Source organism: Rhipicephalus microplus, chromosome 5 (genome assembly GCF_043290135.1).
Source record: "Rhipicephalus microplus isolate Deutch F79 chromosome 5, USDA_Rmic, whole genome shotgun sequence".
Taxonomy (NCBI): domain Eukaryota; kingdom Metazoa; phylum Arthropoda; class Arachnida; order Ixodida; family Ixodidae; genus Rhipicephalus; species Rhipicephalus microplus.
Genome location: NC_134704.1, coordinates 51,504,870 through 51,576,958, shown reverse-complemented (window position 1 = coordinate 51,576,958; position 72,089 = coordinate 51,504,870). Strand labels below are relative to the sequence as shown.

Below are 72,089 nucleotides of genomic sequence, written 5' to 3'. Positions count from 1 at the left end.
GTGAAATTGCCTTTCAAGTGCAGAGGCGTGGGCAGATATTTTTTTTAGGGGGGGGGGGGACCTTTTTATTTCGTGGCGGGCTAAAGGGCAATGCTTTCAAATGGTCATTTTTCGCTCTGTTTGCTAAGGCAAAAAAGAAATTAAGGGTTAGGGGGTGGCACGGCCTTGGTGTGCCACCCCCTGGCTGCGCCACTGTTCTCATGGCTGCATTTTATTCGGATTTGTCAGCATACGACATGCATAACTGAAATTGGGGCAGCTGCGCGACTTTACTTTTTTCCTTTTCTAGGCTTTGCATTCTTCAAAAAAATCTAAGAACGAGGCAAAGTCGTTAGAAGACTTCTTATTTGAACCGCTCCCGCAGGACGCTGCTCACAAACTCGAAGTAAGTAAATGACAGGTTTTCTACATAGTTGCTTTTGTCTGAGAATGTTTTCTTCACTGTGGTATACTAAAAAAACGCAAGGTGTTTCTTTAGTATACTGACTGTTGTGGGCGATTTCTCGTGACAACCCCATCATGTCACTGCAAATCTGGCTGCTAAATGTAATGTTGGTTCTGATGTAGCATGTGTTTGAGTCAGAATTTCGCCAATACAGCACGAATTGTGGACCCTAGAAATAAGTTTATATGCGCATCGGCTAGACCTAAAAGTTTATGTTTCCATTGGAAAGCACTGTTGCTCTTCCTCTGCATAAAACATGCCTGCTTCTGCCACTTCTCCTTTTTTTCCAGTTGTACATAGCCTTCTCCCCCTCTTTCCTGGGGTACAGAAGTGATTACTATGGCATCCTACACAATGAGAAGGGTGATTGGAGCACATATCCAACTTCAAATGTCATTCCTACCCAACGCAGAACAAGCTTGCCGTAGTATCCAGTGTTCCTGACAAATATATATACATTAAAAGCTTATTAATTCGAACGTTCACTTGAGTCGAGCTGATGACCTTGTCCTGGCACAGCCCTGTGCATTTTTATGGGAGAAAACTCGCGACAGTTCAGATGCGTCGGTGTCCACAACAGTTAATACCAACTGAGAGCCCCCCGGCTTTCATCTTACTTCCCAAAAGGTGGCTCGAAGTGATTGCAGTGGGTTGAAAAACCAAAACAAATTTACTGGGATTCAAAACTACAGAACAGCAGCATTTCTCCACAGATGAAAATTCGGACGCTGCACTGAAGCTCTTAAGCAAGTTTCAAAAGACGGTCACACAGAAACGATATATATATGCAGGCAAATTACCGATTACTTTTTATTTTGATTGTATTAACTGTTAAATGTTAATGAATATGCTTTGGAGCATAAATAGCATCTTGTAATTCGACATTAAAGCTCAAGGCTTACATGAATGCATGTTGCTGTTTGTTTCTGATGTGCTGATCGATTAATTCCGTTAGCTGTTAAAGGGACACTAAAGGCAACTATTAAATCGATGTTGATTGTTAAAATAGCTGTCCAGAAACCTCGTAGTGTTACTTTTGTGCCAAGGAAGGGCCCATTTTGAAAATAAAATCACATTTTAGAGATCTGCATCGTTTTAGTGCACTTTGAATTACCCTCCTCAAGAAGCGGATCGACCGGACCAATTCACGTCACTGTTGCCGTGCACAACGTTGCCGTGCACAACGTTGCCCGGCTATACTGCGCTAATAGCAGCAGACCAAAAGCAGCGGGAGCCACAGCAGCAACAACGGTCATTGACCAATTTCCCCCATTGGCTTCGAGATTGCAGACAGTTTTTGCTTCAACTGCTCCCTGCTAGATGGCACCACCTGTTCCGTGTAACCACGCGAAAATTGAATTTTTGAACCATTCGCGCCATTCCTCATAGTAACGCTCGGCGGTTTTTTTTCTTTGAACCAAACAGAAACGAATAAGCAGCATTTTATTGCGTCTCTCTATGTACGGAAGGTTCTTTATTTATTCCAGTTAGATCGACTACTATTGATTATTTGTAGGCCGTCCGTCTGATGTCGTCGGGATCATCTTGAAAATGTCCTACTGCAGCGCTTGTGTTCTTGTGCATTTACCTTAATTTCTCGATAAGTATGGCACTGTTTTTGATAATGTTGTCGTTTCAGATGTTGTCATACATTGAAGTTTCACTCTGATGTAAATTGTTATTTGACTTTAGTGTCCCTTTAAAGTTCCATGAACTCATTATCCGAACTTGCCCGCCACAAATGTGCACTAGCACCTCATTCGTGATGAGTCCAGAAATGGCTTTCTAGGTAATGCCCAGGCATCATTCTAGCATTGGAAGAGGGTTTCAGCATGGCTTTTATGCTCGCTTTTATTTAAAGTATACGGCACCACATTCCAAGGTCTCGTCCTTGAGATGGTTGCCATAATGTTGCTACGAACTTTTGAGTTGCAAGGCTAATGTGTAATCAACTGAGTGGGAACATCTCATTGCATGCTTGAAGGTGAGTGGGCACATTGCAGCAGCACGGACCGTGACTGGTATGTTCAAGGACAAGTGTCGTGGGGAAGACGAGTGCCGTGGGTCACAGTGGCACAGTGATGTAATCAGCAATGTATTGGCTTCATATATGTTGCAATACACATTGTTACCAGTCAATGCACACACAGCAGGAACATTTTTCTCTTCTCACCCCTTGTAGTTAATGAAACTGAGCTATTGAGATAATGTTTCTCAGATGTACTTTTGTAAACTTATGCTAGGCCCACCATGGTCAATATATCTAACTTATTAATGTAGTATCTGCCTGCTTCTTCCTCATTTCAATGCCTAAGCACACTGAGGAACTGATTGGATCAATTTATCTGAACCCAAGGACAAAGCAAAATTTCGTTAATTGGTAAAATTTTGTGAGATTTGTGACTGAAAAGAACATGTAACATTCATGCAGAGCTTGAATGCAGGGATATTATTCAAACATTTTTGGCAGTGCATCTAGCCAATCATAATATTTATATGCAATGCACCCCTTCTGAAGTTCATCGGGAAAAAGTGCATTTACTTTTAGAGCATCGTGCATTTTGCCAAGTTTCTAGTTAAAGCGCGGTGGAATCATGCATGATCAGCGTACACATTTTGCTCTCATCAGTTTGTTTATGTAAATTTGTCGCAGCACCTTCAGGAGCATGTTAACGTCACTGTTGTGTTAAGTATTTGCAGAGGCATGCAGTGTTCATCCCCGCCTGTCTGTGCACGTAGATTCGCCTGGTGCGGAATAGCCCCAGTTGTCCCGAGTTCGCAAACTCCTTTGATTCCGCCTTAGCCGTCTACTTCCAATACCAGGAGAAAATTCACAAGGACCCTCCCGAAAAGCTAACAGAACGGCGCTTTCGTCGCTTCCTAGTCAATAGCCCAATCCAGGTAGTGGCCAATTTCTTATTCGTTTAATTAGCGATCAATATTCTCAACATGGAAGTGAGAGAGAGAGAGAGCACTGTTGGTATGGTTCGCTGGTGCAGACTTGCGACGCATGTTACCACTCGGCTGCATTTTGTGCCACCTTATACTAATTTATCGATTTCCTGTTGCCTTGTGACCTTGCGCTTGTAGTTTTTTGCAATAAATTTGCACATTGTTACTCCAAAGCAGTGTTTCTGTGTTGTCATTGCTTTTTGTCCTGGTGTCTCGGACGTTCCCACAAATTGGTGCCTATCGCAGTTGATGCTAAGCAGCTGTAAAAATATGTTATTCGCAAGCGGAGCGGGCCTGCGAATCATCAGTCTAAAAATTACACTTTTGTCATGCACACGAAACGTGGTGGAAAATTAAGGATGACAGGAAATTATTTGATAGTATCGCCCGTAATGTATGACCTATGCCTTGGAAAGATTCATTCATGCATTCCAATGAGAGTCCCCTGTAGCTGCCACTACCTCTTATTGGCAAAAAAAAATGTGTGAATGGCTTAAAAAAACGAGGATTTGGCGGAATCTGAGGGTGTTTGCATGGTCAGTTATAGAATAGCAAAATGTGCTAAACAGTGCTGTTCTGTGTACAGGGTGCCTGTGTTGATGGTTGAATTAATAGACATAACGCACTGCTGTAACTAGGATAATTGCAAGGCAAAAACGTGTCAACCCCTGCATACTGCGCCTCACTTTTTGTTGTTGTTTTCGTTGTCGACACATTTTCCTTGTGCATGACAGCATTATGTTGGGAATCTGCGAGAGGATAATGGCGGCCAGCATCTAGCACAGATGCAGCACTGGTATCATTGTGTACTTGGTTTCGCCATCCAGTATTTAGGCACTCATGTGGAGACTGCATGTGCGTGTGCATTTCTCTAATCATTGCAGTACTGCAGATATAGGAATAAACTTGAGGTACTCTATACCTAAACTTGTGGGAGAACGTGCGTTTATGCTCGCTTTTCAACGAGCCCTGTGTCATTGTACGAAAAGGTGCGGACGATTCCGTCGAGCCGAGGTTTGCCAGAGTTTGAGGGGACCTTTGAGACGTCGTGGAAGCTTTACGAGCGGTACCAGATGCGAGTGCACAAGGAGCCAGCCAGCCAGTGTGACAGGGGGTCTTATTGCCAGTTCCTGGTGAACTCGCCATTACAGGTAAAATACTGAAGGAACTCTAAACCTCCATACAACACTGCTCTCTCTCTCACTGGTTAAGTGAAGTGTGGCACATGTCTGTTTGAGGAGCATGAAGTGGCATAAATCTGACAGAGTATTGATGTTGAAGGGACCCTCCAACACTTTTTTAAATAACCATCAAATGGCTTCATTAAGGGTGTTTACCGCCTAATGAAAATACCGCCCGCAAAATTTTTTAGAATGTGTCAAGTAGAACCGTAGTCAGAGGTTTAATGCATGCTGGATTCTAATCAGGTAGGTATGGAGAAAGAAGCTATGCGTGTGTGTGTGTGTCATAATCTTGAGCACTAAAATTTTTTTTAATTTATACGCACGGCTTCGGCTACAATAACTGTACAACTTAGAATGCTCAAATCAGCCGATGGCTGAAAATTTTGAGTGTATGGCACAGCAATGTGGATATACAGCATCATTTGTGGAAAAAAAGAAAGAACAATTTCTAGCTGACTTTGAGAATCAATTGTAGATTACAGGCTGCGTACTGTGGTATAATGTTTTGCTCTCATGTTCTCAGTAGCCTCGATTACCAATTGGCAGCGTTTTCTGACCATGCTGAGAAAGCGTTGCAGGGCCCCTTCAAAAATTGAGAGGTGCACTTATGTGTTTATGTGCAACAGTAGCTACAGTCTAATAAACTTTCAAAGAATGATGCTTACAGTGATCTTCTCTCTCTGCTGCATATTACATAGTGTTAAAATGGCATTTGAGATCTTCAGAGAAACTCTTATAATGACTTGGACACTTAAATACGGTTTTTGTGTTGCCAGTTATCGTTATGTTGCTATAAATGAGCTGCTCTTTCCATAGACTTGTATTAAAAAATTAGTATAGAGATAATCAAGGTGTCTTCAAGCTTGTGAAGATAGATTTCTAAACTGATGTGCTCCCTGCTACTTGCCACACTCACAGTGTTAAACAACGCCTGAGGTGTATAGTTGTTGTGGCCGACTTCATATATAAGGAGTTCTTGTGCTACAGTCGCCATTTTGTTGGTATAAAGGGCACATGTAAAGGGAGCCTGCCCCAGATTTACGAGTAATCATATATCGACATCGCTATTGGATCTTATTGGCCCGTAAAACTCCAGATGCAACACCTTATTATATTCGTAAAAAATAAACGAAGTTACATGTGGCTTTATCGCAGGCTTAGAGCGCTCTTATTTTGTTTCGTCCCATGAAGTGTGCTAGAAGCTGCAGGAAGAGGGGCAGATAAAAGAGGGGGCAAGGAGATAACTATATAGTAAAAGCATGCATCATGGCCTTGAGCATTTTCTCTTTTTCTTTTAACGTGTCGGGTTTCATGTACTGCATATTGGGCAAGTTGATGCATCATAATCTCATTTTGGTGTTGCGCAGCTCTATCTGAGCCTAAAGAAATGGTGTAAAGCAAAGAAAGAAATGGCAGGCTACAGAATGAGCACTGAACTTCCAACTTGTTTTTAATCCATAACTGTACCTCATTATATAGCTCAATTACAGCACATGTTATGTTACACAGGGGACAAGGAAACCCAGTAAAGTAAGGTTCAGCACATGCGACCAAAAAAGAAAAACGCAGCTAAAGCCAATATGAAATCTTGCAATTTACAAGCATCAGTCAGCACTTCACTGAACACGTGTTGTCTGCCCTAAAATATAGAGTGCTTTTCAAGATAAAGATACAGATGGTGTACACGCACAGAGCTTAACATATTTCACAATAGAATTCGCTTCAATAATCGTATGTGTCAGCTGATTACCCTGCGGCTCTAATTGACAACGGTCAAACACTGGGGCGCATCCACACATTTACAATGCAGCCAGAAATCTGCCTGAAAGAAACCGAAACATTGTTTCTTACATTGCAACAACGCTTGTGCAGACGTTCATTGACACGCCTATCAGTCTGTCCTGTGCAGACCGCGCCGCACAACAAAGGGACCCTATATACGACAGTGTGGGAACTTTCAACGTACCAGATCACATGACTCTTCCTGTGTACAGCTTGCATATCTTTTTCAAGATTAGTAAGCTTGCACAGCCGACTTAATTTTTCTGGAGCAGAAAACACTACATAGATAATTACTCTCTGTGCAGTCTTCTTCAGATGCTGCGAAATTTCAAGAAGGTATAATGCTCGTTTTTCTAGCATTTGGCACTCCATTGTTCTGCTGCCATCCCCACATATGCAAAGTATTGAACATGCATTTAGCCACAGACACTTGCAGTAACACCGGATAGCTCACTAGGAATAATTGTGTACTTTGTCCTGCAAAACTAGCAGGCATAGCATGATGGTGTGACCTCATTAGGGCATTCCAAAAGCACAGAGTGGCAATCCCTTATTTTATAAGCTTGGAATGCTCTGAATTGTACTGCAGAAAAGGCTTTTCCGACTGTAGTGCATAGCAGCAGAGAGTATGTCCTACCGAACAAGACAGACGAACATTGGCAAACTGGATAGAACCACCTTGTGGTACTTCATAGGTGACATTAACAGGAATCAAGCACTCCTTAATGGTTGGCATGATTGCTGCAATGTGGTGTTCCATGTTGATTAGATTACACTAAATAAATAACAAGAAATCATCAGTATAACAAAATATGTGTCAAGTTGTGCATGAGTACACCATCTGTGGCTTTATCTAGAAGAGATCTCAATTTTTTTTAGGCTGCCAGTCTGTGTTCAGGGAAATACTGATGCTTGTAAATTGTAAGAATATAATTAATTTTAACTGCTTTTGTTTGGTCACGTGTGCTGTGCCACATGTTTAATTTTTTTTTTGGTCATGTGTACAATGTCATGTGTGCTGTAAGCGAGCTGTATAATGTGTTATGGAATAAAGACAAGTTTGAAGTTTAGAGCCCATCCTGTTGCCTGTCCTTTCCTTTTTTGCTATTGTCTGTTTCCTTCAGGCACAAACAGAGCTGCTATGAAGCTAAACGAAGTTTTGTTGGGTGCCACTTCTGCTTTAAATGAGCACGGTGCCAGAACGTGGTGTGCACAGTACCTACACGACCACAGAGTTTCATAATAGTACACTAAAGAGAAATCTGGCACTGGTCTCTATGGAAGCTGCAGTGCAGGAAACTTCAGCTGGCATGAGGGTAATGAGTCGTACATGGATTTGCAAGCTTTGTTCTTTCGGCTTCGTGCTGTTCCATGTGGCCTGCAGCTACTTCGTCGTAATACGAAGTCCAGCAAAAGTTCCGTATCCCCGCCTCATCACCTTGACCCCTTTAGACTTATACACTGAAATCAGTTGATGAGGTTCGCAACGAGTCATTCTTGTCGCATCTTTTATCCTAAACAAAAGGCAAAATGCAGCAGTAAACAAAGCCACCAGAGCACTTGAAGTCGCAAGCCATAATTCTCTTTAATAAATTTTGTAGGAAATTCTATGTATGTATACACGTAGTGTACTACCGTGATGCTAAATAGTCGGCGCAGTTGCATCATTAATTTCCAGTTTTGTTGATAGGACTGGCGAGTGATTTGAAGTCCACTTGTTTTGTCCCCTGATGCAGTATGATCCAAAAGGCCCTTACAGCTTGGGCTCATTCCACCAGCAGTACTGGCTAGACGGAAGCCTGATTGCAGTTGGCGTCATCGACGTATTGCCGACGTGCCTCTCTTCAGTGTATCTGTATTACGACCCGGACTACAGCTTTCTGTCCCTAGGCACGTATGCATCACTCAGGTAAGTTTGTCATCTTCCTATCGCATTCCTGTGTTGTAAGCATGCATTTTTTAGACGGCATAGTGGAACTGCAAGGTAGTCGGGAATCTTCTCCAACTTTTTCCCCTAACAGTTTTGCTTCGAACGATTAAAAATATATTCTGAAAATATCTAAAAAATATTCAACTTGATTCACACTCGCACTTCAATATTACAATTCCCTTTGCATCCAAGATATTGCAATTTACACAGCTCTACAGCACATCTCTTACGTCTTTCATGCGCCATTTATGACAATGAAAAAGGAACAAATGCTGAAGTAGTACGAAATGTCACGCAGTTAGTTTGTTAGTACTATTGTCATCGCTGTTACTTTGTATCTTACTTGCTTCTGAAATTAATGGTTCAGTTTGCACTGATAAGGCACTTTTTCTCTCATATTGTATAGAGAGATAGCTTATGCAAGACAGCTGCACAAAATGTGCCCCAGCATCAGGGACTACTGCATGGGCTTCTACATCCACACCTGTCCCAAGATGAAATACAAGGTATGCCCTAAACAGAGGCCAGCTTGTCGATGTCTCGAAGGGATGTCATTTGTCAACCAATCAAAGCCACATTTAAAGGAGCAAGGATGGGCTACGTGGAATCATAGTGTATAATGGATTGCCTTCGTCTTTTTCATTGTAAAAAAAAAAAGAGGCACCTCAGTGTGTAATGGAGAGCATATTTGTTCTGCACGTTCACACAGTTCACTATTGCGACATCTGTGCTTGTTATAGACAGAGGTGTACCAGCGAAGCATCATTTGGGGAAAATGGTTCATCAGAATCTCAAAAGGCTGACTCGAGCAAACCTGCCAATATAAAATATTGTAAAACAAACAGCTCAGCCTACAAGGAATTTCTGATAGTGCATCTGCATGAGTCGAAAACTACTATCTACTGTGAGAAAAGAAGAAAATGTTTGTAGAGCACTGCTTTTCTTGTTTTATTTTCAAATATTGAATCATATGTTCATAACTAATTCTTGTCAACATAAGTAATCCTCCTTATTCTCAGGACATAGAAGGCTGAAGAAGAAAGATAAGAGAGTTCAAGCACCCTCGCTTTACCAGAGTTTGATCTGATGCGGCGAAGTCAAAGCTAGTTAATCAAGAACAGTTTGCCAAGGAACAGCTGTTGTTGTTGTTCTTTGTCTAGAGTGCACTATTTATAACAAAGCCGGAATTTGTGTAGGTGAACATAGACACAAAACACTAGGCAGACAAGGACAGGTGCTTCTAACAGCTCGAAGACTAGTATTCAAATAGCTATATGTAGTTATGACACCTCAAGGAAATCACCCAGTCTAACAAAACTACAAACTCCTTAGAGAGCAAGTGAGCAGAAGGCAATCATGAAATAACTTTTAAGAAATCTAGTCGCATTGTATGTAACACACGTCAATGATTGTTTTAATTTAAATGTGCCAAAACTCTAGTTCTGACGTGTTCTTTCCTTTAGATAAAAGTGCATTTCGTTTGCCCTGACACGTTGCTTTCTTTTTTTCTTTTCAGGGTAGCTTCTCTCCATCTAGATTGCTATGCCCAGAGACCTACACATGGCATCCCATAGAGAAGTGCAAGCCCCTTCTGGATGTCAACAAGTACTGTCGCTTTGAAGAGGACCAAACCAAAGGTGCTTGTCATCACTGCTTGCGAAATTGTTTTCGAAAGTCTAATCACTCATTACTACTGCATTCATAGTGGGGACTGAACTGTACATTTTTTTCGTCCAGCATCTGGATCTTACCACAAAGAAAGTAAACAGAACGGCTTCAATGTACCTTGGGTCCACCACCGCTCCAAAAAATGGCTGCTGTTGGCAATAGAATTTTTGTTGTCCGACAAGCTTGTATTCTTTCACCAGTATAAGAGCGCAAATGCAGTTTATGCTTGTATACAAATTTCTTCCCACTGCCGGCTCATACTTTTCATGCTAATATCACGAGCTGCATACTGCTGTTTACTACCAAGTGAATGCTTCACCCAAAAAGCTTGATTATATGTAATGCTTTTTTTTTAAGGTCAAGTTAGCTGGACTTCTCAGTCCTTGAAGCACGACACCGCTTTGTTGTCCATCTCGTTAGCCTGGTCAAGTAAATGCTAACATGTCACTCTGACTTGTCATCTCAAACTGTTTAGAACTGCCAAAGATTTTGTATGCCCTGGAAGTGCAATCTCGGGCAGTTCAGGATTTATTAAAGAGCCTCAGTATCTTCTCCAATGCGTTGAAGTGTATACAGGTGGTACATGCAGCATGGCTTCAGAGACTAGCGTGCACTCAAGCTTCTCCATGCCTGCCAGTGCAGTACGGAAAACAAAGACAAGTCGCATCCCGTAATTCCGAGAGAAGGGCTAGGATCAGCAGTCCCAGAGGCTGTACCGTACGTTCTCAATCTCCATTTTCTTCAGTGTGTCGGTGCATACTACAGGTTGTGGCCAGTGGTCCAAGAAGGGAGCAGAAGATGCTAATAATAAGTAGTGTGGCAGTTAATGTGACAGTTATAGGCGGCTGATTTTACATAGATCTATCACTCGGCTAATTCACTAATTTAGTTTTTTGGCATGCAGGTGATGAAAATGCCGTACAAGACCTGAATGAGGTGATGATCCTCTACAACAGGACAGTCATCACGTACAAGAAGTACTGTCGGCTCAAAGGAAACTCTGACAAAGCCGAGGTCAGAGAGTATGCAAACCTCGTTGGCAAGAAGTGCATCAAGCGGCTCTTCCTCTACCGCAAGTCGTGACTGGCAGTGATTAAGCCACCGTCGTGCTTTTACCTGTTGTGATAACTATAACTTGGACTGTTTCTTCAACTTGAGTGAATAAATCGAAATTAGGAATATGATGGCTACTTTCTCTGTATTTCCTTATATACATCCGTACGGTGACTTGGTGACATCGTGCCTTTTACACCACCAAATAAATCTTCATTTGAAGTATCGGGGACGTGCTAACACTAGAAAGTTTCGAATATTGATACAAATGAAGTCCTATCTGATTAGGTATCCAGGTCAAATCTCTTCCGAAAGGTTTGCTCAATTTATGGCGTGCCTGTGCAACAATAGCTGTTACTAGTTTGCACTGACAATCAATAAATAAGTGTGTCATTGTGGATCTGTCTTTCTTATTAAAGACAATGATAATGGTAGTTTTACTTTGCGCTATTCAAACAGAATGACGGTTCGACAGTTACAATCATTGAATGCCTGAAATGAAATAGAAAAGTTCATGAATTATGTTCCAAATTTTGTACATCCACACACCTCCTCACACGTGGATTCCGTACATTCACTTAAATGCAAGTCAAAACAGTTTTAGGGGCGAAGCACCTCAGGGTCGAGCCTTGTCCCTTTGATATCCATTGTCATAGCTTGCACGCGCTGGGCGTGCTGGCCGCGAGCGGGCCGATCCTAGGTAGAAGATAGAAGATGAGAAGGATGATCACGGCTGCACTCGTGGCACGCTGTTCTTTTGCTGCGGCGGCCCAAGAGCTATAAAACGAGCTCGCTTCCGGCTATCTCTCTCATGGTCATGGAGTGCACTTCGTTATGAAAGAAAGAAGAAAAAAGAGACAGACAGACAGAAAGAATGTACGGGGGTTAATGATCTACAGAAGCCTCGCCCACTCGCCATCATTCACTTCGTGGATATGGTGTGATTTTTTATATATATCCAGGAACAGCCAGAACAGACACTGAAAATTTTAACGTGAAAGAGTTAAGAAAAATACTGACATTGGTAGCATTGACCTGATGAATGCAAAGAATAAATGTCGGGGTCCCAGCGGGCATTCAACCCAAAAGTTCTGCGTGGCAATGAATAAATAGAACGCAGAGCCACGCCAAATCTGTGAACTGCTTTTCAAGAAGACCTTAATGTTCGTAGAACGTCAATTGTGGTTGCAGTGCTGGCTATCTAGTTTTATAAACATTGGATATATATTCCTACAATACTGCCGTCACATCGAGTTAACGTCATTTTAAGTTTCATCCAATGAAGTTGGTCTATGTAGCACTGTGGATAATGATAGTGACTACCCATAGTGCACTAGTGATAGTGCACTATCCAGTGATAGCACCATCCAGTGCTACCATACCTGCAAGCACAAGTGCTGCATATAAGCTTGCCACTTCTGGTGTTTGCAATACCCATGTTGCAACTGCAAAAAAAAAAAAAACGCTATAAAAAATTACGGCATATATCCACGAAGTGAATGATGAGTGCACGAAGCAGTGGGATCGTTCAGTGTTACTGTATATCACCCGTTAGACTAACCAGTCACGCATGCAAATGAGTGTCTAGCGGTGTACAGTTATATACAGTGTTAATTGGTCATAACTGGTATGTTTTATTGAGTTGTGGCATCAGGCTGAAGTTGGCAAAGACGAAGTCTGGGCACGTTCTCCTAGTGGTTGTTTCCAGTCATATGAAATGCGTAGTAGACCATCTGGAGATCGACATCATATACTGAACACGCCACTCGTTTGTGATCATAATCTTTGTGGTCGTCATCAACGTCGTCATCACAGCCGGTGCACGCCAACAAATAAGCCTTGCCTGAAGGAGCTTCACCCCTACAACACAAGACTGCTCAACATATATCTATGCGTACAACATTTGTACACATCTTCAGCATCATTTCGTCAGATCCTGTAGAGTGCACACACTTTTGCATTAGCCACAAAAAGATTTAATTGGCCTGTGTGCAGCAAACGTGCTGTTGCTGGCATAGGGCCTAGTTCTACAATATGGCGTTTTATGTCAACCCAATGCATATGCCCAATTGCACTACACTAGACCATGGTCATCATCAAATCACTTGTGAGGACTAACGGTAGACACTGGTCAGCAGGAACCCGCACGTCACTACTCTCTATACTAATGGTGGCCAATGACTATTAGACGTGCATTAGAAAGTGCATCAGACTGTCTAATGATTCCGATGTATAAAATATCGTTGAAAAAAACGTACTGTGGCCCCACGACAATAATATGAGAAATGTGTGCCATTTGAGTTGCTAAACACCCGTACAGTCGGTGAACATGCAGTCTGCATGCGCCAGAACAGAAAAAAAGTTGGACTTCAAAGACTTTATTAAGAACATGGCAGACTTCTGAGCACGGAGGTAGCTTCAAAGGCTTTTTGTGAGGCTGCTGTCACAACAGTGGCCAAAGCTGTTCTCTACTTCACCAGCTGGACTGTCTCAGCCGCAGTAGGCAGGTTTTGCGTATACATAGTCGACGTGTATTCATCGCAGAACCTTTTTCACGAAGTCTTGGCAAGAGTTTTCATACACATCATATGCCCCGAGGCACTCTCTACGTAAACGTCATATTTCGTAACTGCTCATAGTCCTAATTGAATTTAAAATCAAGAATAGACATTTGTAATTAAAATAGATTTAATAGTTGTGAAATATAAATAATTCAAGCCTTAATGATATGTGACATTACAAAACATGATGGCCTATATCTTTTAAAGGGATACTGCAAAGTGACATCTATACTGTGTCGCAGCCGTTCCATGTAGTATGGTGCCAGCTAACCACAGAAAGCATTTGTCGGTAAGTGCGTCAAAGCATGGCACAGAGCTGTCACTGACATCAGTTTCAACCTGGTCTGCTTGCTGTAGCCATAAGCTTGATTTAAAGGAAAGCAGTGTCAGGGCCGCTTTGCTTCGGCTGTGCTCTTTCCGTAAAGTTCTCTACTGCAATGCACACTATCTCCCTTCAGTACCGTGCCATGGCGAAGTAATAAAATATGTACTATGTGGCAAATATATTGCTTTTACAGCATTCAGATTGACAACTTGCATAGCTGTAAATGAAATGCTTTAATGCATTTTTTTAGGTGACAACTATTCTACATGTATAGTCAATCCAAGCCCTGCGCACGTAGTCAATTTCAGTGCTTACTAAAGTTGCGCTCCCAGGTCCAGGCAAGAGGCCTCACGGAGTTTTTACTTTTTGGCCTGCCCGCAAAAATGCTGAACCATCTTATACCCATAGTGTTTTTCGATAACCTTAATACACGGAGAAACACTCGTTACGCTCGTGAAGTTGTGGACCGTCTCGTGAAGCTGAACACTCGTGAAGCTGTGGACCGTCTGTTCCCCAGTTTTCTGAATAGCCGTCTTTGACGTTTCTCAAGCAGTGTGGATGTTTCATTGGTCTTTTTTTTGTAATTCGACGACTCCATGCTACGCTAAACAACAAAAAGAGAACAAAGAGGCACGTGGCGCTGACATAAAAAAATTGCTCCCACCTCCTCGAAGGGAATCGTGAGGAAATGTGAATGCATTTCTTGCACCGAGAGTTCACGGCGTAGTAATTTTACTGTTGTAAATTAATGACGAGACGAGGATTTGTACCATAGCCATTTATTTACGCATTCATCAGCCTTCAAACGGTAGAGAGCGAGGCGCGCGCTTCACTCCGCGAGCGGACGGGAGACGATAGTTATAGCGCGAGAACAAAACGACGACACAGAGACAAGAAGGACACGAAAGACACGAGCGCTCGTGTCTTTCGTGTCCTTCTTGGCTCTGTGTCGTCGTTTTGTTCTCGCGCTACAACTATCGTCATGCCATAACAACTAGCCCAAGCTGCGGACGGGAGAGTCAACGCCGACTAAATTTCAAGGCCGAAAGGCTGCCGCAGTGACGTCAGAGGGTGGGGGCCCAGTTACGTCGCCAAAGCGGCGGAAAGCCTGTGTTTCGTTCACGTTTTAGGAGAACCAACGCTCCCGCTCTCACAGCCGCTGCTGCTTGATTGGGCCGAATAAATGATGTGAAAAAAAAAGTCTTACTGAGCATGCTCAGTTGGGCAACTGGGTCCCCAACCTCTGACGTCACTGCGGCAGCCTTTCGGCCTTGAAATTTAGTCGGCGTTGGGAGAGTGCTGCATAGGGAGGAGAGTGAACGAACGGCGAGAGAAGGAGCGGCGAAGCACTGCACCGAAGGAGGTTAAAGTAATGGAGGAGGCTGCCCTGAGCTGAAGCCGCGCGCCGCCGTCTTGCCACGGGCAGAAACAACACCACCACCTAGTTCTAGGTGGTGTTGGCAGAAAGCGCGCCTTCCGCAACTCAAGCGGCTGCGGCCGCACAGATGTTCCAGATGTTCGCCGGTGTTGTAGCGTCCGGACCTTGTAATGGATACATCGTGCCTTCCTTGAGGCTACATAGGTCAAGCAAAAAAGGTGTTCTTGGACAATGTTTCAGTTGTCAGTATCATATTTCGAGCTTGATGAAAACTTATAATGCCGGAACACATGCATGTTGATAGCTCTCAACTCGTCTTCACGTATTTCATGCTCATTCTTTTTCTCCTAACCGCTTTCTTAAGGAACCAAATGTTCGAAGCACTTCGGGTGGTGCTGTTGAACGCTTGTGCCATTAGATGTTGGAATGAATGGTAGTGAAAATACAGCGATCACATATGTTAGAGCCACTTGTCGAATCGTTACAACCAGACTGGACTGTGGCCTGCAAGTTGTCCGGCTGGGCTAGATGCGTTTCGAAAAAACCTGCAATATCCATATACGCATCCTTGTGCTTGTTGACACCGCTAGAGTGGTAAGCGAGTGGGAAAATAACACCGTTAACTATTTGTTCAAATTAAATATGCATCTCAGACATCTTGGTTTTCATTTCTGCAGGAGCATAGCCAGAATAGCTCACAGTGCACGACACGGACGAAATGAGTGCGCTGTGAGCTATTATGGATCTTCACCAACTAGCCCGGTCATAAACCTTGCGCAGCCGAAATTTTTTCGATGGGGGGAGGGGATATCGTTGTCCCCTTCAAATGACCATTTTCCGCTCTATATGCCATGATAAAAAAATTGGGGAGGGTACGGAGGCGGGGGGTGGGGGCTTGGGCCTGGTGTGTCAATCCATGGCCAAGCCCCTGCTTCTTAGTTGTGTTAATTAGAAGCGTAACTCGCTACCACGAGGATAATTAACATTGTATGGGCAACACACAGGGACTTGTCTTTTTTTTCACATTCGTGCCTTTTGTTTTGCTATTTAACGTGAAGCGAGCAAGATAGGCCTCACACTTGATGAGGCCAGTCTTGGCCTCATCAAGATGAGGTGTTGACAAAAAATTACGCCATGAAGTTGCCCGACTTCACGAAGAGAGGCGAGTTCCATCGCATGCTGTCGAAGCACTGCACAGGCAATTATGAAATAGTCCCATGCTTAAGTCATTCGTGCAAATAGGTAGAATAACACTGCACAGGCAATTATGAATTAGCCCCGTGCTTAAGTCATTCGTGAAAAATAGGAGGGTAACAAATCGGAGTACTACGTACTCTACAATGGGAGAGCGAAACGCCGTCCCGTGGACCTCCACAGGTATTCTGTGGGGAGGGGGGTTAAAAAAAGGGGGTAACGATTTAGAGCACAGGGTACTCTACTATGGGAGAGCTTAAAGCCGTCCCGTGGGCCTCAGTGAAGCTGTGCCTGCAGTAACCAGATTGTCTGGGAGAAAAGCACTCTGAGAGACACAAAACGACACAAGCCATGCTTCGTGCTCTCCATGGTGACCCTACCATAACGCTCAGTCTTTGCACAAATATTTCCTCAACGATTCAAGATATTGTAAGCAATGCAATTGCACTGCAAAAAACGCTGTTTAAAACATCCATTCTTTAATTGAGTTTTTTCTATGGACGTCTTAATTAGCGAGAGAAAAATAATGTAAGTTTAGTGGCGGTTAAGTTTGAGCAAACGCCAGAGCTGGCATGTCGGCGCCACCTTCTGGCGAACGAAAGTTGGTTTTTTTTCTTCATTTTTGGTATGCTGTTTCGTTAGTTTTGTCTTCTCTCTGTTTTATGACTTTCTCTGTGAGCCCCTCTCTTCCTCCTCGTAACGCTCTTGCGAGGGGGCGGGAGGCGCCAGCTACAGCCGGCGTTCGATGAGTTTGGTACAGTTGCTCTGCTCTTGCACTTGTCCCTCCGCTTCGAGAGTGTAAGCGGGGGCGTATGAACTGTGTAATGTTTGTGGTGCAACGAAGTACAAAGAAAGCGACCATAACTGAAGGATACTCGTGCCGTTATATGTATTCAACTTGAAGGTGTGAGAGTTGCATTTCTTACACGGCATCTCTTGCAAAAAAAAAAAAGGTCCGTGTTTCCCAAGGGGAGCCAAAAACATCTCCAGAAAAAAATTCTACCGTAGAGAAATTTTAGTGAACCAAAAGAACGAGGCTTTATCCTCAAGCTACAATAAAATGAATCAAGAATTAAAAGCTCATTTCTGAGAGGGGGGGGGGGGTACTGCAGCCTTCCCTCATACATTTTTTTGATGAGCATATCATTTTGTACATGTCAAGGTGGGGACACCCACTTTTATGTCCCACGCAAAGAAAGTCGTCGAAATCTACTTATGCATAAGATTCCATCACATGAAGAATTGTGTAAACAAGAAAATGAATGCCGACAAAATGAGCTCGGCTCTCACGGGCATGTTTGATTATAAAAACCATCGTTACATACCCTTCGTCAGTGTGCATATGCTTGCAAGGAAAACGCTCAAAGAAACAGAATAAGGTCAACTGTATTCTTGCTTGCCATTTGACTTCGTATTCTCGACAATTTGCAACTTAATGGCCTCCATAAGCGTTAAAAACCACGGCGGAAAAAAGCGGAGGGCGCGCTTTGGCTACCGTATCTTGCTCATGGCAAAATGGCCACCAAGGCTTCACTGCACCCCATTAGCATGTATAGGTGGCCTCCACTCCAGCAAGATTTATTTAAACCTCCTAGGCTGCACCTACCCTCTACTACACTCTCTCCACACACGCGAGAGCTCCGCCGAGCCCCCGCGATGCGAGCGCCCTCACACGCCAGAGAGCACTCCTTCTTTCTACTTACTCTCCACCCGCACCACCACGAGGATAAGCGCGCGCGCCCGCTACTGTTGCTATGAGAGAGAGAGGGAAAGAGGAGCGATAACACTTGCCGGCGCGCGGACACCGACATACGCCTGACATGTCCCGACTAAGAAATGCATGCGCATTAAAAAAAACAGCCTTCCACTACCTTTGCGGATGGGGCCGTGCCGGAATTGTCCATGCCAGTTCTCGGACGAACAGCCCGTAAGAAGCGCTGGGCCAGCGGTAGGGTGAGGCGACTGGCGGATGAAAAAAAAAAACTTGTAAAGAGCAGATACACAAGTTTATGCGGCTCTAGATTAGCCCTTCAGAGACTTGTAACATTAAGCATAAACTAGCGACCTAGCCAAATCGGACCTCCGCGAGTGCGTCGTTGAAAAACACGCCTCCACCGCTATATTTTGGCCAAACATACACGCACGCCGCAGTTCCGTCGTCAGAAGCGGTGCTATCACAGCTATTCATTTTTTTTTTGCTTGCCATTAGCCATCTGCAATTGGACAAAATTTTAAGGTCGTGTCATTGAACCAACGGCCGGTGGCTGATGGCGGTGAAAGAGCATAGGAAAGGTCGCATAATTACAAGGATATAAATTTGTCCGGGATTGCACACTTTATATATAAAAATAAATTTTGAAACAACTCGCGGAAACGAAAAGTAGTCAATTGGTCGAATGGCCAAGGTATTCCGATACCGCCACCGGCCTAAAGAAATGGGCAAGTTGCAGAAAAGTAGCCAAACATATCAAAACCGGGAACTTATTTTGTTCAAGATTCTGGTCGTGGAATATAAACGGTTGGCAAGGTCGAGATGGCGCTAGAAATGATCAGATTATCAAGCGATAGCTATGTAGCACATCGTTAATACTGAAAGAATAGACGCAGGCTACGTGAAAGACTATCTTTATCTGAAAGGTACGGGGTTATGTCGTCAGCAAAAGCTGTGACTTTCACAGCACTGCTGCCCGGAAGAGCAAGACTCCGGACACGCGAATCCGCTATAGAGCAGACAAAACTGGCTCAAGGCTGAGGACAAATAGAACAGGAGACAAAGAGATAACTGCCAGATGGCACTTGTGTCTAACATCCCTGACGCACCCCACATGTAATAGAAGAAGCAGCACTCTCCCAACCATATAGAACTAGTGTGATTTTTATAGAGTAAGTATGTCTAGTTAATTCCACAAAAGAACCAAGAAAACCAAAGGCTGTGAGCACTTTAAAGATATACGTGTGCTCTAGCCGGTCAAATGTTTTTTCTTGGTCCAAAGACAGAAAGAGACCACGCGCAGATCGCGACAGAGTACAGGCTATGATATCCCGGGTGGTAAAGGACAAGCTGTGTATTTCTCGTCCAGGAATAGATGAAGCCATGGTGATGACCCACGAGGGTGTTCAACAGAGCCTTCAAACGTTGAACGATAACCGTCGCGAATATTTTATAGTCAACGTTAAGAAGCGTGATAGGTCTCCAATCTTCAGCACCAACAAAGGAAGCGTCAGCTTTTGGGATTAGTACAATACGACCATCTATCTCTAAAACTTGATGGAAAGACACCATCCTCGAAACATCGCCGGATAACCACGGTTAAGGCAGTACCAAGCTCATTCCAAAATGACAAGTAAAATTCAACTGGAAAACCGTCTGAAGTGACCTTGAAAAGGGAAAAAAAGGAAGAAATAAGCGCAGTTCCGTTACTGCCTCTCTCAAACGAGGGCACCTACACATTTCTGCGCAGGGGATGGGGGATTCGAATTAAAGGGAGATGAGAAAAGAGGCAAGAGAAAGGTAGAGGAGAAAAAATTGTTCCCGTATCTGCATGTTACATTGCAAATGCCATCTAAAGACGATAGTCTTGCGTCTGGAGAGAGTGAAAAAAAAACGTTTATTTCATGTTGTGGGCAAGAAAATCGGTGAATGGTATTCTGGAGGCGCTGCGTCAGAGTGCCTCGAGCGTGCAGCGGAGGTGAACGAGCGCATAAAGTCACGTCACACGTGAGACGTGAGCGCTATCTGGCAGTTATCTTGGAAAACGAAGCGCGCGGCGTGCGCGCCTGTCTCGGAGGCGATAAGGTGTCGAACGCAAGGTGATGAGTAGCTGCCACCACCGTGTCGCCTTAGCAAAGCGTTGGAAACACTTGCCTTTTCGTGCAAGCGTTGCATCGTCAGCGCAGCGTGAAAAGCGCTCCTTAGAATTACTTATGTATGCCTTTTCTCGTAAAGAGACACACATACAGAATATTCGCGTGCTGTTATGGTGCCTCAGGTATGCGCAATAGTTGCTTTTAAAGACGATAGTCTTTCTTGGGGACCTTCGACGAAAAAATTTTGGTCTGTCTGTCTGTCTGTCTGTCTGTCTGTCTGTCTGTTTGTCCGCCCTAACGATACCTCAAACGGCACCAAACGGCCAACCCCATCCGCAGCGCCCAACAATATAGCTCAAGGCTTAGCGTTCATATATAGTTGTGCGATTGTCAATTAAAAAGCAATTATTGCGCATATCTGAGGTGCCACAACAACGCTTCGATGTTTTCTATGTCGGCTTTTATACTAGAAGAGGCACACACAAGTAACTAAGGAATGTAGCGTTTAATCGCTCTGCGCTGACAGTGCAACGCGATGCTCAAAAAGGTGTTTCAACGCTTTGCTACGACGTCACGGTGGTGGCACCTGCCCGTCGCTTTGCGTTCTACACCTTATCACCTCCGAGACCGGCGCGCATCTTTTTCCGTGGACTGCACACCTTCGTTTTCGAAGATAACTGCCAGATGGCGCTTGTGTCTAACGTGCCTACATGCGCTCGTTCGCCTCTACCACACGCTCGAGGCACTCTAACGCAGCGCCTGCAGAATACCATTCACCGATTTTCTCGCGCAGAACATCAAATAAACGTTTTTTTCCCACTCTCCAGACGCAAGACTATCGTCTTTTGTCGACATTTACAGTGTAACATGTAGATTTGGGCCAATTTTTTTTTAATTGACTATCGCGCAAGTATGAACGGTAAATCTTGAGCAATATTGGTGGGCCCTGTGGAGGGGGTCGGCCGTTGATATCGTTTGGTGCCGTTTAGGGTATCGTTAAGGCCGGACAAACAGACAAATGTACAGACAGACGAACAGGCGAATGTACAGACAGACAGACAGACAGACAGACCAAAGTTTTTGCGCCGAAGGTCCCATAGAAAGACTTTCGTCTTTAAAAAAACGCATTTGAACTGCGAGTCGCGCACGCGCGCAAGAAGAAGACCCGTATACCACACGCAGTCGACTGAGATACCACCAAGAAGGTCGGGGGTACAGTGATGTGCACGTTTTAACTCGGGCCAGGGAAGAACTCACGAAGTGCAATCGGTTCGTCCAGGGAGAGGCCAAACCGATCAGCCATGGACTCGAAGGCGAGCAGGGGCACAACACAAAAATTGCGCTCGTGGGAGCCAACTGGGAGGGCCCTGAGCGCCATTCGAAGTCCCGAAGGAAGCCCAGTCAAGATGTCATTCCTGGTTTTGATGTCAGGTTGCTGCTCAGTCGTCGTGCTTCTGGGGACGGCGACAGGAACCGCGGTTGTGAAAAAGCGCGCAATGTCTGCGTCGCCGTCGAGAGCTTTTGGACGACGGTATGGTCCGGCTGAGTTGTGCACGAGGGCGGGGCCGTCGTAGTTGTAGCGGGGACGACGGGCGCACTCGTTGTAGGACGAGGGGTGGCCTCCGAGGTCGTGTCGCCGGTACCGGCGAGCGCATATCTGAAGGAGCGTCCCTTGATGATGGAGGCGATGCTGCCAGGGGTCCTAGCGTGCTGCAGGGCTTGGCGGTGAGTCACGGTGTCGTCAGTTGAGAGTTTGAGACCATGATGACCGCGGCTCTGCGATGGAGCTGCCAGTCTGGACAGCGCGGCTCGGTTGCGGGATGTTTCCCGCGACAGTTTATGCAGTGAGGGCGTACTGCACACGATCCTGGGGCGTGTTTGATGCCGCGCAGTGCAGGCTGCGTTCGTCTCTAGCGCAGGTGGCGGTTGCGTGCCCGAAGCGGCCGCAACGGGAGCACTGCAGGGGCCGGTGCTGGCGGGGTCGAACAGGGCGCCTTTGCTTGTAAAGCAGTAAATCCGGCGGGGACGCTATAGTCTCAGCGAAGGTGAGGTGAGGCAGTTGCCCCTGCGTACATTGGACACGAGTGGCACTAGTGAAGCAATACTGTCGGTGACGTCCTCGAAGGGGATCGTTGGGTCCACTCCAAAAACCACGCCAACACAGGTGTTCAGGTCGAGTTGTTTGGCTCGAACCTTGGTCTCGCAGATTGTCCCAACCTGCAGTATGGCGGTCAGATCGGCGGTAGGGTGGGTGTCGACAGCAACAATGTTGCGCTGGAAATTGACCCGCACTCGCTGGGTGGCTGGAACCCCGAAAAAAGGAAGGCGGCGATCACATCCCTCGACGCAGCCAGGAAGCTAGCCTTCTTCCCAATGGGCCGAAAGACGATGGTGGCCGCACATTCACTCGGAGGAAGGTTGGCAACGACGTGGGGCCATCGGAACGCGGAGTCGTGCTTGAGGGCACACCGCGCTCACTGGGGGCGGACGCCGTTTGCTCGGTGGCCGCAATTGAAGGACGATATGAGGATGTGTTGCTGCCAGGGGGGTATCCCTTGCAGATAGCCACGGCCGTGGCAGGAGACGAGGAAGCTCCGGTCTGCACCTCCGCTTTGCTCGAAGCCGGGGAGAGGGCGGCAGTTTGATGGCTGCCGACTTTCTGCGGCTGGGTTTTCTTGGAGCGTGCCGGCTTAGATAGTGCCTGCTGCTGCTGTGTTGGCGCTGAAGATGATGCCGAGGCTGCCACGACGGCATCCTGCTGTGGGTCTTTTTTTTTCGGTTGCCTCGCTGAGGCGCGGTATGTAGCCCTTAAAAGGGCTCCACGCTCTTAGCGCGGAGCAAAGATCGGGGTAAGGACGGGAGCGCAAAAACACGCGTCTTTCTCAGTTGAAATCTCATAATTGATTGATTGATATGTAGGGTTTAACGTCCCAAAACCACCATATGATTATGAGAGACGCCGTAGTGGAGGGCTCCGGAAATTTCGACCACCTGGGGTTCTTTAACGTGCGCCCAAATCAGAGCACACGGGCCTACAACATTTCCGCCTCCATCGGAAATGCAGCCGCCGCAGCCGGGATTCGAACCCACGACCTGCGAGTCAGCAGCCGAGTACCTTAGCCACTAGACCACCGCGGCGGGGCCAGTTGAAATCTCATCGTCGTGTTTTGGAAAACCGTCTGGCCCAGTGGCTGTCCCCCGTTTCATAGATTGTAGTGCTACACTTATCTCTTCGACTGATGAAGGGACGTGCAGAGAATCAGCAGCATATTGAGGAACGTGAGGCAAACCTCTAAGCATAGGCGGTATTATATCACAGTTTGTCCGCATGGCCGAACATAACATCTCTTTAAAATGCGCAAAAAATAAAAAATCGATCACGCGTAGGAAGCGGCTGTGTAGGTGGTGGCTGCGTGGTCAAAAAAAAAAAAAAACTGTATGATTCCACGTACACTGGGAATCGTTGATATGCGAAGCACGAATAAGAAAGGTTATGTTCCTTTGAAATCAGGCCAACGTTACAAGGTGAAGGTAAATGATGTCGTGCATGACTTCCGTGTCATGATCACGTTTGCATGTGTCATTTACCTTCGTCATCTATTCACGTCACGTGATACCAAATTTAGTATATGTAGAGCTAGCGAAATGGCCGCGAGCACGCAATTAGCGTGGTATGTTGTCACGTTCTTTCATGACACGCGTGTCAAGATAATCATGTTTGCACCAGTCATAGTCGCCATCCATTGACGTCACGTAACACCAAATTAGGTATATGTGGAGCTAGCAAAATGGCCACGAGCGCATCAAGAAGGGCCTAATATAGCCCAATGTAGCGTTGACGTGCGCGCACGCTGGGCACAGCGACGCTACGTTAGCAAAATGCGAGCACTCTATAGTCTGACGCCAGGCGCGACCGGCTTGACTAGCATCTGTCGGCGCGGCCCACACGGAGGAAGGAAAAATAGAGAGTTTTAGTACTGCGTACGCTGCGTACGTGGCGGCGTTGCGTACGTAAGGACGCCACGTTCTGCGTAGTGCGCATGCGCAGACCGCAACGCGCACGTATTGCGTTACGTACGCAGCCGCTACGTACGCACGCATGAGATGCGTGCGTGCGTACGTATGAGGTGATCGCGCCGCTCTCGAACAAGTTCGCGACAGCGCGAGACTTCGTTTTGCAAAATGGCGGCATCGAAGGCAAGCACCGACCAAGGAGGATATAAAAACTTGTATCCTCCTTGGCACCGACCGGCTCTGTGGCTTAAATTATGGCCATAATCTGGCCATAACACTTGAATTGGCTCACATTGGCTGTCAACAACACGTGCTTCTATTTTGATCTACCAGATGGCGCAACACGCTTCACGCTCGTTACGTACGCGGGTACTACAGCGTACTAAAAGCCGATTAGTGGCAAACGACGCCACGTAACGCAAGGCGCTTGCGTGACGCGTACGTAGCACCCTTCCGCAGTACTAAAACTCTCTGGTTTCGCGGGCCGACGGCAACCAGCGTGAAATTCGCGCCGATTTGTTACCCAGACAACGCTGCATCTTCCTCTTTTTGTGACGGAGAAACGCCGGACGCGCTGAAAAGCGCATGCGTCAAAGCAACGCAGCGCGGTGCGCTCCTGCGAGTGTGCGCCGGCAGGACCAGTGCCTGGCATATGGAACGCCGACGTAACGCGACAAAATGAACGCCGGTGAACACCGCGTCACGTCGAAATGTATTGACGCCTTGACTGTGGCATGTAGTCATGTCCTCAAATGGCACGCATCTCATGATTATCATTTTTACACCAGTCACACACATTCGTCATCCATTGACGTCACATAATACCAACTTTGGCATATGTGAAGCTAGCGAAACGACCTCGAGCGCATCATGAGTGTGGCACGTAGTCATGATGTTACATGACACGCATGTCGTGATTACCATGTTTGGATGTGTCATTTACCTATGTCGTCCATTCGCGTCGCGTAATACCAAGTTTGGTACATGTGAAGCTAGCGAAACAGCCGCGAGCGCATCATGAGCGTAGCGTGTAGTCATGTTGTTACATGACACGCATCTCATGCTTATCATGTTTGCACCAGTATCATACCTTCGTCAACCACTGACGTACCGTAGTACCAAATTTGGCATATGTGACGCTAGCGAAACGGCCAGAGCGCATCATGAGCGGGGCATGTAGTCATGTTACATGAAACGCCTGTCATGATATTTATGTTAGGGTCTGTCGCTTGTGTTCGCCATGTAGTCATGTCATACCGTACCCGTTTTGCAACATGCCATGTGAATGAAACCACCGCCAGAGCTGCAGGACCATGAAATGTAAATCATGACATTCATGAATGTGATGATTTTCATGTTATGACAAGTTAAATATTCTCGTCATAAATTCATGTTATGTCATACCAAGTTTGGTATCGATACCAATATCCCAACGGCTAGGAGAGCTAAATATCGTAGGCGGCTAGATAGATAGATAGATAGATAGATAGATAGATAGATAGATAGATAGATAGATAGATAGATAGATAGATAGATAGATAGATAGATAGATAGATAGATGCGATCAGTCACCGAAGTTCGTTAAGAAATGCTTCGCATTTAAAACAGGTGATTGTGACTGCCCAAAACACGATTGCCTCGAACAAGGGTTGTGCCTACAACGCCATGCAGCCGCCGCCAGAGACGAGGCGGCAATCAAACGCTGGACGCGTTCACGTATATTCATGCGTTGCCAAGCTCGCATCAGGGGAGACGGCGTTTCGGCGCGCAAGGCGATGCGCAACCTCGCTGCACTGCCGTTGCAGCATCGACCAGCACCTCAGCAACGCGACGACAAAGTGTGTTTAGAAAAAAGTTGTTACGATTTAGAGTACTAGGTACTCTACTATGGGAGAGCATAAAGCCGTCCCGTGCAAATGTGTTTAGAAAAAAAGGGGGTAACGATTTAGAGTACTATTTGTACTATACTATGGGAGAGCATAAAGCCGTCCCGTGCACTCACTCAAAACGACTTTTTGGCGGCCAACATGTGGTACATCATTTTAAAATCCAACCACATCTTTAGCGCCCACCAATATTGCTCTGGTTTCTGTGTTCACACTTGTGCGTAGTATTGATTAAAAAACAAATTTTCCACATATTTGAGGCAGAACATCAGCACGCTATTATACTGTGGCGTGTTTCTTTATACTATAAATGTCATACATAAGTAATTTTAAGGAATGTAGCATTTATTACGCTAAGCTGACAATGCAACACTATGCACGAAACAAATTGGCAGATCCCACGTACAGTGGGAATCGATGATATGCGAAGCACTAATGAAGAAGGTTTATATGCCCGTTTAAAATCAGAACAACGTTACGAGGTGGAGGTAAATTAGGCCGTACATAACTTCCATTTCATAATTATTATGTTTGGACGTGTCCTTTGCCTTCATCATCTATTCACGCCACCTGACACCAAACTTGGTATATGTGAAGCTAGCGAAACGGCCGTGAGCGTGCTATGAGCGTAGCATCTAGTCATGTTTTACATTACACGTATATCATGATTATTATGTTTGGACGTGTCATGTAACTTCGCCGTCTATTGACGTCATGCAATACCAATTTGGTATATTTGAAGCTAGAGAAACGACCGCGAGCGCGTCATGAGCGTGGCATGTGGTCGTGTTGTTACGTGACACGCATCTCGCATGATTGTCATGTTTGCACCAGTAACATACCTTCGTCGTCCATTCACGTCACGGAATACCAAACTTGGAATATGTGAAGCTAGCGAAACGGCGGGGAGAGGATGACGAAGCTGCCCAATATACTGCGACGCAACGTTGACGAGCGCATGCTGGGCGCAGCGACGCTACGCTTGCAAAACGCGAACACTCTATACTCCGACGCCAGACGCGACCAGCGTCTATCGGCACAGCCCAGTGACAACCGGTGCGAAATGCGACATGCTGCATTTCACACCAATCACGTTACCCACAATGCACCGCGTCTGCCTAGCTTCGTGACGAAGATACGCCGGGCGTGCTCGAACGCGCATGCGTCAAAGCAACGCAGTGCGGCGCGTGCCTGCGACTATATGCCAGGAAGATTGGCGATTGGCGTGGCACGACGCCGGCATGACGCGACGAAACGAACGCTGGAGCACACGCGCACCGGGTCACGTCTAAGTGTATTGGCGCCTTGAGTGCAGCACGTAGTCATGTCTTACATAACACGCATCTCATAATTATTATGTTTGCACCAGTCACATACCTTGGTCATCCATTCACGTGACGTAATACCAAATTTGGCATACATGAATCTAGCGAAACGGCCCCGAGCGAATCATGAGTGCGGCATGTAGTCATGTTTTTACATGACACGTATGTCGTGATTATCGTGTCTGGACATGTCATTTACATATGTCGTCCGTTCGCGTCACGTAATACCAAATTTGGTGTATGTGAAGCTTGCAAAACGGCTGCGAAGGAATCATGAGTATGGCTTGTAGTCATAATGTCACATGACACGCATCTCATGATTATCATGTTTGCACCAGTCACATACCTTCGCCATCCATACGCATCACGTAACGCCGAATTTGGTATATGTGAAGCTATAGCGAGACGGCTGCGAGCGCATCATGAGCGTGGCGTGTAGTCATCACTCATGACTTACATGACATGGATGTCATGATTTCTACGTTAGGGTATGTCGCTTGTGTTCGCCATGAAATCATGTCATACCATACCAGTTTTGCAACATGTAAATCGAACGAGACCATCGCAAGAGCAGCAAGGCCATGACATGTAAATCATGACATTCATGACACAAATGTCATGATTTTCATGTTATGACTAGTCAAATATGCTCGTAATACAGTCACGTTATGCCATACCAAGTTTGGTATCGATGCCATTATCCAAACGGCCAAGAGAGCTTAAAGTCGTAGGCGGCTAGATAGATAGATAGATAGATAGATAGATAGATAGATAGATAGATAGATAGATAGATAGATAGATAGATAGATAGATAGATAGATAGATACGCTCAAAGTCGCCGAAGTTCGCTAAGAAATTCTTCGCATATAAATGTGTTTTCTGCGTTTTACTAAGACGATGCAGTGGTGGCACTTACCCGCTCAAATAAATAAATATCAAATAAATATTTCATTCACTCTCTACAGACGGAAGACTATCGTCGTTCGACGACATTTGCAGTGAAACAAGCAGATATGGGGTCTTTTTTTTTGTATAGTCCCATTTGACATCTATCAAGCGAGTTTGCTTGATTCGAATTTTCTTGGTCGTTTTTTTTTTAATTCTTCGACTCCACGTTACCAGTACCTAAATATTGCGGCTTAGTAAAGATTGAAAAGAGAACAAAGATGCACGTGGCACATGCACTGCTTTCTTCCGCGCTATCATTTAGTCGTACTGATGATCCAGCTTCACTGACGTTACTTTCTAAGTCGTCGACGAGGGAAGTTGGAGGACCGACGGCCCTGCCGAAAAAAAAATGCTAAAAATAAGACAGTAGCTAACGCTGCTATACAAAGCCATTTTAGGTACTTGGAACACCGAACACATATTTCAAATTAAGATAGCCAAACAGAACTTACGCATTGCAGGTGGGAAGTTAAATCTTGCAAGCTAGAAACACGCTTCGGGCGCCGTATTTGGCCCAAACACTCGCACGCCGCAGTTCCGACGACACAAAGTCTTCTATCACCAAGGTATTCGATTTTTTTCTTTTTTTATCTCTTTCGTCATAAGCCATTGGCTATGGGACAAATTTTTCGTCTCACGCGTTTGAATCATGCAATGGCAGACGGCTAATGGCGGCGAAGGACATAAGAAGGGAAATATAATCGCAAACAGGTAAATCCCTACGTGATTGAACCCATCGTATAAGTATATTCTGAATAAAATTCAAGGGAACGAAAGGTAGCCAAGTGGCCAAAAAGCCGAGGTCTTTTGATGCCACACCAGGTATAAAGATGGGGGCAAGATTAAACAAAGTAGCCTAAGAAAGCAACCCGGGTACTTCATGCTTCAAGATCCTGGTCCTTGAATCTTATCGAGCGACAAGGCCACGATGGCGCTGAAAGTGACGACGTTATTATCCAGCGTAAAACATCGTTAATTCCTGGCCACTGTTGCGAACGACGGGCCGATCCCGCCGCTTCCGCCACTGTTGAGAACGACGGGCCGATCCCGCCGAAGCCACCACTGTTGAGAACGACGGGCCGATCCCGCCGAAGCCACCACTGTTGCGAACGACGGGCCGATCCCGCCGAAGCCACCACTGTTGCGTAGCGTATGTTTATCAGCTCGCGACTGCTTCTGCGCAGAGCTGATAAGACGAGCGGACGAGACGACGGTGAGTTAAACGAGGTTTATGTACAGCATATATACAGAAGCGTTACAATTTCGGCACTGGGGCCGACAGAGACTCGAAGAGCCGAGCTCTCCTCTCTAACACATAGGTCAGCTTTTCGCCTAAAACCGCCGACTCACACACATGTCGGCTCTCCGACACGGGGCCTCCTCTCGCTCACATAGGACCGCCGCTCGCGACGCGCCGGAGGGCTTCTTTTATTTACACCGGGTCCAACCAAAATGTCCAATCAGAAGCGCCACTGGTCGTCAGGGCAGATTCCTCCAATGGGGGGTCGCCGCGCCATGCGTCAGACCACCAGACACGAGAACGCCGGCTCGCTGTCACGTGCGCAGATGACTCAATGCACGTGGGCCAGGGAAGCGCCGCGCGTGTTCACACCGTCGAGTAGATCGCGCCCGGCCGACTGCGGCTGGCCTTGACCCAGATTGCCTTTTTCAGAGGCACGGTCGTTTGACGAGGACTCGCTGGCATAACAGCACCCCCGCCGCCAGACAATGCACCGGAAAGACGAGCTGCTTCCACGGGGCTCGGATGTCAGGTGCGCTCGTTCGCCAGGTCCCTCCAGGTTCGCCTCCAGGGCCATGGGGAGAATACAGCTCCAGACTGGTCCGGGAACACATTCCACTTTTGACGACGGATCCCAGCTCCACTGGCTTGTCGCCACAACTCGCTGGCCAACTTCACTCGTCTCTTCTGACCATCTTCGGTTTCAGCACTTGTCGATGGTTCTGCAACTTGCCAAGAACGGTTCGACAACAGACAACACACGACACAAGCAAGTGCCCTCGGTCACCCGACAGAACACCAGACAAAGTATAGTACAACATATACCTATCTACGTGTCTATCGGAATTTTGTTCCCTCTACATCAAGAGGCACATGTGGGACACAAGACTCTTAAAATGACAACTCAATTTTTTCCCACGTACAACAACGTAACGAATTAGAATACCACATAAAGTTGGCCCCTTGAGATCACATTGAACGAGAGCGCTCAGCCCAGGTCGTGATGAGGTCAAAATTTTGCCCCGAATCACCAGCCAGAAACCGAAAGGTTGAGAAGGTACTAGCTAGAACGCACTGCTCAATGCACCTGCATTAGCGTTTAGCTTTCCCCCCCCCTTTTTTTTAGCGCACGTCAAAGTTGCGCTGTGGAACAACATGCTCCACCTTAGTAACTGGCCACCTTTAGGCGACGATACCTATGCGGCACCAAGAGCGGCTCACACTTACGACGTTGCACAGGGGAACAACGATACGGCTTACTACGGATTGACTCCTCACCGCTTAGCTCGATATCGTGTTCGATCACCTTCGTGTTTCCGGGACGGTCCGAAAACACATCTTCAAACACCAAAACAATCTTTCTCAGGTCCTCCTTCCGGACTTCACTTAACCTAGGCTCTAGGTTTATCTGCTCCCGGATTACTTTCGATCCCCCTTCAATTACCTCACTAGAACTAAAAATTTCTGCTTCCTCTTCCTCTGAAGCATTCAACAACAGATTTACGACCGCTTGATGTTGAACGTATGGTTTCATCAAGTTGTAAATTTTGTCCGGCCGCCTTCCTAATTTCACTTCATAATTTGAATCGCAAGGCTTCGATAATACGTTGGCGGGCCCTTCCCAATCAACCTCAAGCTTGTTCCCTTTGGATGGCTGCCGCCGCATAACCTGATTATCAACTTCAAAAGCGCGCTTCTTCCCCGATTTCTCGTAGTGCTCCTTCGACAGCACTTTTGCCGCGTTTTTCTGGCTTTCCACTAGCGCTTCAATTTGGCTTTCCACTAGCGCTTCAATTTGGCTGTCCACTAGCGCTTCAATTTGGCTTTCCACTAGCGCTTCAATTTGGCTGTCCACTAGCGCTTCAATTTGGCTTTCCACTAGCGCTTCAATCGAGTGATCCTCACGCTGCTCTCGAATGAGCGTCTCTCGATCAACTCTCGGCAGCTCGCTCCAACTTTCCGCTACAGGCGAGAGCGTTGCAACCCTCTCGCTCTGACTCAATGGCGCCACGTCGTCTCCCCCAGCGCATACCGCGCCGGCCGTGTCGGCGATGGGCCGCTCGCGTGACTGCTCACATGACTCATGCGGAACCTTTCCGTTCTGGGGTTCCGTCGACCCGCCGACAAGGTCACTTGAGAGTTCACCGCATGGAACCAGGTCCAGCTTCCGCGAAAGCTTTCGCGCTTGCGATCGCGTGAGAGCCATGCACGCTAAGTTGGGGAAGAATGATTTGCCCTGCTCTTTGAGAAGCTGCTCCGAGTTGTTGGAGAAAAGATAAGAAAAACGATCATTTAGCGCGGCAGACACAGCCGCTTCGGTGCAAAGCTTACCGATTGGGCCTTCAATGACAACCGTGGCGATTGGTAAGCGAACACTCTGCTCCTCGGCGACTTGCCTGATCCACGCGCATTCTCCTGTGAAATCATCCGGAGACACCAATGAAGGATGGACAACATCCATGGTTGCCGCTGAGTCTCTAAGCGCTCGGCACGTTTTCTTATTTACTTTAACTTCTTGGATATACGGCTCCAACAACCGCATGTTTTTTTCTGATTCTCGGATTGTTGCGAAGGCAAATTTTTCCTGACAGTTTCTCGCGATGTGTCCTTCCTTTTTACAGTTGTAGCAGATTAGCGGCTTCCGTTTGTTTTCCGATTCAAATGCCTGTGTGGTGGAAACCTCACTCGATTTCTCCGCTTCTGTTTGCCCTTCCCCTACACTGTCCTTCGTAAGAGACGGTTCCTTTTTGAAATTACGGTGCGGATCGGGTTTCCGTTGATCAGGTTTCCTTGAAAAGCCCTCTTTCCTTTCATCCTTTTCAACGCGCACTGCCCTGCTATGCAACTTTCGGCGAGTATAATACTCCTCAGCTAACTCGGCTGCCTTGTTTAACTGTACTTCCCCAAGTCTGTCCTGCAGCCAAAGTTTGACATCCTCCTCGATGCAGCGGTAGAATTGCTCCAATGCAACGCATTCCACCACTTTATCGCGGTCGTCATAAACACCTTCGCCCTTGAGCCATTCAATCAAATCGGCTTTAAGACGAAACGCGAAGTCAACGTGTGACTCATTCCCCTTTTTAGCATACCGAAACCTTTGCCTGAAAGCCTCGGGTGACAACTTATAACGTCTCAAGAGCACTTCCTTAACCTCGTCATAGCTCTCAAACGCTTCCCTCGATAAGCAAGTTATCGCGTCGGACACTTCGCCGGGAAGAAGAGCTAGCAGGTTCCGCGCCCAAAGAGACCGCTCCAAAGCGTTTCGCTCACAGACGTGTTCAAACTTGACGAGATATTTCGCCATGTCCTCGCCTACTACGAACGGTGGCAATTGGTCCCTGATTCTAAAACCGCTGACCTGAACTGTTGGAGAAGCTACGCTAGGCGCCTGTGAACACTGTAGTATTGCCAATTCTAGTCGTTTCATCTCAAGGCGCTCCTGTCTCTCGGCCTCCTCGCGCTCGCGACGTTCACGCCTTTCAGCTTCCTCGCGCTCGCGACGTTCACGCCTTTCAGCTTCCTCACGTTCGCGAGCTTCGCGCCTTTCAGCTTCTTCGCGAGCTTCTACTTCTCGCCTTTCAGCCTCCTCACGGCGTGCTTTAATATCCACCCAGGCCTCATCGACTTCCTCAGCCGACACTCCCTCATCCTTCATGATCTCAAGGATCGCTTGCTTTCGTTTCGCACGGCCTAAAGTAATGCCGAGTTCCTCACAAATTTCGATGAGTTCCTTCACTTTAAGGTTCTCCATCGTTCACACTAGCCTCTTGCTGTTTGCCCCTGTTAACAATTTACTTGCCGTACCCACTATAAGCCTACTAGCAAGACGCGCAAGCAATTTTTCACACTCCCGTGTTTACCCCCTCCGCATTAACTTTGGTTTCAAAGCACTTCGACTTTGCTTGAAACGATCAAAGCTCACTACAATGCTTCACACAGCCCTTCTCTAAACTACTACAACCTGAGCTAGAGTAGTCTGGTGAACTGAGGGGAAAACATCAGGCACTCACCGCATCGATGTCGCTGACGCCGGCCGATCCCGCAGCTGCCAACCACTGTTGCGAACGACGGGACGATCCCGCCGCTTCCGCCACTGTTGAGAACGACGGGCCGATCCCGCCGAAGCCACCACTGTTGAGAACGACGGGCCGATCCCGCCGAAGCCACCACTGTTGCGAACGACGGGCCGATCCCGCCGAAGCCACCACTGTTGCGTAGCGTATGTTTATCAGCTCGCGACTGCTTCTGCGCAGAGCTGATAAGACGAGCGGACGAGACGACGGTGAGTTAAACGAGGTTTATGTACAGCATATATACAGAAGCGTTACAATTTCGGCACTGGGGCCGACAGAGACTCGAAGAGCCGAGCTCTCCTCTCTAACACATAGGTCAGCTTTTCGCCTAAAACCGCCGACTCACACACATGTCGGCTCTCCGACACGGGGCCTCCTCTCGCTCACATAGGACCGCCGCTCGCGACGCGCCGGAGGGCTTCTTTTATTTACACCGGGTCCAACCAAAATGTCCAATCAGAAGCGCCACTGGTCGTCAGGGCAGATTCCTCCAATGGGGGGTCGCCGCGCCATGCGTCAGACCACCAGACACGAGAACGCCGGCTCGCTGTCACGTGCGCAGATGACTCAATGCACGTGGGCCAGGGAAGCGCCGCGCGTGTTCACACCGTCGAGTTGATCCGTCACCCCCGGAAAATCTTTTCAGGCCTGCGCCCAGCAATCTGACGTCATTTCCGGCCGGCCGACTCTCGGGGAAGCCGCAGCGGCAGCGAGCGCAGCGCGGGCGGCGGTGGTGACGGTTCGGCGGCGTGGTATTGACGGTGTTTCGCGTTTGTTGCTTTCCGTTGTTGTTTTGCAGCAATTTCGTTTCCGTGCGTGATGCTGGAGTGATGCGACAATGCCGAATAAGTGTTGTGTACCCGGATGCACCGGCAACTACAAAACAGGAAAGAAGATACAAGTGTTTTCCTTCCCTAAAGACGCCGACGCTCTCGGGCGGCGGTGGTGACGGTTCGGCGGCGTGGTATTTACGGTGTTTCGCGTTTGTTGCTTTCCGTTGTTGTTTTGCAGCAATTTCGTTTCCGTGCGTGATGCTGGAGTGATGCGACAATGCCGAATAACTGTTGTGTACCCGGATGCACCGGCAACTACAAAACAGGAAAGAAGATACAAGTGTTTTCCTTCCCTAAAGACGCCGACGCTCTCGGGCGGCGGTGGTGACGGTTCGGCGGCGTGGTGTTGACTGTGTTTCGCGTTTGTTGCTTTCCGTTGTTGTTTTGCGGCAATTTCGTTTCCGTGCGTGATGCTGGAGTGATGCGACAATGCCGAATAAGTGTTGTGTACCCGGATGCACCGGCAACTACAAAACAGGAAAGAAGATACAAGTGTTTTCCTTCCCTAAAGACGCCGACGCTCTCAAACAATGGCTACGCGCCATTCCTAGGAAGGACTTCGTGCCGACTTCGTGCACTAAGGTAAGAATTTGAGATGCTCCTGTTCTTAGCTTGTCGTTGCTTGTTCGGGTAGAAATCACCTATGGTGGGAAATACTTGAGCGTGTGGCCGCCGGGCCTCGCGAAGCGCTGACGCCAGCAGTTGATGAGAATCGCCCATAAAGGCACGTTCGCAGCAAGGATGGTCAGCTGCGCTTTGTTCACTAACAGTGCCGTGGTGTCGTCCATTCTTGCAAGCTCTCGGTGGAAGCGCTTCGTGGAGTGCGGTGACATCACGCTCCCGTGTTTCCTTTCATGTTGCTTGTACCGCTTAGCGCAGCGCTTTTATTTAGATGCTTGCGAAACGTAGGTAGACTTTGTTTTAGCTACACGGACTGTAAACACGGTCATGCAAACGGGAGCGCATTTTTTTCTTTTGAGAAGTGGCGTCTCAGACGTTCTTGAAACGTTTGTGCAGGTGTGCGCGGATCATTTCGACGCTTCATGCATCGAGAAGACGACATCGTACACGGATGCAAGGACAGGGAGAGTTATTGAAGTTGCACTCCCAGTACCACGGTTGCGTCCTGGATCTGTCCCAACGGTATTTCCCGGCTGTCCGTCCTACCTATCAGTACGAGACCAGAGCACGAGAGAAACCCCTGACGCCAAGAGGAGCCGACAAGAAGCCTCCCAACTCGCCCGTGCTGTAGAAGAGTCGCTGGCGTCATATGAAGCGGAGCAAGAACGAGACCGGTTTTCGTCTCTCGAAGAACTAAGGGCTCGCCTGCAAGGGGTGTCAGTGTCTCCGAAGTGGACTGTGATTCATAAAGAAGAGTGCTCCATGTTTTTGAACATTATCGACTATCGTGAACCTTGTTTGAATGCGTCATTGACCGTGTTTGCAAACCTTGAAGTCTTTGCCTGCTATCAAAGTTGCAAACTGTGCAGCAAATATAATGCTCAACAACTTGTGCAAGCAAAGGAACGATATTTTACGCATTGAAAAAGATCAGAAGGCGAAAAATAGAAAGGCCCGAATTTTTCTTGGAAAGTAATTTTCCAAGAGTCGCGTCTTTCTCTTCACATTTATTCTTGTGAAACTGCACAGAGTGTATTTGATTGCATGTCATGACTTGATTTCCTTGGTATACTTCTGCCTTATGTAAAATGAGCCTTGTTTCCAGTTTTGTATCTCTTTACAAGTTGTTAGCTTTTAAAAGTGCTGTACTTTTTTATTTTTTTAACTCGAACTGCCTCGGTGCCTACTGTAGCAGTTGTACAGTCCGTTTTGGTACCTAAGCTGTGTACACTTTCCTTGTGCACTCTGTGTACAGACATGTTGTGCACTGTAATTTGTTTTTTCTTAGATTTTTGTTTGATTTTTTCCCTAGGACATGCACCTACCTGTGGCAGTACAATTACTTTTCTTTCTGTCATTTATCATGCTGTGGACCACAATTTAGTCACCAGTGTTCTTATGTATTGTATTTTTTGGCAAGTGTTTGAACCTGATACCTTGTGTTGCTACTGCTACTATGATGAACGAATGGTATGTTTTCCTCTAACCTACAATTTAAATGAAAGTGTGCTTTTTCTGTTCCAAAGCTCGGGGATGTTTTTGCTGTTACAATCTGTTTTGTTTTGAGTTTTATGTGGCAAGATATTGTGTTTTGTACTTTTGGCATATTTTCAGCATTAAGGGCAACATCTTGTGTTGCCTGTCGTCTGCCTGGACCGAGAACAATGCGCACTGTGATATTTGTACAGACGGCGTCTGGCTGTGATAAATAAATATGCATTATTCCATTCACGATATTCATTATTTCTTGATACCTTGATAAGTTCCCCAACCGCGGTGGCTCAGTGGCTAAGGCGTAGCGCTGCTGAGCACTAGGGCGCGGATTCGATACCCGGCTGCGGCGGCCGCATTTCTGATGGAGGCGAAAAGCAAAAACGCCCGTGTGTACGAGATTTCGGCCCACAATAAAGATTCCCAGGTAGTCAAACTTGATCCTGAGCCCTCCCCTACGGCGCGCTTCATCGCCTGCGTTGCGTCGGCGCGTTAAACCATACAATCAATCGATACCTTGATAAATCGTGCGGACATGGTGTCAAGGCACCTCGCCCGAGTCGGTAGGCGTGAAGGGCGCTCGCGGCTGGCGCAGCCACCCAGCGAAGGGCGGCCGGCCGGCCGGCGCGATGTGACGTCGTCGACGTCACGTCACGTGACGCGCAGGCCTGAAAAGCTTCCGGGGGTGACGGTTGATCGCGCCCGGCCGACTGCGGCTGGCCTTGATCCAGATTGCCTTTTTCAGAGGCACGGTCGTTTGACGAGGACTCGCTGGCATAACACCACAAAGCTTGGAACATATATGCTCGACCAGATCGTAGCCCGACTGAACACAGGTTTGTATTTGTTACACACCCATGCTATGGGTTGCATTTGTATCCTAAAACAATGATATTTATTACTTTATTCGTCGTTTATAGATTAATTGTTGGGGTTGCTGCACAGTTTTACTATATGCTTTTCTCTCCAAAATCTAACCTGGCAGCAAAGCTGTATATCTCGGACCGGTGCCTTCCCAGTGTAGAAATTTCTACTGGTTCTTGCAAGTGTCTATGCCGACACTGTGCGTAGACGAAATGGACAAAAGTGTGAAGGGAGAAAGAGCATCTCGCGAAGCGCACTCATGCAGTGATGCTTGTTTCGTGGTAGTGCGGTGTAGCTGCTGCACAACGTATACATTTACGGGAAACCGGATAAGGAGAGACGGCAGGACGGCGCAGCATATGTTCAAACCGGAGAGAGAAAAAAAAAAGCAAACTAAGTGGAAAGGCATCGACAGCCGCAGTGCGAACACAGACAGGGTTAGCTGGACGCATGAAAACAAAGGACTAGGCAGAATCTTCAACTTCGCATCCAATCCGACCCTATATCCGATGACCTACGGTGCGACGGGTGGAACGGTGACGCTTTGTCATATCAGGCTGCAGAATTGTATGTCCTGTGCATAAAGAAAAGAAAAAAAAACGCACAGATTTGTTCCTCTCGACATGGCACCACCGGCAGGCCACAGCCAATGAAAGCGCGAGAGACTTGCGACGTCACACCACTGGCGGTGCCGCTGTCGCCGCTTCGATTACATTAATCCCCGTGGCCAAGGCAAGCCCAGGCTGGAGGCATTTTCCGGTATCGTCACTTGTTCTGGCATAATAAACACTGGGTACAATTTACTCATCACGCTAAATAATTCCATGATGAATAAAGAAATGATATCTGAAGCGCGCACTGCTGCAAGGCGGTGCCCGTTTCCAAACTGCTAGCGAGAAAGCGAGCGGTGATGCCAGGCCCTTTCGCAGGTCTCTGCTAGCAGGCTCGCATCACGTCCACCTTTGCTCTTCACATAGAGGGCTTCGAGGAATGCACTTGAATATCTTAGTGCGTTACATGCGAATACAAAGCTTAGTCGTGTAGGAAAAAGCAAGCCCTTTCTGGCCTAGCACGGCGGACGTCCACCCGGATAGGTCTTTCTCGTGGTTCACGGTTACGGTACATGTGCTTGTCACTTGCGATAGCTTTGACTTAATGCTCATTTCCTTAAAAACAGAAAATAAGCTGCGCAATGCTTGTTTTTGCACTTCAATAAGAAGATTCGAAATATTGGAGCACGCCGAAGCGTAGTATACCAATGGAGCATGCGGCTGTTTTCGTGTCGCCATGTGTGCTGAATCGTCGCAGTACGTGACATTTAAGGGACAATAACGGAGACCGGAAGACGAACACAACGAATTTAGTGCATTTTTCTTCATATTTTACGTACTACTGACATTAGTGGCAGTAGAAACTAAACAAGCAACGAATCGCCCACTTTGTCATTCTCGAAGATTCTTTTCCTCGGGTACAGCCTTTTCAAATGATCCAGGCCCAACAGTTTATATGCTGCGCAATTCTGCAAGGCATTGCCTTGAAGAAGAAAGATCCACTTTTCAGAACGTTGGATCTAGCGATATTTCTTGTTGAATGATTTCTTAAAGCATCAGTGAGTCCATTACGTGTATTTCATTGAATGTATTAGAAACAAAGGCTCGAAAAGTTAAGTTTGAAACTGGCAACATGCATTTCCATGAACAGGAAGCTTTCACCTGATTTGCAAAATCAGGTGAAAGATAATAAATGCGGACATCCACGCTAACCTCACTTCGTGCAAACAGACCTTAAGACGCCCGGCAACCGCTACGAATGCGCATGTTCCTTCAAACCGAAACTAGCGCTGAGTTTACGGGGCCTGCCCTCCGCTGCGGCGTCTGCCATAATTATATGGTTGTTTTGGGACGTTGAAGGTCGCGAATTTATTGCAAATTCAGTATCTGCGACCATAACAACATGCCTACGAAGGCTTTTTTCACTATATTGAATTAAACAACGGCACTATAGGCGAGTAAAAAAAAACTTCGACCGAGGGAACCCCCTCTCCCGCGCGGATCGCAGGGGAGGAGTGTGGGAGAGCGACACCAGTGGGGGCGGTGACGTCAGCTGCGGGATCGAGCCGGGCCGCCGGGGCGCGAGTTTACAAAGGCGAGCGGATAAAGCCACCCAGAATGCACCGCGGGCCAACACTCTTGGAGGCTATGCATTTCCGCCGGCCTAACTGTGTCATCGCGCTGTCGCTCCCCGCACTTTCGTATAGTGTTGCAGCAGCCTAGCGCATGACCTACTACACTCCTGACCTGCCCAGAGAGCACCTCTTCCAGCGCCCACGTTCTAGTTCATACCTTCTGCCGCTAGGGCCGTCACCTACGAGCGGCGTGGCGCTAGTCAGCACCTGCTCGCTGACGTCATCTTCACTCTTTGTGGTCAAATTTTGACCAACAAAGCACTCGTAGTGCGTATTTATGATCCAAAATTTAGAATTATTCAGAAATAATAATACTAAAAGACATTCAGAATTTTTTTGCAATAAAATGCACGCTACCACGCATAGGCTGCCCTACATCGTGTAAATCTACGGGTTCCCACGTTTGTCAACCAGTGTGCTATAAATACTCAAGCGCTCTGAACACCTTGCTTAACCAGCAATGTATGGGAAGAAATAGTCACATATATGCCGCCAGTTCACTACAGAATGCAGGCATTCTTATACCAGCGCCTACAAAACAACCGTAAAGAAACAGACGAACAGGTTATAGGTAGCGCCACCAATGGTGAGCGGTTGAACGAGAGCGGGGACACGCGCTCCCATAGGAACCCCGCTATCTGAACAGGTCAGGAGTGTAGTAGGTCATGGCCTAGCGGGGGGTCGCGCTCGCGGAAGGAAGCCCTGCCAAGGCATATGGCCCTGCAATCGGATGCTCGCGAAGTAATCGTGTGCGGCTCGTCTGACCGAACGTGCTGCGCTGAGTTAGATACTCGTAAATAAAGCGTGTGCCCCCACCTCTCACTGTCGCAAAGCCGCGTTATTCAGGACGCAATAAAGCCGAGTCGCCACTACGCCTGTTGCCAAGTGCTCGGAAGGAAGCCCTGCGCCGAGTAGGATACTCGCGAAAGAAGCGTGTGCGCCCACCTCCCACTGAACGAACGCCCTACGCCGAGTTGGATACTCATGAAGAAAGCGTGTGCCCCACCTTTCACTGCCGAGTCGCAAAGCCGCGCCGTTCAGGATGCATTGAAGCCGAGTCGACTGACTACGCCTGATACACCTATGCCTGCTGCGAAAAACGCCACACCGGGGATTACTGCACTCCACTTGGTGAGTTTCTGGCGATTCTCAGCATGCTGTTATTGAAAGCGAGTTTCCGATACTGTCGTTTTAAATAAGGCTACGAACTGTGCTCGGGCAGCAAGGACAGAAATGTAGTGGTGATACATGCGTGCGATCGTAAAATCCTTGAAAGCCTGCGCGCAAAACTTTGTCGTGCGTCACTACCACAATGTCGAAACTAAAAGTAAAGCATGCAGTCTCAAGACATTGTCTTTAGTCGAACTAATTTGAGACAAGAGAATTAAACTTATCGGATGTTTTTTTTTTTTTTCATGGCTTCACTGCAATACGGCCCCGTGTTCAGGTGAAGGCAAGTTAGACTCGCAGTTATCCTCGCCCGTTCGTGGTTGTCGCTTTTTTTTTTCGCCCCCCCTGTGTTATTATGTGGTCTGAAAATAATCTGCCACCCTTCTCTATGAAACTGTCGAGTGCATTCCATGCGGCTCTACTTTGCATGATGTCTCCTTTGAGAGGCTTCTTTAATAAAATAATGTATTAGTGCAAAGCTTACTAAAATCACAGCTGCCAACTGTTGTAACCACCATACCCATGCAAAAATAAATATGCAATACATGCGATAATAATTTATTAACATGAAAACTGTTTCATGAGAGAACACTGAAGGTATCTACAGGAGAATGGCACAACAAAGATAACACTTTATGTGTCAAGCATAGACATACGTGAATGTACACATTGATAAGTTTATGTATGAACAGTCATGGTAATAACTTTGAAAAGCAAAATGAACTCTGCTTGCAGTGCAAGCTGAAGGAAAATTGAGAAGGGAGACAGGAAAGAGCGTACTCTTTCCTGTCCCCCTTCTCGTTTTTCCATCAGCTTGCACTGCAAGCAGAGTTTTCAAGTATGAAACCAACTAGTCTGCAAAGAAGTATTGATTCAAAAAGCACAAAGTCTTTGTTAGAATTTCAGTGGTAGCGGCATAGCAGGCACGTATATTAAATGGACACTATCGACACGATGCTGTCATGCCAATGTGTGTAAGGTACACAGATGAAGCATGGTGCATACACAGGCAATATCAATTTGACTTTCTGTTGACCAGAAAGCACTATACTGCAATTAGGCTCAGCCATCTTGAGACTAGAGTAGGGCTTTGTTGTTTTGAGCTAAAATTAAAAATGCAAGTGGCACATCGGTACTAAAAATGTGGGCTCCGTAGTTGGCCATCATATAATGATGCACTGGATGATGTGGTGTTCACAGAAGGGCATACTATTGCTGACAGCACAGGTAGTTTGCCGGGTCAACACATAAGGGTGCATTGCAAGGAACTTGGTGGTGACAAGTGGTGTTCTGGTACCGTTTTATACATTGAGTGATGTGGGCCGACAGCACTGAGGACCAACCCACCACATCTAGTGGTGACCTGCAGGTTACGGCATTGAAATCCCGGCCGCGGTGGCAGTCTCGATGCAGCACATTGGAATGAAAAAGGGTGAGTGCACTATACAATGGGACGGCGTGTCATAACGCAAAATAGCTCAATCGGCCGCTATCAAGCAAGGTATCAAATAAGAATAAACAGCAAACAACAAAATGGAGAAGATGAATTAAAAGAAACCATGCTAAGTTGTCAATACACTGTAATGTTGCTAATTAGACGATTCGGAGCAAGAAAAGTACGGTTAAAGTCTAAAAACGCGCCCGACTACACTTTCTGGAAGCTAATAGCAGTTTCTTGAGGTGCCTTCTGGGAGAACCTCATAGGGTACTTCAGTATTTCGCTGTAAAACCTTGTAAGGCACGAAATAGAATCATAGCCCAAAAACCTTCTCCGAAAATATGTCTGTGCCCCAACGGGTGTTTCATAAATGATATTGTTACTGGTAGATGACTGAAAACAGGTATGTTTACAATATATACAGTCACAGTAATGCGGGTAAAAACAACTGCGATAGCGAGAGCAGGCACCACCTAGTCCTTCACTTTTTCGTCCTCTCTATGTGAGCGGCACATAACGTTACCCTCCGGCGGTGAAGGCACCGACTCGGTGCAGTCAGAGAAAGACGGTATAGAGGTGGTTATTATACATGTGCGTTGCGGCAGCCCGGTGTATGACATGGCTTCAGACGTACAACGTAAACGATGTTGGTACGGGGTTGAGTCAACGAGGACAAAGACAATTCAATTTCTTATGTCACGACGGTCACTTGGCAGTGCATAGGGTACGGTTCGGATGGCGGGAACAGTAGCTTTGTAAAAAGCCCAATACAGCGTGCTGGAGACCACAGCACAGGAATCCTGGAGGCAAGTGAGTGTTTATATGACTGCTCTCATAACGAAATCGTTGGCCCGCTTGTGAGTCGGTTAGCCGAACGCACACAAGTTGACGTGTATGGTCGGCATGGGCTATAGCTTATTGAGCGTATTCAGTGGGTGGGCATGTTGAAGGAGGCATCATTGGTGTCCATAGGCAACATTGGATTTCAGTCAAATAAAATAAAGGCGAACAGCCAGCTGCCTCGTGTTACGACGTATATGTTACACAAGACTAAGACACCTTGTATGTAAACCATGTACGGCTCCGTTGAGGTTCGGGCACGGCACGAAAGTTCGTTATGTTGGCGTGCAACGGACTTTCCAAAAAGGTTTTTTTTTATTTTTTGAAGCACATTGGATGAAGCACGAGCCAAAAAAAACGAGCGAACCTCTTTGGAAGAACTTGTAATAGGGAAGTTGATGACGGCGCATATTTTTGCTGGATCAGCTCGTTTACTTGCAGCGTCAACAAGATGGCCAAGCACGGCGATCTCCAGGCGCAAAAAGCAGCATTTTGAAGAGTTGAGTTGAAGATCAGCAATGTGAAAGACTTGCAATATGGCCGACAAGTTTTGCAGGTGACTAATGAATGTAAGGGGAGAAAACTACGATATTGTCCAGGCAGCAGAGAGGCATGTGGACCACTTGAAACCCCCTCTGTAGAGAGTCCATCACACGCTCAAAATGTTGCTGGCGCATTACACAACCCAAAGGGCATGACTTAACTTCCAATCATTTTCATCGACAGCTATTTGTCAATAGCCCAAACGAAGGTCGATGGAAGAAAAGTACCGTGCACCAAAAGGGAATCAATGGCGTCGTCTATTTGCAGCAATAGGCAGAAGTATTTTTTGATTTTGTTGAAGTGCTGGTGAAATGCCGGCAGTCGACGCAGAACTGCCAGGTGTTGTCTTTGTTTTTTACAAATACTATGGGCGACGCTCAAGGGCTCGAAAATGGCTCCATGATGTCCTTAGAGAGTATTTCATCAACTTCCGTTTGAATGACGCTGCGATCGGTCGCGGAGACATGCTAAGGGTGTCGATGAATGGGTGTTGTGTCCGCGTTGTCGATTCGATGCCTCACTAGATATGTTTGTCCAAGTTTGGGTGAAGCGAAATCAAAAGTTGCGGTATGTCTCCTACGAAAGGTGTAGGTCCTGGCTTTTATAAGGATCAGGGTTCGGGCAGGCAATCATGTTTTCGAATGTGTCATCAGGTGTTGGGCCAGCAGCAGGGCTGCCTGGAGGCGACTGTGGGGCATCAATGGCCAGAGCAACAGGGTTGTTTGCGTCTAAAGGTGATATTGTGCCCAGCGAGATACCTTCAGGAAGCAGTTGTGCGCAGCGTCCAAAGTTCAGGACAGGTGTGCAAAAGTTGTTCGCAGAAACAGTCACAAGATAGTGAGGCAAAACTAATCTTCGCGTCAGTAGAACGTCCAAGGAGCAACGTCCAGAACAGCAAAGAGAACTGAGGTGTTGTGGTCATCGAAGCTCACATGCGCAAAGCACATTCGAAGGACGGTAGGTGTACGGCTATTGGCTTCGCGAACAACAGGTGATGAGGCGCGTGTAACGACTTTACGAAGACGACGAGAAAGGTGAGCACTCATCAATGATTATTGAGCCCTTGTGTGGATGAGTGCTGAAACAGGCATGCCCTCTACATCTACATCCGTAAGCTTTTGTCGAGATGCCAGAGTTAACAGAGGATTTCCGAGTCGATCAGTCAAGGCCGCATCACCTTCCGGGAGCTGCACTGGTCTGTTTTCCCGAGGAAGGACGGTGAGGGGGAGCGACGGGACATAAGCAACCGAGAAAGTCGTTGGGTCTGGGGAGACGGCGACGGCTCATAATGTGGGGTTGATGTTCGGGCATTAGTGTTCAGTGGATTGGCGTGCAAAGGGGAGGATGAAGTGTCGTCTGGACGGCATGGTGCACGAGGAGACGATGGCCGACGATAGCGACAATAGAGGGAAATGTGACCGGCGCCATTGCAGTTGAAGCATATCGACCCGTCTTCTCGCGTGCGCCACTGGTTCGAATCATGGTACCCGGAATAAGTCAGTTGTGGCTGGTAGTATGGAGCAGGGCTGACGTAGAACGACTTTGGGCACATACAGGCTGGATGCCTGCATTCGCCAGTTCTTCGCGCACGGCGGCCTGAATTAATGACACTGTCGGGCGGGCCTCCTCGTGAGAATTAGTCTGGGGAGCAGATGGAGTTGCTGCCTCGATATTACGCCGCACGAGACGCAGGAAGTTTTTGGTACAGGGCGGCGGCTGGATCTAGACGTCTTTGCACGACGACGTGGCAGCAGTGGTAGGGAGCTGAACAAATTGCTGCGTAACATGTCGGCTTTTTGCTTCTTCGAAACTTCAGCACTCCCTGATAATGTCGTAAATGGTGGAGCAGTCTTTGTACACGAGCAAGTGAAGGGCGTCGTGAGCGATGCCTTCATTAATGTGGGTGACTGTTGGCTTCGGCCATTTGGCTATCAACTTGCCCGCACAAGGCTAAGACATCTTGTATGTAAACCATGTGCAGCTCCTTTGAGGTTTGGGCACGGCACGAGAGTTCTTTCTCTTGGCATGCAATGGGCTTTCCAAAAAGGTGTTTCATTTTTTTTGTTTATATACGTCTTTTTTTTGTTACGTAGGTTTAAATTCTCCTCGTGTGTGTCGAACCACACGTTGGCCCTACCCCTGAGGTAGTACCTGACGTTTGCAAGCATCAAAGTCGAATCCCAGCGATTGGTCTTGCTGCTGCACTCTTAGTTGGCCAGCCACTTCTCCACCTGACTGTTATCAGTCCTGCAGAAGGGGCCTGGGCCTCGGAGGTGGGTCACGACAATGTGACTGGGTGCATTCGGCATAGCGGGGGCTGGATCAGCAGAATTGTCTGCCGGCATGATGGACTGTCCAAGAATACGCCCGCTGCGAAGTTCCGTTGTGTGCTCCTGATGTGTCCAGCACCTCCACCTAAGATGTTACGGGGAGATGACAGAAAACGAGTGTATTTACAATATTCATAGTAACAATACTGCGGTTGAAAACAACCACGATGGCCAGGACAGGCACCACCTAGTCTTTTAACTTCTTCGGTTTCTAAGTAAGCGGCACATAACTATACTGTCAGTGTCGTGGTTTGGACATTAACCCCACCGCCACTCAAAAAACGCAATTGAAGAGCTCGTTACTCCTGACGGTAAGGCGAAACAAAAGTCGCTCATGGTGGAATGGCACAATGTTACTGCACAACATTGATGAGTATCTGATTGTGACTTGTGAGGGCCACACCTGGTGGATCCAAGAGACTAGTGGGATTAGTGGGCACCATTCTTTAACATCAGCTTTGACAAGGCTGTATGCATGATACTGAGGTAATAGTGCAGAGCCAAATGCTTCTGCCTGTGGCTAAGGTGACCAATTGTAAGGTTATGATATTACAGCTAATGCGAGGAGTCGTTCTCGCTTTGGTTCAATCAAAGATGAAGCATCAAGTGCAGCGGTGGCGATGAGCTGCTCCTTCGCATAGATTTAGGTTCACTTTAAAGAATCCCACATGGCCCAATTTGATCCGAAGTCACCCACTGTGGGCCCCGTCGCGGTGGTCTACTGGCTAAAATACTTAACCGCTGACCCGCAGGTCGTGGCATTGAATCCCGGCTGTGGTGACTACATTTTCGATGGAGGTGGAAATGGTGTAGGCCAGTGTGCCCAGATTTGGGAGCCCGTTAGAGAACCCCAGGTGGTCGAAATTTCCGGAGCTTTCCACTACGGCGTCTCTCACAATCATATGGTGGTTTTGGGACGTTAAACCCCACATATCATCAGTCGCCCACTGCGGTGTGCTTCACAATCATATCATCGTTTCGCCACGTAAAACCGTAGAAATGATGTTTGAAACCAAGTTGGCTCTGTGCCTAGAACTGTCGTGAGCCCAGTTGGTGTGAGGCAGCTGCCATTCAGTGCAGCCTTGCACCAGGCACATTTTTCTCTATGCTGTGGCTCAAAGAATGGGGCCTCTTCTTTGCTCTCTTGGCAGCTGGCTCAACTGCTGGGCGCCCTGTAGGGACCCTCTTGGACCCCCTTGTAAGCCCTGGCCTACGCCTAGCAGTGCTGGTCGGTTGCACCCTTATGTGACGGGCCCGGCGACGTCTTGCTGCAGCGGTAGCCTTGAATGCCAGCATCAGTCCTGTCCCATCGCTGCTGTTCTGAACACGAGCAAGCTCCTCTGCAAGGCCCTTCACAATATCAAGGTAAGCTGGATTGTGTGCATTCATAGAATGCACACGCCGCAACTGGACCTCCAGGAACTCGTATGCATGTTCTTGGGCCTGCACCAAAAGTGATGAAAGAAATATACTTCAAGTGTACAGCACACCAACAAGAACTGCACATTTATTTTGCTCCTCTTTAACTGCAGACAACAGCTCGAGAATAAAGTTCAAGCTGAGGAGTCAATTTAAGTCAAGGTTTTCCTGTCACCTGTTTTGACTATTCTGTTAGTGGAAGTGCTGCTAATACCAACAATTGGTGACCTGTAGTTCCAAACATGGAACAATACGACACCAATAGTGTTGAAATCTTGAAATCGCCCTCAGAATGATGACATCCACCAATATGAAATTGTAAATTCGTGAGTGCGGTAGAGCACAATAATATGCTTACAGGAATAAAAGAAGCCTTGACTACTGTTCAGTAGCATTCCCTATGTTTAATTGAAAAGTACTTCAGGGCCCTTTCAAGGGGCTTGTCCTACCTGGGCAAGTTGGGCTGCATCAGGCACCGACGGTACAGGTGCGAGGTGTGTGGCCTCTTGCGTGCTGGTGCCTTGCAATGCTTGGAGTTCGTCTGGCTCCTTCTGCTGGGCACTGGTACCTGCCGTGGTTCTGGAGCTACGGCTGGGCTCCTCCTCTTGGAAGGGTTCGAAAAATATCCTGGGGGGACACTTCTCGCCCAGGGCCAGCTGTCCCAGTTGGTACCGGTCGTCAGTACTCAGTGCCGGAGCATTCGGAAACAGTCCTCCGTACTTTTTCTGCACCAAAGCCTGGTGCTTACAAAATGCACCTTGTTTACCAAAGAGACATGTACATAGTCCTATGTCAGCATAGACCTCATAACTGGAGCTGGGGTGGGTCGCACTAGGCACAATGTACTGTCCCTGGCCTACCACTTGGATGGCCTCGGCTGCATCTTTCGGCATTCTCGACAGCAGCCGCTTGTACAGTAGTTGATGGGCTGCAACACGGCTGTAGGCGTGGCGGAGGATACGGCTTTCAAAGTATTTCTCCCACACCAGAGCCACAGAGTCTACGAGTGCGACTGCATTGAATGCTTCGACTCTGTTCAGGATAATGTCTTTGAGCACGCGTATGGTTGCCTCCGCAAAATTGTTGGTGTTGTGGCCCCTTGTCAACACGTCCAAACGGTAGAGCTGCACCCACTCTTCTTGTCGGCGCAAGAATGTCAGAACTCTAGACACGAAGGCATCGTGTTGTAGGGCCTTAACTTCGGCAATGGCAGCTTCAAGTTTTTCTGCTGTGTCTGCATACATGACCTGCAGATAGCAGGAAATTTTTCAATGAGGTGCTCGTATTTGGATATTTTCGCTTTTTTTAAACTGCACCATAATACAGATTCATGCTTCACTGTCTGCATTGAAGTCACTTTGTGGTCTGCACATGCTTGCCCCAGTTCAAAAGGCCAGTAAACAACCCCCAAGGACCAAAAATAAAAAATATCTGCACCTTTGCTCCGTGAACATGCTGCCTCCTCAAGGATTTTGCAAATACTTTATTAAGGAATTCACAGGGGTTAGAACATTGGTTTCAGCTAGTTTCAAATTTTCGTGCGGTCTCGCCACCCTTCTATTTCAAAGGGAGGAAAAAGCGTAGCCTGCCGTCGTGACTGGTTTAACCCAATCGATGAGCTGCGTGCTTCGTCAAGTCGCTGATCGGCGAATTTGTGTCACTGCTCATGAAAGAAGGATTGGTCAGGTGTAGGAAAGGAGCGCGGGAATTGTTTTTCTAAATGGAGGCTGTGCACGGTGCGCAGCGCTGTAATCTGGAAATTGATTGCCGCGGTCTGCTCTACGAATTGCCAAGCGGTGGTCCATAAAAGTTGATGCTGCTGACATTTTCTGTACGCTTGTGCGAATAGGGAATTTTAGGTTCGAAGTGAATTCGAAGCGAATAGTGATTTTGGTCGAATAATATCTAATTCAATTGTAATAGTATATATATTGCATAATATAAACAAAAAGGGGCATATTTGTCCATATTTGTCATGGCCAAACAAACTTGCACAGATCTTTAAAAATTGAAACAGGGCCTATGCAAAGGCCACTTTTTTTTTTTTCATCAAAGGAAGTGGCAACAACTTCGAATTGTAGCAGCATTCGGCTTTTGGTGCAGTCCAAGTAATAGCCAGTAAAATATGCTGCGTTTCAATTTTTTTTTTACTTGGAGCATATAAATTTGTGTAACGAGCTTTTAAACTGAAAACAACAAAAAAAGCAGTATCAATGTCATTGTAATTCTTTATTAAAACCTTGAAGTGGGGCTTTGCTGCAGTGCGAATTTCTCTTGATTACGTGTTTTCACGGCTTAGCACCAATTCATTGCAGTGAAACCACTTTTAAATCTGGTCTAATGTGCTTGGGTAACTGCTTTCATGGTTTAGCATCCCTCCACTGCCAAGAAACCACCTTTACAGAGTGTTATGTGTGGACTAATATACACCTATTTTGTTCGTTTTTAATAATTCAAAAATTTCAGCAATTTAACTTTGATTCAAATCAAATTTGATTACTGCATTATTCATTTAAATATTCAAAGCATTTGAATATTTGTACAAGCCTCATTTTATGGCATTCGAAATCATTTGAACCCACCAGACGTTTACTGGTGTACTTTTTAAATGTGATTAAAATGGACACAAATACTGTCTGCGTTTTCATCTGCAGATTAGGGAATCTTGTGCGGCATACACTTCAAATTATATAGCGAGGAAGTGAAGGTAATTCATGCACTAGCCTTGCAGGACAGCTGTGCTTTTTATGCACCTATGCTGCTACGCCAGCGCCATCATCTTGGAAACATGAAACGAATGCTAAAATAGCAGACCATTGTGAATTTGTTCACTAAGTGCAGATGCAACGAATGCACCTCGTATCTTAGAGCTAGAGTTACAACTAGATTGCAAAAAAACTTGCCAGTTGGAAGGCAGACATGAATCGTCTCCTCTGGTCTTTGTCGACAGAGTTGTGAGATGTCAGCCAGCGCCACTCCGCTTGTGCCACATGAAAATGGCACAAAAGCTGCCTTGCTGACGGCCATGTCTGCTGTAGGGCGGCCTTCTCAGCACTCGAATTGTCAGTCATGAATACCTGTGGGGCCTGGCAGACAATGCAATAAAGTTGAAAGCTGTTCATAGTTATAAAGGCATAGAAAAGTCGTGGCTGTTGTGAGAACAATTTTCGTGGGTGAATCAAAAAATATAAATAGCCTTGGCTAATAATTTACTATTGAATTTGAGTTCGGTATTTGCTTTTTAATAAACTATAGAGAGCAGTAACATTTAAGGTAAGTTTCAAGGTTAAAGACAAGTGTAAGTTTGCATCTGTTACCAGTATATTAAAAAGAAGAGAGAGTTCGGGCAATAGGTCCACGAACTCACTCATTGGCCAACTCACACGGACTCACTCAGACTCACATTATGAGTCTGAGTCTGGATAAGCACTATTTTTGTGAGTCGAAGTCCGAGAGAGTTTGTTTGAAGAAAATTTTAGTGAGTGTGAGTCCGAGCGGGTTCGGCTAAGCAAAATTTTGGAGAGTCTGAGTCCGAGTGTGTCTAAAGCGCAAAATATATTTCTTGAGTGAGTTCCACTTTCTTTTGCCGACTTGAGGTTCCACCTAGACATTTTCAGCATTACTCAGCCTTACCTAGATTCACATTTATACTCACATCTATTCATAGGTATTCCAAAGCAGTGTTTTTCATACACCGTTTCAATATTTATTAATTAGACATTTGAATTATACAAGGGGGCACCTTGGCAGTCCCAAACTAAGTCTTCCAGGGAATTTCTCGACTATTATATTTTAACATCTCCTCCAAGAAAAATGACTTTACTGGTTTGGAAGCACTCGGAACTCGTTTTCGAAGATGCTGTGTGAAGCGGCACCAAGAAGAGCACCGATTACATCAGATATTGGTGTTAAAGAGCATTGACACCACAATCAAAGAAGCTAATTCCATTCTGATGAACTCATGAGTTGACTCGTAGTACTCACTCACACTCAGGTCCAGCCGTGAGTCTGAGGCTGAGTGTGTGCGGTTGAGTAATGTTTTGGTGCGTTTGAGTCTGAGTGAGTCCGGCTTAAGAACCTGTATGGGCCTGTACAAAGGCTTACAGTATTGTTAAATAAATAAATATGTGTGAACGAGAGTTTGGGTGAGTTCAGCTCAGAAAAAATTTTGTGAGTCTGAGTACAATGAGTGGAAAGTTCAATATACAAGGTGCATTTGATTTACCTGCACCAATTGAAACCGGTTCACGGCTGTGCATGCAAAGTTCAGAAATTGTGAAGCGCAAGTTCAGTGGTGCAGGCACAGTGCAACACCCAAAACGAATGACGATGTGCTGATGCAGGCCTTATTTCTGTTCACTTAGTTAACACCGTTAAGGTAACACTGACCGATGGCCAAATGATTATGCATACAGTTTATGAGGCACAAACTTCTTAGCAAAAAACACATCGTGTTAGTGGAGGCAGGTATGGTGCCTACACCAAAGTATTGCGTCGTCTGCTCAGCCGCACGCGCCGCTGCACAAAGCCGGCACTGTCAGTGTGGGAGGGGCGGGAAAATCGTGAACCAGCGCTGTACCTCTTCTGCACCTTTAGAAATGAATGGCAGGGTTCAGAGGTTGTCAATGCTGCACCGCTGAAACGAATGGCAAGACGCATAACATCGTGAACTGGTTCACGTGGTGCAGGCAAATTGAACAGACTGACATATTTCATGAATGAGCCTGAGAGAGTTCCAGAAGCTATGCCGACCTATGGTGTGGGCACATGTTTTAGCTTGAGAAACGCTTATCTAGCCTGAGTGAAATGCACAGAACAGGCACACTTCACCCACAATGATGGTGTCACATGGGAAAGATTAGAATTCATAGCCAAATGTGTGATGATGATGAGAGCATGTAGGTGATTTCTATAAATGCCCACAAGAACCACAAAGGCCCTCTCCTGTGGCTTAGTCTGTGCAGTATTGTTGACTTTTGTTTTTGTCACAAATAATTTCTGTCCTGGTACAACTTTTTATTTTTTTGGTCCAGCTTAATGGAGCTATTTGCTATTGTGTCATTACTTACACTATGCGAATTCAGAAATGTCTTCAGAAGTAGTTACAGAAGTTCCATAGGAAACTACAGGTTTTCCCGCTCACTTTGATCCAAGTGGCAGCTTAGATAATCTGCACGCCATTGAAATAATCTGAGCGCCAACCTCTTTAATCCATGTGCCAAACATATAATCCAAGCCCCAACATATTTAGTCCAAGTGCCAACTCAATCAGGCCGCGTGCCAGTGATTTTAATCCAAGTGCCACCATGTTTAATCCAATCGCCAATGGCTTGAATTCAGGTGCCAGTCAGTTCAATCCATGCACAAAAAGCACAAGACGGGGCGGGGCGTAAATGGCAATGCATTTGAAATGCAGTTTCTACAATATAAAATACTATAGTCGGAAAGTAGAATAAATCATTATTATTAGTATTCGCCGCTAGTATTCAAGGAAACAAAAATTCCGTGGTTCGCTTGAGCCATGTTTGCAGTGCTTATACTGTGCTATGTACAAGTTTGTAGATGAGTGCTTGGCCCGGGTGGAGTCATTTTAATAGCAATGAAAGAAAAAAGCAAGGATATTTTGTGTTCGTCAACAAAGCTCATAATTAGATTTGTATAGCATTACATGTCTGGGCCAGGTCATGTAATGCGTGTGGGGATGCTGACACCCCCCCTGTAAAGTTGTCTGCGCCGCGTGGCGCACGTGTCTCGCCCCAAGGCTTTATTTCGGTGGTGACCACCGCCAGGCGATAGATGGCGTTGTGTTCGCTTTGAGTACCACTGTTGGTAGAGTGGTAGCGCCGGCGGTGACCCCTGGCGGAAGGCAGGCCTTGGTGGCGGGCGAGCGTTGAGCGAGTCTCTTCTGCGCGTGGCGGCTGCCGCGAACGGTTGTCTGTAGCGTGGGTCCCGGTGCTCGGCACCGTGGGCTTCGCGCCGGAGTCCCACGTGGAAAGTCAGGCGTTGGCGACGCCGCCTTGGGTATATGTTAGTGTGTTGGGTGTGTTGGTGTGTGTTTAGTGTGTCACTGCGTTATGTTGTTTGTATGGTAGCGTGTTAATTGAAGTTTGTGTATCATTCGGTGGATGATATCGTCGTCTAAATTAGTTAATAAATCTATGTATGTGGTGTGCTTTGTACCGACCGCGTCTGCTTTGTCCGTTCACTCCAAGAGCGTGGCGTGGCGAGGCGCTCGTTCACCTCACCGAGACCCCACATGCGGCAGACATAATATTGTTATTGGAGTGCCGGGATGCATAACAAGATATGAAGAACTTGACTGTGGGCAGTGATGAGTCAGAAACAGGTACACGCTCAATAAATTAGGGCAGAGCAAATTAGAAATCATTTGAGAGGCTTTCGTCCTGCAGGGCACATAAGACGCAAACTCGTGACCCTGATGTGGAAAACGGAAGTCATATTTTATATTCATATTAGTTATCTTTTATTCAAACAAAATTATGTGTGTTCGATGAACGCGTGTTTCAAGCAAACACGCTTCAGGAATACTAGCGTTGTCTTTTTATAGGAAAACAGGAGTTTCCCTTTTTATGCTTTTATAAAAAACCTAATTCCAAATGAATCGAAACAAATGCAACTTGAGTTTTAAATGGTTGTTTCTGATTTCAAAAACGAATGAATATCAAGTCAAATCAAACTTTATTTATTTACCATACAAAAACTGGAGGGTCGCCAAGGCTAAAAGCCGCAAGAAGGGCTTGAAAAAGGCCCTGGTGACCATCTGTCTATCACCGTTATCACCGGGCTGAGCAGACGACTGCGAATCCCTCAGCGAATAAGTAGCCGAAAGCAGTCTGCTTAGCAGACGACACGAATCTATGCATATGGGATGGTGTACATGGTTAGCCAGAATAATGCAGTAGCGACGAACCATACACTGACTCTATGAGCAAATACTCTTAGTACCCATAAATGCAATCAACACACACTGTTCTTTTTTTATTTTGAAGCTATGACACCAAAATGTTAGGAGGAAATAGCAATGCGCACTTCATTTCATAAGCGCAAGCATGCATAGGTGAAGGAAAAGTTCTTCCTGTGACTTCATGTTTACGTTATTTTCACATTTATACTGTATAAAGCGGCAAACTAGTGTTTCTAGTGCGTGGATTAAAATGACTGGCACTTTAATTAGTCATTGGCACTTGGATTAAAGTGGGCGGGAAAACCTGTAGTTCAGATACTGAATTATAGTCAAGCCACGCATTGAGCACTGGCCTCTACATTTTCTTCACTAGTTGCTCTTGTAAGTTTGTGTTAACAATGCTATTGTAGAGAATTGGGATGGCATTAATATATAGCAATTCACTGTGCACAAAATTTACAATTTTGTGCCTACTTCCTTACTTACTGGTTGGCCTCCAAAGCAGAGAGGATGGGCTTCCTTGAGGAGCTTGAAAGCAGCCAGGTAGCCATCGGTGCTCTGCTCCTTGTGAATTAGTACTGCGAGTGGGACAGCACCAGCCTTGGTCGCAGTCAGCACCACTGTTACTGTGCATTTGGTGGTGTCGCATGAGGCAGTCGAATCAACAAAGACGATCTCCCTTGCCAGCTCGAGGTTATGAGCTCGTCGCATGATGGGGGTAACCACGACCACTACCCAGCAGGCACTGCTGCCACCACGAGTCACACTTATGTGAGTGCCTGGAAAGTTATGTGGAATGGCGGGTGGTCTTTTAAGAACAATCTTCAGGCGCATGACTTTTAATGGCCATTTTGCTCTCTGTACAGTGCAAAGTGTTCCTGCAAAGTAAGTTTTTGTTCTAGCTTCACCTTGCCTTTTAAAAACGTCTTGCAGGCTTTTTTCAAGCGATCATAACATTACCTCATTGTCGGAGTTTGTTGCCTCACAAATCAATTGCAGCAAAAATATTTTGACTCCTTGAAGTACGAGTGGAGTTCAGGTTTACTGCAATCTTTTTGTACTTCATTTATTGATTCTCCACGAGCACACTGTCAGCTACACAGCGATTAATGACAAAGGGAAAGAGGCTACATCAGTGAGCATTGTTACAAATTAGTATCAGATAGAGCAGAGAAGATGAGCAAAATCAAGAGAGCATGGACCCGTGCAGGTGCCCGCATTCCCTTATGAATGCGGAGCATTTCTTTGCGTACTGCATGCACTTTCGCTATCTATCTATCTATCTATCTATCTATCTATCTATCTATCTATCTATCTATCTATCTGTCTGTCTGTCCTATCTATCTATCTATATCTATCTAATCTATCTAATCTAATCTAATCTAATCTAAGCCCTGCTGCGGTGGTCTAGTGGCTAAGGTACTCGGCTGCTGTCCCACAGGGTGCGGGATCGAATCCTGGATGGATCCTGGTTGCGGTGGTGGCATCTATCTATCTGCCTGTCTATCTCTATCTATCTATCTAGCCGCTTACGTCTGGGTGCTCACGTGATAATCTCCTTAACTTGGTGGGAACCTAAATTAATATGAGAGGGTTTGATGATTATGACACGCTGGTCAAAACATAAATAACATTATATGTATTGTTAAACACTTCTTGTTAAACAGTTAAACAGTGGCACATACCTTGCCACAGCTGTTTGACACTTGGTATCTACCCAAAAACGACAAGAACACACATGGGCCATTGTAACGCATGAACGTTAAAGGGACTCTGAAACACCTTTTTAAGTAACCATGGAATGGATTCACTAAAACAGCATATTGCCTCACGAATTAAACGCTGCAAAAATTTTAAGAATACGTCCGGTATGAGGGGACTCGCAAAGATTTGTCATGCTGCAATCGCATTCGCTTTGCTCTCATCCCGGCGAAAGCTCTGGGAGCTAAGTTGGGGGGGGGGGGCTTGTCATTGAAAACTTTCTCTTTGTTTTTTTTTTTCGCTTTGAATACATGGTCTTTTCTGTGTGATCGCGAGCGGGCGTGGGGACAAGTTGCGGCATCTCGCGGCGATCCCTGTAAGGACCGAACGCGCCATGTTAAAATCAGCGAATGGCTCATAGATGGCCTTTGAATAATTTTTCAGCTTCCTCCGTCATTTGTTGAAACGAAAGAAAGCAATTTTTAGCTGACTTTGGTCATTTATTTATTGCAAATTCCAAGCCGCGTACTGCACTATAATATTTGGCCCGTGTGTTCTCGGGAGCCTCTTCTACCAAATGGCAACATTTTCTGGCCATGCTCAAAAAGTGTTGCAGGGCCTCTTTAAGACAAAACTGACAGCGGCAGCGTTTACTCGACAAACACAAAGAAAAATGTCAGGGTGCGAGCAGGGCCCCGCCGCGGTGGTCTAATGGCTAAGGTACTCGGCTGCTGACTTGCACGTCGCGGAATCGAATTCTGGCTGCGGCGGCTGCATTTTCGATGCAGGCAAAACTGTTGTAGGCTAGTGTGCTCAGATTAGGGTGTACGTTAAAGAACCCCAGGTGGTTGGAATTTGCGAAGCCCTCCACTACAGCGTCTCTCATAATCATATGGTGGTTTTGGGACGTTGAACCTCACATATCAATCAATTCAGGGTGCCAGCAGGAGTCTAACCCAAGCATAATGCGAGGCAATCAAGAATTCTACCACAGAGCCATGCTAGATCTCGGAACCATTTTTCAAATAGACCGTAATGTTCGTGAAACGTCAAATGTGGTTGCAGTGCTGGCTATGCAATCTCATAAAGATTACATATTTACTCCTATGCTACAACCTTTATGTTGTGTAAATATGCATTGTAGTTAGGTGCCATGCGCAGAAGTGGATTTATGTACCAGTGTCCAGGGCTACCATCCTTGCAAGCACAAACCCTTCAAATCAGCTTATCACTTCTGGTGTTGCTAATACTCATGTTACTGATGGCACCGTTGTGCAAGTGCAAACAACTGGTTATAGAAACATCTGCAACTGTTCGATATGCATCTGTTCCTGCAACATTTGTACATATATTTAGCATCATTTCATAACATGTCGCTGAATAAAAAAAAGTTACAACACGGCCACCTTCCCTCCGCATGCTTCACATAATGTGAAGTCCCAAAGTATATGGGATCTGCTGAATTTTTTTTTAGTTTCGCATCTGTCAAATAAGGTGTTCTCTGTTTCGGCTCTACTTCTCAGTCTTCAATGGTATGGCGCCAGGACCAGGATAAGATAGGTTTAAGATACCTGACCATTTTCCTGAACAGTGAGAGCAATCGGTGCCACCAAGCTAGGCGGAATGTGCCGCCATGCAAACGAACAGAAAGGAAGCGGAGCAAGCTGTTCAAAGAAACATAACAAGCCGTTCATCCAGTGATCAATATATGTCATAATTCAGTGTTCAAGCGGCTGTGTGTCTGTGGTACAGACTGGGAGGTGCATCAGTTATAGGCCTCGCAAACGTGTCAATTCATGTAAAGATTGGTGTTTGTAGTAATTTAGCCACACATTGTGCTAGGCATGGCTGCAGCATGCCTTCGTCTGTCGGATGTTACAGTCCTAAAATGCTGTTGTCAAAGGCTCGCACGGGAGATATTTGAGGCTTTTGCCATCCACCAAAGGGGCCATAGATGTGTGAGCACTCCACTACTTAATCTGTTCGAAAAAAAAAAAAAATCAATTTGATGTGACGCACATGACTGAAGATTTGTAATCTAACCATTTTTTTTGTATCCGTGTATCCTTGATCTTGTCAATTAAAATTTCAGTTGACAGTCAGCGCCCATTTTTGTATCGCCTTCCTTTGTCCCATTCTTGCGCTTTACGCTTCTTTTCTTTTTTTATTTTCTCCCAAGTTTAAATGGCCTCTCTAGATTGACCTGTGTGGCTGCCACTCTGTACAGCTCTGGTTGCTGCTGCTGTCATGCTTTCCAAAATTTCAACACTTCCTTTAATGACATTTACAACTAATCCTTTCATGTAACAGCCAAGGACAAAATGCCTTTGACAAAGATAAATACTTACATTGAAACATAGGCCGGCCAGTTTGAGGCATCTCATTTCTTTTTTTCATGTTTTATATTTCACAATTTGTTTCTATGGGCTGACTCGCGAGCTTCATTAATGCTGGTTCCCTGTGAATTGATGCTCATGCAATGTGTCAGTTGGCCTAGATTGCCAACTTATGCCTTGAACCAAAAACCTTTTAAAAATAAGTCAGTGTCACTCTCAAAGAAAATAAATAACGTGTTTGTTATTTCTTTTATCTGGTCATGTATATGTTCTTCTTCCCCCCTTTCTTTTTCATCATTTCGGTTTCCCTATCAATCTGATCTGGTTTCGCCACTTGAAACTCCGACCGCCTGTGCACCTCTTGGGCTTTAAGTTTGCCATACTCAAGGTTACTCCAAGAATTTGATGTTTCTGATTTCACAGGAACATAAATTCATCAAAAAGTTGTGGGTTTCAAAGTAAATACATCATTTCTTACTTCCCAAGAAAATAATGGTAAATGTATGCTCTGACTGGCAGGTGCAGTGTACAACTAAGCCACTGGCATGAATCACAAGTAGATGAGGCTTTGTGCTGAATGTGTCTGTAATTTGTCATAGCTACAACTTCACCATTCACACATTGAAAATGAGTGCTTATGCTTATGAATACTGTTTTACGTAGAGGACAGATTCTCCCACAAGTTTAGACATACCTTGAGCTGCATACAAAGAAGCCTTTTCCTCCAGTTTCAGCACTGGGTCGATGTAGGTACCACCAAAACAGGCCTCCCTCCAAACGCTGTGCCAGTGGTAGACCGTTCTTTGAGGCGGATTTAAAGCCGCATTGGCCAGCTTTGCAGGGCCATCATCTTCCATAGAGAGCTTGCTCTCATGCAGTCTCCTTGCTTCACTAGGGGTCATGCCTTCGCTGAAGTAACGGAGGAATGTTTGCCTTGTTGACCTAGTGCCGCGAAGTAGTCGCAGAGCATCCGCTGAGTCGGTGCTGTGGCTGTGCCTGTCATCGATTCGTATCACTGCAGAAAGAGGCACCTCTCTCTGCAGATACTTGTCCCTGCGTTTGGTGTCAAACGTGGCCAGCTTTATTTTTACGTCAACTTTTGCCATGCACTTGGCATTGCGTGGGCCACTCTTCTTATTCTTTGTGTGGTGCTGGCAGCGCCAAATTTTGTGAAAAGCCATCCTGCATGACACACATGGGTGCAAATGGGGATAAGCTCTTTCATAATGCACTGCTTTGTAAAATATAATTACCTAAGTAAGAATAACTAGAAGTACAAAACTCTTTTCACAGTTGCACTGCTGAAATAGCTATGCTTTTATCACATTTGCAGCTGGCTGCTCGTATGTTGTATTCTGTGCAATGGCATAGCACCGTACGATTGTATGAGCACCATATGAGTGGTTGTCACACATCTCACTGGGGCACCCCAGAGGTGCTTCAGCTGCCATGCCATCATGAAGGTGATGGTAGTGTTGAACAATCGTTTGGCTCGGTGCACGCCAGGAAAGGACTCTGTCTGTACAGACTGTTGACTGAAAGCAACAAAGAATTATTCAATACTCACAATAACCTTTAACTTCAGCAATTATGACATATTTTGGACTCCACAACTTAGTGAATATTTTTTTGCCTGACTTGACAATGTGTTAAATAAGTTGTAGTTGGTATTGTTTGCGACGGTCCCCTCTTCCCCTCCCGAGCCAGAAAAAAAAAAAGAGGCATCTAGAATTTGTCGCAGAATTGCATAGAGACGGGCAGTATATGTACGTGACATTAACATCAGTTGGGTATTTATACCAAGAGCCTGCTACAACACATGGCAAGTTCAGCTACCACCCTTTTCAGCATCGCTGGTTAGGCCAATACTTGTAGCTTTTGCAGAGCCTGCTAGGTGAAATGACACATAATGTTGCAATCTATATGCACCAAGCAAAGTTTTATGGTAGGGCACATGCTTCGGTGCTGAAGTTGCCACATTCAAGATACTGCAGTGTGCGCATGTCATTGCAGTAGTGCAAGACCGGTTGCAGCAGGCAAAGTTTCCGAACAGATGGTAGTTATACATGAATATTGTGAGCTCAACCAAGAGCTAGGTGGCTTTCGTCAACTGCCTCTTCATTATCATTAGCTCAAGCAAATAATCTCTGTTGAGTATTCATTTATTGAGTTAAGATGGCTTGTTGGGCAAGTTGGTATATAGTCTTCGTGGGAACCCCAGCAGCATCAACAGAATGCAGAAGCAACCAAGGCAAAAAAAGACGGACAGGAAGGACGCTAAGCTGCCAAGTGGCGTGTCTACTACACTGTTGGTGTTCCCACCTAGATGTTATTGGCCTGGAGAGATTTTAGGACTATGCAGCTCTTATCTGTGTTGTTCAATGAGCACTAAAATTTACAGCAGTAACTTAGAGACCCTGCTACATTTTTTAAGTAGTCATCTAATGGCTATTTAAAGGAGTTCATTGTCGTACGAATCGACTGCCGCAACAATTTTCAGTGTCAAGTATGGCCAGAGTTAATGGGGTTGGTCGCGTTTTTAAGTGCTTTCTGTACTAGCGAGCGGGCTGAAAACTACACAAGCATGTATAAAAAAAAGACAAGATTAGGCAGACCTGTTCGCCAGCGCGCGTCGCCTTTGTTTTTTTTTTTTTTTCTTGGAATGCTAAGCTACTTGCAGCGCGACGAGCGAACATCGCCGCATATTGGGACGGCCGCGGTAACATTGCCCATCACGGGGTGTCATATCAGCCAGTGGCCGTCCACTTTGAGTTTATGGCACGGTTGGGTTGACGGCATCATTGGGGGGAGAGAAGAGCGAACGATTTGAAGATGTTTAAGAATTGTAAATTATATTTCACGTGCTGCGCTATGTTTGGCTCACATGCCCTGAGGAGCCTAGACTACCGATTGGCAGCACAATTGAATATGATGCGCAAGTAGGCGCGTAGAGGACACGGGACAGAGCGCGTTTTTTCGCCATGTTGAAAAATGGTCAAGCACTCGTGTTTCGATCGCCTACCACTTTTTTTTTCTCGCCGAAAGACCGCGAAAACGTCTTGGCGCACGCTCAGCGTTAATTGTGCCTCTTCGGTCGAAATGTTTCAGTATGTAGCAGTTTTCACATCTCGGCGCAATTGCCGCAGCAACCTCATTACCGCAAATGGAGCTGCCGCCATGACACCAATAAAATCGCCTTGTAGCGCGGCGCGGAATTTCGAAACTATGATTTCAGCTGTAAGCCCTGTGTAAATGATCGCTCAAACGGCTGTAGTGCAGTAAATGGCATCGACAAGACAAACCCACCTTTCCCCAGCACTCTGGACGCGCCAGACAATCCAAGAAGTGTTGGTCCGTACGCTGTAGGCTTCCATCCATTCATTGACGGCGTCTTCGTCGGCCAAGTTCGCTCGGAACACGGACTCGTGTTCAGTAGACTGCTGGTCATCTCTTACGACCTCAAGTGGCTGACGCATCTCCTCCATTGTGCCTCGATATTGTGCAACAACGCGATCGGCACTCGTACAAACTTGACGGTCACAACCAAAGTGGTAGGACGAACTTCGTGGAGCGATCGCTTTGGTCTGACGTCACCGCCGATTCAGCATGTACACTGTGGCCAGTAATGTTTCGTTCTACGCCGAAGAATTCGCAGTCATAGACATGAAAATTCCCTATTTCGGGGATTTTTCCCTGTTAACGTTGACGAAAGTTCCAGCATATTTCCCTGCATAACAGTACTCATTTCCGCGCTCATCTCTAGCAAACACTATAATTACACGTGTATGGTGTACTGGCCACTTTTGAAATCATGACTAGCCTACCCGCTGCCGCACAACAAAGCCATGGCATATTCATTCATATAGTGATAGTACACTGCACATTGCGGGATTCAAGTCTAACACCAATAATGAACTAGAAATCGCTCCGCGTACATCAAATCTCAAGGATTCTGCTAGCGTGGTGCATGCACCAGAACCGATAACAGCAGATGAAGGCGCACTGTGACCGCTAATTATCGGTCGTCATATGAGAATTTAACCATTCCTGAAATACCCTGCAATATTGCGAAGATTTCTTTTGGCTCAAAATGACAGGCGAATATTCCCCGATAAAACAAAAATTTCCTGCACGGAACATCACTGAGTGGCTGCGCCTGTGAGACATACTTCACCGTGTGTAATCGCTTTGAAAGGTGGTTTCACTGCCGCATAGGTTCTCTGTGCAGTGAAACCAACCACTTTGGGGATATTCGCAATGCCGTGAAGCGACCTTTCAAGACTCAGTAAGGTTATAGTGCCTGCAACCCTGTTAATTTTAAACAGCGAATTTCATTGGACATTTGTATTTATAGTGGGATCATATCATAACATCCATCTATATTAAAACACTTGTGGGCTCTTATCGCAATAACAACAAAAGTTTATTGAGAAAACTGAGTTCATATGTGTTACAAAAAAAAAAAATCAAGCAATGCTTTATACCGCACTGCACTAGCAATGAGGTGGCACCTCGCTTCCAATTTTCTTTGTCTATTTAAATAGAACCATCATATGCATCATTTATAAATTTGTTGTACTGTTCTTGGGTCATTTATTCTCAAATCGTACATTCTGAATTTTCTTTGTTTTGGAAATTTTGGGTATACAGTGTTTTTATTTCATAACTTGATAAGACAGATGCTTGGGCTAGTTGGTGATAGGGATTCAACATATTTGTACAGCGCAAGACTACGAGTAGTTACGATGTAACTACAGAAGAAGATACAAGGACAGAAAGAGCGCTGACAACTGAAATTTTATTAACGAAAATGCTGGAAATATATACTCATGACGGAACACCACCGCGCAATGTATTGCATCACAGCAAGACAATCATCATCTCATTATATGGTTACAACGCCACAGCTCAGCACAAGTTCACAATCAATTGTGTCAAAGCCAGAAACTCGCTTTCTTTTTTAGTCGGAGCAAGCGAAGGCATGCTGATACATCGATCACCCAGCATTTGCATTTCATTGGGCTCCATAATCTCTCGTGTAGCTGCTGACGGTGTTTGGCTACAACAGTGCACTTTTCGAAGTGTTGGAGGACCCTATCAAGTTTAAAAGCTTGTTATATGGGCCAAGTAGGAAACCTTTAAACACAAATATTTCACTGTGTACAACTTGCAATGTAGTCATATTTAAATCATACATTTAATAGAAACTTGCTTCCACTTTGCTTCAACCCAAGGTAGCGTAAGTCAGAAAAACTTGTGGAGCTTGCTCAGACTCGGACTCAATAAACATTTTTGGGAGCCGTACTCACTATCACAAAAATTTGTTCAGCTGGACTCGCTCGGACTCACTGTCTTTTTCGACCACAATGCCAGTGCTTTTTAACACCGAAATTTCACGTCATCGATGCTCTTATTGGCACCTTTTCTTATGGTGCCTTCGAATACGAGTTACAAGTGCTCGTGAACCAGTAAGGTCGTTCTTCTTGAAAGAGATGAAAGCGCAATATATATTCATCACCAACTTCCTTTAGTTGTCAATGGTTAGGGAAAAATCGAGGCCTTCCACCATGTAATTCATGCCACTGATCAATAAATATTCAAATGGTATATAAAAGACACGGCTTTGAAATATGTGAGCATTGACGCGAGTATGAACGCTGATCTAGGTAAAGCGGATAGTAATACTGAAGACGAGTAGGTATGACCATAGCTTGGCAAACAAAAATCGAACTTAGATTCCCTCAGGAAATGTATCTTGCACTTTGGACTTGCTCGGACTCAGAAACACCAAAATTTTCCAGAGACGGACTCATTTAGATGCACACTCACAGAAATGTTAACTCATTCTGAGACTAGCGTCTCGATCCGAGTCAGAGTGAGTAGACTCCGAAGTGAGTTCGCTAATATCTACAAGAAAGAGACATTCCTGGTATAAGAGCAAAAAAGGACACTGCTAAGAGGCGAAGAAATTACACAAGCGCATGTGATATTCGTACAAGCCTATTTCTTATTCGTAAAATGTTTAAGGTTATTGGATTTATTATAATAAAAATGCTTGATTTTAAATGATTCAACCAAATTACTACTTTTTCAACCTCACATAACTATTTGCCCATCACTAAACCTTGCAGTTCTTGCTTCTTCTGGCTGTTTTGGACAGGTGCGTGAAAGAAGTTGTGGCCGAAAATCACATGCATGTTTTCTGACAGGGCGAACTGTTGGAGGGCTATATTTTTCAATCAAATGTTGAATGGTAGAACTGAAGATTACCAAGCATATACAAGCTGTCTTGTCAGGTTTCATGCATATTCGGAATTCGCTGCGAGGAGGGCTCAACATATGTAATCAATTTGCAGTATTTCTAGTGCAATGAAGCTGTAATATTGGCGTACAATTTTTTTAAAGGGACTGTCAACTGCACAGAACTTTTTGCTTATTATGGTGAAAATGAGAAGATTGTTAATCTCATCAGCACCAATGAGCATGTTTTTTTACCATATAAAAGGAGTAATTTTGATGTTGAAAATCTACAAAGCAACTGCTGGCATCACCCAGCAGCTATGTGGTTCAATTTATCCACACAGAAATGCTCGCAAGTAGGCTGGCTTTGCTTTAAAACAAACATGTTTAACTTGAAATTGCATTTCATTCCCTTGAGGCAACTTTAGACTGCACAAGAGAGCACTTTTGCTTGTTTTATCACGCGTTCAAGGAGGCACCGTGGCACTGCCGGCGAGACGGTCGCGTGCTTGCCTACGGCGGAGAAAAGCGAGTGCTGCGCCTGGCGCCGCTCTCAACAACAACAACAAAAAAGTCTTTGGCAAGTATTAGCACAACTGATTTCAGTAAATTTTCAAACCTTGCCCGTGGGTCCAGTGTCATCTAGTAATGTTGCGCGATCATTTGTGCTTAAAGTGCACAACAGTACTTATCAAAGTTCTAACATTGGAGAACATTTTGCCATCACGTTTCGCTTAATCATGTTGCCCATGCTGGCTCTCATCCCATATGCATCGCAGAACACCTAAACACAACTGCAAGACAGCGGGGACATTCTGCTGTTTTGTGAAGGACATTTCATGTTTGTTTTAGTTGCATGCACACTTGGCAGGAGTAAAACCACTACAGTTCGTTTCAAAATGCTGGCGTACCAGTGTTGCTGGAACAAACTCTTCCCCTCAACTGTGGTGGTTTTTGAGGCTAACTAAACAAAGCTGGAGAAACTTCAGTAATACATTATCTGACAATTTCCATGCTTTATACGACCAGTACGGTGTATGTAGTATTATTGGTGAAGGCCTTGCAAAAACTGCACACGGTTTCAGTTTTTGACTTTCACACCACTGTGATCACGTCCACCAGCCATCGTTCCGGGCGTTCATCACTCCGATGGAAAAATACTGAACGCAGAATAAAAAATTTTTTCCGAGAATTTCTACACACTCGCCAGAGAAGCCGTTGGAATGTTGGACACTTCAGACGTATGGTTTTTATTGCGATACAAAACAGCAAAGCAGTGGAGGACTATCATAGTCACTTGAAAGTGAAAGACTTACTTGGGGTGCTGCCTTGCATTCTGGCCTTCAGAGCTTGCATTTGAATGACTAAATTACTTATGAGCCCAGACTCGGAGAGGACACTGCACTTGTTTGCACTTGTTTCATCATGAACCTTTACCAACACGCCCAACTGGCAGTCATCCTACATACTTATGAGCGCTAAATAAAGCTAGAATAGATTTATCGTCATTGTGCCCTACCCACCAAAAGCTCCAGATGGTCTCTCAATGCCCGTAGGGTGTGTGAAAAATGATGCAAACAGACAGTTTTTATTTCACTTGTGTATTTGCTTACTTGTAAATAATAAAATCACCAATGTTCATTTTCATGAGTTTGGTACAATAAAGACATAATAGTAACACGTCGTTAATACAAAATAATTGAACTCTCTTTTTTTTTTTCTTGCAAATGGTGCTTTCATTCCTTATTGAGCCACATTTGCTGCTTCTCAGCGCACAAGCGCCACCATCCATTGCCGCGCACCCCCACAAGGCAGTCCTACATGCCCATGAAGCATAGAAAAATGTGAGCCATGTTAACTCAATACTGTGTGCCCACAGTTGACATGCATCTCCATGTGCAGTACCCTGTAGGTGTGCTGCTTGCCGAAAATATATCTGGTAAGCTTAATGATCAAAATATGTCATCCACAATGCACTTCTCATGGTGTTGTATGCATTATGTCTTGGGGTCCTCTTTATTGTGCTGCTTGTGTGCTTCTCTGTGTGTTCAATTTCCTGCCTTCTTTTTTACTTGTACTATAGTTCTGATACATCTAGGATTGCTGACTGTTTCCATTTCCTCATATTTCCTTGCAAAGTTCTGAGAAACTAGAATAAAAATTGACTTGAAAGCAGGTCGCAGAACGCGATACTTAAAAACACTTTGGTATCTTTCCTACTTGCAGGCTGGCCACCAAACCTCGGTGCTAAGGGCTTGAATGCCACTGGGTTGTAGTTGCCACCAACAGCAAGGGGATCGCGTCGTGATGGAAGAAGGGGATGCACGTGATCACGTGCGATGCAGCAGCAATACTGGCGCGAGGGGGACAGAAAATAAAAAAAAAAAACATTGGTTGTGTGAAAACCTGTCGAGTCTTTTTCTCACTTGTGCTACACAAGGTATTGTAACGTTCTCCTCATTGTGAACATGTACTGTGATAGGGACAGCAGCTGCCTTTGTGTAGTATTTCTGAATGCTTTGTTGTTGTTACTAACACAAAGCTGTCACATAATTTAACCTTTTACCTCACTAAAATTATAAATGAACTGTAATAATTACAAGAGCAAGCCTAAAAATGTTGATACTTCATGTTACTTTGCCTGAAAAATGTTAGTTTTTGAAGCATGAAGTTGGTTTTGTTTAATCCCAAACAAGCGAACTCCACTTCTTAAAGGAGTGCCAACCCCTGATGTCCGACTAAGTTGGCATAAAAAGGACTGAATCATCGGCTTTCAGTGCTTGCAAGGAATGCTGGGTGAATGTCAACCGTTTGACACGCTATGTACACAATTGTGTACACCCCTTGATTTTTCTATTTGTATTAGTAGGGGCTAAGAAACATCAATATATATTGACTTTCTAATCTCTTTATTTAACTTCGTTTTGCAGCATACAGTTGCATATTTATTTTTATTTTATTTACTCTCAATATCCTTACGGCATAATAGAGGGGACTGGTTACAAAGTAGACAAGGAAAATGCAGCATGAAAAGTTACTAAACAAAGAATAAACTCATCATTACACAATGTTAGCTGTGTAAGGACAACAAACACAATACATAATTCAGCCTGTAAATACAGAATGTTAGTTAGTCTATTTTGCATAATTACAGAATACTGAGTAAAGTTTATTGGAAAACAATTACTAATAGTGACATGTCTTCAGGTAGTTGGTTTCAATGTACCAATGTACAAGATGAAAACACTGGGAGTTGCATAATGCGATGCCAACCTTATGACGAGGTCACTGCAATGGGATATGTACTGAGGATTCAGGATTAGTTGGTCATGCAGGGTGGTATGACTGAATAATTCGTGAAATGAAGCCAAATAGGATATTTTACAAGGGGGTGCAAAAGAAACAAAGCTTCGGCTAGATTTAATTGAAGTTATACCAGCAATGCAATTACAGTGAGAAGGTTTCAAGTGGATGGAGTTATTCTGTACAAACAAGTGAATCAAGTTGTCGTGGCAAGGGTCTCGCACAGAAGAGGCATATTCAAGATTGAAGCGTAATAATGTTTCATATAGGAGTAGCTTTAGTGTATATCGGGGTTTTGAGAAGGTGCAATGTATGTAGCCTAACTTGTGATCGGCATTATTAGTAACATATTCAGTGTGAGGTGCCTGAGATAAGTTCAATGAGATAAGAACACCTAATTATTTATATGAGTTGACCCGATTGCGTAGGACATTTACCTAGTATGTTAGCAAGATGTCTGCATATCTTCTTATGCATGTTTGCTTACATTTACGCATGTTTAAATCTATTTGCCATGTGCTGCACCAAGCTGCTACAGTGTTGAGGTAAGATTGGAGAAATGAACTGCCATTACCACTAGTTATTTTATTGAAAATTACGCAGTAATCTAAAAAACATTAATGTTTGAAGAAGTTGAAGATTACAGGCTCAAGGTCGGCGTCGGGTATCTTTTTTGGCACTGGAGCTGGGTTCATGGCTTGATGGGGGCGCCCAGAACATAAAAGAAACCACCTCCACCAGATGTCGCATAGTTGTGATATGGACTAAGGCAGCAGGCGGCACTTCCAAGATGAAATTTTTTGTTTGGCCATACTTGTGGCCGAGAAACAAAGTCAAAGACTACAGTAAAGCACAAGTTCGGTTTCTTTTTGAATGCACCTCGTGTTATGCCGCTATTTTTGTTGCAATAGAATATCGAGTGCCTTGAAATGTCAGTTTCACACAAGTACATACAGTTCTTCGTAGGTGGTATCTGAAAGGGCTAAGAGAGCAGTTCACTTTTATTACTTTTTTTCCTTCTCGCAAGAAACCCTTGCACCACTTGGGCCGTAGCCCAATCATTCGCAAAGTTTGAGATTAGCTAGTTTGTATGACGAGACCTCAATGTCGAGGTGTTTCATGCATTTGGCACTGTAGTCACTGCCTGCATTGCTTCATTTATGGTGCTGGCAACAGTGCTGTCACCAGGGATATTTTAGGGGGAAAGAGGAACACATGCTCAGTACAGTACTTGCAACAACCCTGAATGGCAGTGAAAAACTTGTGCAAATACACATGCCAGTCATGAGGCATATGAACATCGATACTTGTATAATGCCTTGCTGAACCGAAACTTCGTATAGAGATTAAAAAGAGGTGTGAGCATAACATTTCACAGCTCTGAATTTGGATACCCTCATACTTTTTGAAATTTATATTTCGGGCTTCTGGATTTTTAGATGTCCACATCTCTTTGAGAAACATAAACTAGTATGCCAGCAGTCGTCAAGCTTCTAATCTTCATAACTGCAGAAATATTAGAAATGTATGCAAAGGCATAAGCTATCTTTTATCCTCAATGCCAAAAGACATAATAAACTGGGTGTATTATGCTGTGTCTATAGGTGCTATTATGAATATTTTCATAACATTACAAAGACTTAGCATCGATGTGTACAGCTGACTGAAATGCATGGCCTCCACATTAGACCAGCAACTTATGTTGGCAAGTATTTTTATATTTTCAAGGCCACTTGTGGCAGCCTCAGTTGGTCTAATTTTGTTCAGAATGCTTCTTCAATATTAAGAAATATATTGCTTTTTCTTTTTACAACAGCTTATAAGTCTTACAGGCGGTTTACTATTTCCTCTGATTTTAACATTACATTGCAGTGAAACGCCAAGTTCATAGGCTGAAGAGGTGTATAGGCATTTTAGACAACTCGTGCAAAAGCTTTTTAGAGCTTCGCAGAAAATAGACATTGCTGGCATTAACCGATATATTTGCTACCATGCCTGTGAAAGCTTTGCAAAACAATTTCCAGAATATATTTGCCTTTGCTGCATTTTCTACCTGGCATATGCTGTGTTGCAAAAGGCAGTTGAACTATTTGCTGCATTGAATTCAATATCTGTTTCTAAAGTGTATACTAATGAATTGTAAAGTCTTATTGCATCTTATAATCCTTGCACAGATCAGGCAGTTACATGAACGGATGTTTATTTGAACAGGTACATGCGTAAGGACTGGCTCTCACCTATACAAGGTTGGATGATGAGGGGTCTAAGCAAGCAATGATCCTGTGATACTTCGAATGGCATTTCATTAGCAAAGCGTTGTTTTTAAATGATGCAAAAATAAAACAAGGTGCAATTGCAAGATCCTGGGTGACTTTTATGGTCTCATAGTTTCCTAAAAGTAACTCTGGCACTGCAGTCGTTTAGTTGCCATGGGAATGATGGGTACTTCACAGATTTGCCTAGTTTTCGTGTTTGCAGGCTTCCCATGCACTTGTGGCTGTGTTTATAGCTATGCATTGATTTTAAACCTTTGCTCAACTTTGTCTTGTGGCAAAGCGAATCCAGGCCACACGGAGCTAAAAGAACGAACATTAGACACATTCGTGTACTACCCTTCCCTGCCATGCTAGCTGAAGTGCTGTGCGTTGTAGCTGCCACAGACACTAGCATCAAAGTTCTCTATGTTTCATTCAGAGCAGCGTCTATACTTTAGAACATCCTCCAGTGTATCTCTATGCATGGTCTGCACTCCTGCTTTTATTTCAATTTCATGTGACGGCTATGTGGCACTAGTGGCCAGGCATGTTTTTTTTTTACTTGCCATCAAGTTTGCATGACTGCTTGTTGGACAAGGGCGGGTTGTAGAAAAACAAAGAGAAAAACACCATGTCGAGGTGCTCGGTCCCATATTATAAAGTTGCGCGTGCCCTCACAGCTTCACCGCATTACACATGCATGCTGCACTGAAGCGCCAAAAAAGAAAAGAAAACACGAGCGCTTTTTTCTGCAGGACGCACCAGAAAAATTTTGTTTTTGTTCGAACCTTACTTGCACCGATAGGCAATATTTAATCAGCGGCGTTCTTTTGCCTTAACGATGACGTATTAGCTTGTCCGTGTAATATACAAAGGAGGCGTTGAATATATGAACGGGCGAGGCCGGAAGCTTTACTTTTTTTAAGCCGCACAATGGTGTTTGGAAGGTCTTCGTGTGGCATGGCACGTTCCTATTCATAATGCGTAGCTTAGAAGTCAGTGCTGAGCATCAGCTAAAGCTAATTAACCCTGAAGTGACGACCGCGACGTAGCGGAGTGTGATTTTTCCGAAAGCCCCTTTCTGACCAGCGACGAGGCAAGGCTTGCACAAGTACGTGATCGCGTCGTTTTGTGTTGATTGCATACGACTTAGTAAACATCCAAACTTACATCGTTGATAACGGGCCGGCAAAACGTTGGGCAGAGCGAGGAGCGCAGCGCAGCGGCGATACAAGGCGCGCGCACTGCTTGAAACATGAACCGATTGCGAGATGTCAATCGTAGAGGGTTTTCCTTTTCTTGATCACGTCGTTCCAGTGCCCACTTGCGTCATGAACGAGCCGGCTTTCGGTTGCGAGAGGCGACAGGTGGGCGCACACGATTTCTTCGCGAGTATCCAACTCAACTCGCCGCAGGTCCAAAAGCCGCGAGGGGTTTCCTTTGCGAGCAAGGGGCGGGACCCCCCGCGCGGCTGCTGCAACACTATACGAAAGTGCGGGGAGCGACAGCGCGATGACACAGTTAGGCCGGCGGAAATGCATAGCCTCCAAGAGCGTTGGCCCGCGGTGCATTCTGGGTGGCTTTATCCGCTCGCCTTTGTAAACTCGCCGCCGGGGCAGCTCATCCTGTTGGCTTCGCGATTGGGCCTTGTTTCTGCTGCAATCTACTGCCTAGCGAAGCATCAGTTCTGTCAGTTCGTAGGGATTGCTTGCCATTGCACCGCTCTCTTCTGATACAAATTTTTTGCCATTCGACATTCACTAGTCGTGCTTGTGCGGGGTTGAAGTGGACTCGCGATGCCGAATTACTACGCCGTAAGGCTGCCGCAGC

At 45.7% G+C, this 72,089-nt stretch overlaps 2 protein-coding genes and 1 long non-coding RNA gene across 11 annotated transcripts in view; 2 read left to right on the top strand and 1 right to left on the bottom strand.

Annotated features, from left to right (window-relative positions):
• Positions 1–11,145, top strand: part of Ate1 (arginyltransferase 1) — a 17,078-nt gene extending 5,933 nt beyond the window's left edge. For 3 of the 8 annotated variants that reach the window (XM_075895433.1, XM_075895429.1, XM_075895428.1), the window contains 7 exons: positions 290–385; positions 3,185–3,346; positions 4,387–4,548; positions 8,100–8,272; positions 8,700–8,799; positions 9,810–9,930; positions 10,551–10,825. In XM_075895433.1, the coding sequence (XP_075751548.1) occupies positions 290–385; positions 3,185–3,346; positions 4,387–4,548; positions 8,100–8,272; positions 8,700–8,799; positions 9,810–9,930; positions 10,551–10,810 (1,074 nt within the window). In that variant the 3' untranslated portion in view covers positions 10,811–10,825. Of the gene's footprint in view, positions 1–289; positions 386–3,184; positions 3,347–4,386; positions 4,549–8,099; positions 8,273–8,699; positions 8,800–9,809; positions 9,931–10,550; positions 10,826–10,865 lie in introns of those variants that run through there. The other 5 variants (XM_075895430.1, XM_037425533.2, XM_075895431.1 and 2 more) reach the window with 5 other exon arrangements.
• Positions 11,146–34,504: 23,359 nt separating this feature from the next.
• LOC142817780 (uncharacterized) lies at positions 34,505–36,950 on the top strand. The gene is made up of 2 exons (XR_012895352.1): positions 34,505–35,180; positions 35,616–36,950. It is a non-coding gene; the product is annotated as an uncharacterized LOC142817780 (long non-coding RNA).
• Positions 36,951–41,471: 4,521 nt separating this feature from the next.
• Positions 41,472–71,830, bottom strand: LOC142817779 (uncharacterized). Of its 2 annotated transcripts, none has more exons than XM_075895427.1 (6): positions 71,430–71,830; positions 59,156–59,643; positions 54,911–55,203; positions 50,403–50,585; positions 47,949–48,746; positions 41,472–47,523 (listed from the first exon to the last, which is right to left on the bottom strand). In XM_075895427.1, coding segments are annotated over exons 1-6 (2,136 nt in total). In that variant the 5' UTR covers positions 71,432–71,830; the 3' UTR covers positions 41,472–47,151. The 2 variants fall into 2 exon arrangements, with proteins under 2 accessions (XP_075751542.1, XP_075751541.1); XM_075895426.1 differs by lacking the exon at positions 71,430–71,830 and adding an exon at positions 61,768–62,264.
• Positions 71,831–72,089: the final 259 nt, after the last annotated feature.

Bases quoted from the DNA above. Each gene is read 5' to 3' on its own strand.
- LOC142817779 (XM_075895426.1), bottom strand. From the start codon at position 61,946: ATGGAGGAGATGCGTCAGCCACTTGAGGTCGTAAGAGATGACCAGCAG. The intron at 55,204-59,155 runs GTATGTCTAAAC...ATAACTTTCCAG, and splicing joins TTCTTTGTATGCAGCTCAAG to GCACTCACATAAGTGTGACT. The intron at 47,524-47,948 runs GTAGGACAAGCC...CTTTTGGTGCAG, and splicing joins ATGCAGCCCAACTTGCCCAG to GCCCAAGAACATGCATACGA.